Here is a 72089-nt window from a genome sequence, read left to right as displayed (position 1 = left end):
TATAGTCTCTGACAATTCTAACAGGAAGCAAAATAGTCCTTAACTTCCTCTGTTCAGAAACGACACTGTTCTCTCTCAATTTCCATCATATATCGCATAACTCTAAACAGTCTAACAATGTAACTTCAAGCTACACAATGCACACTCTACAACTTCAATATTCATAAGAAAAAAAAAATCCTCAACTTGTTCTCAACCAATTCATACTCAGGAAACTAATAACTATATCTTTCAAGTACTTGTCGTCTTCGATGGATCCCATGAATCTAGACAGCAAATCTGATTTGTTAAGACCAGTCGTCGTCGTCGCCATCTCCCTCATCCTCTGTCCTATCATCTCCATGCCACATTGTCCACCACTCTGATTGCTTCCTTCAGATTCTTCTCCGAATCAATGTTCAGTAATCGCTTCAGTTTTCATATGAGCAGCAACGTCGACATTGTTCGTTGTACTGATAGCTTGGATGCGAAGTTGAAGCTGTCTGCCAACTTGGACTCCGAGAAAGAAGGAATGAAACATTCGGGGTCCATTTCAAATGAGAATTTGCATATAATGTTAAAGGACAATCTTCTCATGATGTCCTAATGTCCAATAATCTATATTGCTTGTCGGAGAGTGGAGAAAGGCGTGCCATTGGGGTAGTTGTGGAACTTGATCTTGAGGATGTAGTGGACGTTGTCGGTTGGAGGTGATACTGTTATCGAGGATGTGGAAGTGGATACTTCTGGTGGGTGAAGTGCGGAGGAGGTGGGTGTACCAATCATAGAGATTTAGGAAGCGTGTTCTCCATGACATGTTGAGGTAGGTGCGACACGTGTGGCAATTACACCATGGCTTGATGTTGGAGCTGAAGAGGAGGAAGGAAAAGATGGAAAAGAAGACTGTGAATGTGAAGAGGGAGAGTATAAATGTTAGAGTTATGCGAGATATGATGAAAAAATTGGAGAAGAATAATGTCGTTTTTGAACAAAGGGATCAAGGATCACTTTGTCCCCTGTTAGAGTTGTCAGGGATCATTTTGTGTTCCGTTAGAATTGACGGAGCTAAGGACCTAAGTGACTGACGAAATTAATTGTTAGGAACCAATCGAGTAATTAAATTTTGATAGGGACTAAAGTGTGTGGTGCAAAATTTTTTGAGGACTAAAATTGGTAAATACTCTATTTTTTTATAGCAAATTTTAAATTTTAAAAAATTATTTATTTTTATATATTTTAAATTAAATATTAATTTTATATTCTTTTAATAATTTAGACATGACTTTTTTAACCGACGCAGATCCTTGAAGAAAAGGAAGAAAGAGAAGAAGCTAGGTCAGAAATTAAGCTAACTCTATCAGCCATGTCTCTCTGCTGTAGTAGCTTTCCTGTTTTGCGTTTCTACTCTGATTTCGGAGAAAACAAGTTCAAAAGATGATCAACTGTTCATACCTGGAATCTTGATGAAACTCAAATTTTAGAAGTTTTACCCTCATATAATAGGGTAAATACCCAAAAATTGAAGTAAGGATGATAGAACGAAAATTCAGAGCATTATTTCATACATATGCTACAAAATTATTTTTCTTCATCTTTGAATTTCATTTAAGATTTTATTGTTATAGTTTTTCTGATGTCTATCTTTCTATAAATGGAAAAAAATCAAATCTATAGTGAGATGAAAAATAAAAAAGTCATAAGTGAAAAAAGATAAAAGAGATAGATTGAAAAAGCCAAATTGATTTTCTGTGTATTTGGTTTTATTGAACTAGAGAATTTGTTCCCCTTGCCAAGTTGAAATAGCACTCGGTGGTTGTTAAACCTATTGGGTTCCCTTTGCCAAATTGGAATATTGGTAGTTGTTGAACCTGTTAGTTTCTCTTTACCAAATTGGAGATAGCACTTGATGGTTACTAGGTTTGGATTTAAAGCTTATTGTTTGATGCTAAATGAATTAAATTGTAATTCATTGATATTAGTGCATGTAATCAGTTTGATTATAGTTAAAAGTCTATTATAATTGTGATGGAAACTGAATATAAACCACATTGCACAAAATAGTTAAATCAAAATATATGACTGTGTTTTTTATTTTTTTCTGCTCTATTTTTTATTCACTCGTTATGAGATAAAAATAAATTATTTCTTGTATAATTCATATTACAAACACAGCAGAAACATATTATCAGAATACTCAAGTTTAAAAATATAAAAACAATTCTAAATTTAACTCCTTCTCTAAAGTCTATTCACAACTATCAGTAGCATTACTCTTATGTTATGTCATCATATTATTAGTAATATCTAAAAGATATTTTATTATTTAATAGTAATTATTTCAAGTGATGCAAATATTATAGATATTCCTAATTTTTTAAAATATGAATACAATAAACTTTATTTTAGTTACTCTTTTAAATATTTAATGTGAGAATCTAGAAAAGTAGTTATATTGTTTACTCTACTTTCTTTTGGTTGGATAACATTGTATTGTATTGATACAATCTTTTAAATAATTCCAATTTAATATACTGATAGTTTGTGCTTGGCAAACTACATCTATGGAAAATACCAAAATGGTGGTGATAGAAACAAGAGACTGAGAGAATGATGTGAAAAGTGTATTATTGAGTTGTATTTCCGGTACAATATATAAGGGGTATTTATAGGTGCTAAATGAATCAAAGTAATAAAGACATAGAATCCTATAATTAATGTACATATATGCTATATAAATATAGACGATGCTAATTGATCTAAATTGATTCTAATGATTCTCTAACATCCCCCCTCAAACTCAAGTGGGAGCTAAGGATACCAACTTGAGTTTGGATAACAAAATCCGAAAGCGAGTCGGGTGATGAGCCTTCGTGAAGATATCAGCAGTCTGATCCAGTGTCCCAACAGCAATGAGACGAACAGCATCAATAAGGATTCGTTGCCGAACAAAATGACAATCAATCTCAATGTGTTTGGTGCGTTCATGAAACACATCATTATGGACAATCTGAACAGCACTGCGGTTATCACAAAAGACATCAGTAGGGGACGACTGAGGAGCACCCAAATCTTCGAGAAGCCAACGAACCGAGATAACCTCAGCAGTGGTGTCAGCAAGGGCACGGTACTCAGCTTCTGTGCTTGAGCGAGCAGTGAACGTTTGCTTCTTAGCACGCCAAGAGATGAGAGCGTCGCCAAGAAACAAACAATAACCAGTAGTAGAACGACGATCAGTGGGATCACCAGCCCAATCAGCATCAGAGTATGCCTGAAGGGTCAAAGAGGAATGGGCAGAAAAATAAAGGCCATGAAAAAGAGTGCCTTTGACATACCGAAGAATGCGAAGAACTGCCGCATAGTAAGTAGTACGGGGAGCAGACAAGAACTGGCTGAGGACATGAACTGGATAGGCAATGTCTGGTCGGGTGACAGTCAAGTAGACGAGACCGCCAACTAACTGGCGATAAAGTGTCGGATTATCCAAAACAGTACCATCCATAGGGGTAAATCGAACATTAGGCTCAAGAGGAGTAGACTCGGTGCGACTATCTGTAATCCCAGCGCGAGCAAGGAGATCTGAAGCATACTTAGCCTGAGAGAGATAAATGCCATCATCTGTGGAGATGACCTCGAGACCAAGAAAATAGCTGAGAGAACCAAGATCCTTCATCTCAAAGGTACGCTGAAGTGAGGTCTTGAGATCAGAGATACCATCAACATCATCTCCAGTAATAATCATGTCATCAACATACAAAAGTAGAAGAACAACTCCACGGTCGCTTTTACGAATGAAAAGCGCATTCTCATGAGGACTAGAAATAAAGCCAAGACTGCATATGGTAGTGCTGAACTTGTCAAACCATTCACGAGGAGCTTGCTTAAGTCCATAAAGTGCCTTGCGAAGGAGACAAACCTTACTGGAAGGACAAGGATATCCTGGAGGTGGTTTCATATAGACTCTCTGTTTCAAATCCCCATTAAGAAATGCATTCTTCACATCCATCTGACTGAGAGACCATCTTTTAACCGCAGCAATGGCAAGGAGAGCTCTAACAGACGTAAGGCGAGCAACAGGAGCAAAAGTCTCTTCATAATCAATACCATACTCTTGCGTACAACCTTGAGCAACCAATCGTGCCTTATAACGGTCAATAGAGCCATCAGAGCGAGTCTTGATCTTGTATACCCATCTACTGCCCACAACTTCCTGATCAGAAGGAGGATCAACCAAATTCCAAGTGTGTGTTTTTTCAAGTGCCTGTATTTCTTCCTGCATTGCTTGTTGCCAATTTAGATTTGTGGAGGCTTCTCTGAATGACTTAGGTTCATGTTGATGAAGAATAGTAGAAAAGCAATGATAATCAAGAAGATGAGGAGGGGGATTCCTTACTCTAGAAGAACGAGTGGGAGGAGGAGGCATGACGCTAGGAGTGGGATTGCCGTTCGGACTGGAATCATCGGGAGATGGAGAAGGTGGAGGATCAGGAGCCTCGAGTGGTGGACTTGGGGTAGACCCTGTAGTATCATCACTAGGAAAGAGATCAACATTTGGGTTAGTAAAAAATGGTAATGGAGTAGAAGGAATGGACTCAAAGGAGGAGAAACTAGAGAACATGTGATGTTCCCAGAAGACAACATGACGAGATATACGAATACGGCGAGAGATAGGATCCCAACAACGATAACTCTTATGTTCAGAAGCATACCCAATAAAACAACACATGCGAGCCCGAGGTTCAAGCTTATTATGTTCATGAGGCTGAAGAAGGACAAAACAGACACAACCAAAAACACGGAGAGAACTGTAATCGGGAGAAGTACGATAAAGACGCTCAAAGGGAGTAGTGTTACCAAGAACAGAAGAAGGGAGTCTATTGATAGCATGAACAGCAGTGAGGACAGCTTCACCCCAAGCACGCTCAGGACAGGAAGAGGAAATAAGCATCGCACGGACAGAGTCAAGAATATGACGGTGTTTACGCTCAGCTCTGCCATTTTGTTGAGAGGTACCAGGACAAGAAAACTCGGACAAAGTACCCTGTTCAGCGAGAAAATTTAAAAGTTTGGAGTCACGATATTCCATAGCATTATCACGTCTGAAAATTTTAATGACCTTTGAAAACTGAGTTCGAACCATAGTGGCAAAGTTAATATAAATCTGAGACAACTCACAACGATTAGTCATCAAATAGACCCAAGTAAAACGGGAATAATCATCAATAAAGAGGACAAAATATCGAGCCCCTCCCATAGAAGCGGTGGGAGCGGGTCCCCAAACATCAGAATGAATAAGATCAAAAGGAGAGCATGCAATAGAGGAATTATTATTAAAGGATAAGGCAGGTTGTTTTGCAGTGTGACAAGAAATGCAATCTAAAGACTCATTTTGAACTTGACCTAAAACACCCGTAGATATAAGAGGACGTAATTTGCCTAAGGAGCTATGGGCAAGACGTCGGTGCCACAAGTGAAGAGTAGATGGAGAGGAAGCAGCACAGAGATGGGTAGAGGGAACATGAAGGTTCTCGAGCTCAAATAAGCGTCCAACCTTACATCCAGTCCCGATGATCTTTCCCGTCCGACGATCCTGCACACGACATCCAGAATTTGAAAAAATGACATCAAAACCAAGTTCAACAAGCTGACCGACAGAAATAAGATTAAAATTCAATTTTGGAATAAAATAAGCATCAGAAAGATGAATATTGGACTGTGAAATAACCTCGTGATGTGTTGCATGCAAGAGGGAACCATTAGCAGTGTTAATAGAAGGTGCATTTGTAGTGGGAGACAACGACGAAAAAAGATGACGCAAAGGAGACATATGATTGAAACAACCAGAATCAAAATACCATTTAGAATTACCTTGAGGGGTGGAAAAAGTAGCGGGGTATTACCAGAAAAAGAGAGAAGTTGCCGAAGAAGGGTTTCAATATCTGATGGAGAGACAGAAGGTGTGTTGAGAGATGTGGAAGAGGTGGACTCAGGAGCAGCAGCAGCAGCAGAGGCAGGCACATGCGAAGAGTGGTTGAGACGAGGTTGATACTTGTTCTGATCTGAGCGTGGTGATCGAGTAGGACAGGTAGCAATCAAGTGACCCGAGAGCTTACAATAATGGCAGAACAGTTTCGGGCAGTTGGAGCCAATGTGGCCTTTTTGTTTGCACTTACGACATTCAATAGAAGGACAGTCGGAGAAGGAATGCCCAGGCCGATTACAATTGCGACAGATTTTTCCCTTTCTGTCGGTGGCAGCAAAGACAGTTTCACTTTTAGAACGAAGCAATCCCAAGCGCGTTTCTTCAGACTTAAGACGAGGAAGAGCATCTTCAAGACTAGGCAAGGGATTCTGATGAAGAAGAGAAGCCCTGACCGGCTCATAGTCATCAGTAAGTGCCATCAGAAATTGGATGAGACGTGTCCGGTTCCGATAATCCTGATATGCCTTAGCATCAGTGGGATCTTTAAGAACAGGCTCACAGGAGGTCAACTGATCCCAAATAATCTCCATCTGAGCAAGAAAATCAAAAACTGCTTGGCCACGTTCTTGCTTAAGGCTGTGAAGTTCCTTAAGCAGTTGGTACTGATGAGAGAGATCAGAGATAGTGTAACGTTTTGCCAAATGATCCCATACCTCTTTAGCAGTTTCAAAACGCCCAAACTGTAAGTGAATGCCAGGAGTAGAAGTGTTGTAGAACCAAGTGATAATTTGATGATTTTTACTATCCCAATCTTCCAATTTCTCTGCATAGTCCTTCTCCTTCTCAGCATCCTCCTTGGATTTGGAGGCACCATCTTTGGATACAGTTGGCTTAACAGGACAAGCAATATCACCAGTCACATATCGCCATAATTTTCTCCCTTTAAGAAATCCTCGCATGGCTTCAACCCAATGTGCATAGTTGGAGCCATTAAGAATAACAGGGATAGGCTAAAAGACATCCGGTTTTTCCATAGTAATAGAAGAAATAGCAAAGGAAGAAGAAAACTACAAATTCGGGGCAGAAAACGAGAAAACAGAACGCGGAATCGGAAAGAGCTCACCAAAAAACCTTAGGGAGGGTCCACTTGGCAGCCACGTCAGCGCCACGTCAGCAATGCGTCAGCCCCATGTCAGCAATGCGTCAGTGCCACGTCAGCGAGTGACGACACGTGGCAGCACAGGAGAGGCGGAAGGAGGCACGCTGGCGCACAGGTGGCACGCGGGTCGTAGGTCGGGTCGGGTCGTCGCGGGTCGGGTTGCCCAACCAGCTTACCTTGTGACACGTGGACGCTCCAGGGACGTCCGATCTGCACGAAGATCCAACGGCTGCTGAAGCCTCTGGATGAGAAAGAATGGTGGTGGACAGCAATGTTCTGACGGCGCGTGGAGGCGCGTGCGGTGGTCGTTGGCGGCGATCTTGGCGTCGTTGGAAAGCTGACGGAGAGAAGAACACGATGATGCCGGAGGTGACGAACCAAAGCGTCAGAAACAGCTCGAAAATCGCGAGCAAAGAGGCACGGGTGGAATCTGGAAGGAAGATCAACCTGGTCGTGACAGCGTCTTTCGGCGGCGCGTGGAGGCGCGTCCGGCGGCGGATGGCGACGGTTCTGGTTGCGTTTGAATCACGGCGACAAGACGAACAAGAGGGTTATGGGGGTGACGAACCAAAGCGTCAAAAAGAGAACGAAAAAGGAGGCCAAAGAACACTGCCGACAAGGAAAAACAAAGGGGCTATGAACTAATATTCATTGAAAAAAAAAGACCTAAGCTCTTGATACCATGATAGAAACAAGAGACTGAGAGAATGATGTGAAAAGTGTATTATTGAGTTGTATCTCCAGTACAATATACAAGGGGTATTTATAGGTGCTAAATGAATCAAAGTAATAAAGACATAGAATCCTACAATTAATGTACAGATATACTATATAAATATAGACGATGCTAATTGATTTAAATTGATTCTAATGATTCTCTAACAGGTGGAAAGCAAATTTTGGTTTATGCATGCCTAAGATCTGCTTTGACAAATTGAAAAATTGAAAAATAAATATGAAGAACAATCTTTTTCAACTTAAAGGCGAGGCATGAAAAGAAGGCCTTCTCAGTTTTTATTTTTTATATTGGGATGGTAATGATGGGTTAAATTAGTTAACGTATGGTGTCTTATTAAGTTGAAAAAGATAGATACCCGTAGAAATGAAAGGTAGATGATACAAAAATAAGGCTCAATTTTTTCGTTATGGAACCATACAGCTTGATGTGCTTCGATATAGAACTAGAACGTACTAGACCAAAGGGTGGAACAGTTTTATGTCACTGGCAAAAAAGTAGAAATCGCATGATCCAAGTTATTTGCTTGGAAAAAATATACCAAGAATTCGGAGAGTCCGATTTTATAATTGTTGGAATTTGATATATATATATACCAAATCGGACTATGGGTATATATATATATATATATAAAAGGAGTAAAATGAAGTCACATAGCCCGATTTCTTCCTTGCCTGGCACCACACACCAATAAAACTCCCCCTCCTCCATAACCGGTCCAACACAAATTTGCCATTAAAAAGCGCAAAAACAACTTCTAAATAAAAAAATTATAAAGTAAATAATAACAACTTTTCTTCTATGTGGCTGATAATAGTTCGTCAGTTTTGATATACAAATGTATAAAATAAAAAGAGTAAAGTATCAACTCGGTCTCTGTCCATTTTCCAAAATGATAAGACGATCCTTAACAAAAAACATGTTCCATTACGGTCTCTAACCCTGTACTTCGTTTGTCAATCCGGTCCTTCTATCAGTTTTTCGGTGAAAACTCGACGGAAATTACTGACATGTCAGGTTAAAAAATGGACAGGGACCTAGTTGTCTCTAAATTTAAATTGGTTAGGGGTTTATTTGTCTTTATTATTCTTTAAACAATATTTTTAATTATATTTTTATTCATTATTTTAATATTCTTTTTTTAATAAAAAAGTACAAACTAATTAATAAATTATTCAAATTTAAAAATATCATTTATTATAAAACCAAATAAATAATTTTTAAATATAATTTTTAAATATATAAATAATAAACATTAAAATTCAGTTAATACATTAATTATAATAACTAGTGACGGATCCAAAAAATTTTGATAGTGAGGGCGAAATATATATAACATGATAATAATTTTTATAATAAAAATATTACGTTTACATAAAAAATTAGCTATCAAATTATCACTATAAATTTGAGTATAAATACATATATTAACTTATTTTTAATGTGTATTTTGTATTTCAAAATTTGTATTTTAAGATTTATTCTGTACAAGTGATTATTTTATATTTACGTAGCATAATTGTTGTTATAATTATATTTTATTATTATAAAATATGATTAGGTTTCAAGATATCTAATTACAAATTAAAATACGAAAATAGTAATTTAAATAATAACACATAATTTAAAATTTAATTTTTTATATTTCATATTTTGAAACCTTGACAATATAATCAAAATGTCCCTTTTTTTAGTCACAAAAAAATGTCTTTTTTTTGTATATGTCGTTAAACAATCATTTAAAACTCAACTTTCATACAATTAGCTATTGATGATATTCATAGTTGAAAAAATTCATTCAATTAGTGTAGTTATTATGAAAAAAAAAAACTAAAGCTAATTTTAAAAGAAGAAACACAAATAGATAGATAATATTCTTTTGAACCGATTTCTAAAAAAGAACACCAATCTTATTTAAATTTAAAAATTAATTATTATAATAGAAATCTAATATGAAGTTCTCAAATTGATTATCAAGTGTCGAAAGTTGAATAAAAAATTATTGTGGGGTCAAATTTAATAATTTAATGGAGGCAAATAAATATTATTATTATATACTACTCAATAAAATTTCAAACTGTAGTGGGGGCGCTTGCCCCCACACCTATAGGAGTGGATCCATTGGTGATAATAACCCTATGATATATAATTAGTATTATAAATAATGAACACATTATTTGATATATAGTAAACTTTTTTTTACTAGTAACAAATTTAATTTTTTATCTCTTTAAACTAAATTAATAATTCTATTATGTTTTATTTCATTTAGTATTAGTAGCCTACTCATAGTGTATTTTAGTGTAAAGATATCAAATAGAATTATTAATTTAGTTTAAAGAGATAAAAAATTAAATTTGTTATTAGTCAAAAAAAGTTTACTATATATTAAATAATGTGTTTATTAGTTTTCACTTTATTGTAAAAATTAGCTAGATCATAATACTAATAGTATATCATAGGGTTATTATTATTAATATATTAACTGAATTTTAATGTTTATTATTTATATATTTAAAAATTATTTATTTGGTTTTATAATAAATGATATTTTTTAATTTGAATAATTTATTAATTAGTTTGTACTTTTTTATTAAAAAAAGAATATTAATATAATGAATAAAAAAATATTATTTAAAGAATAATACGGACAAATAAATCCCTAACCAATTTAAATTTAGAGACAACTAGGTCCCTATCCATTTTTTAACCTGACACGTCAGCAATTTCTGTCAAGTTTTCGCCGGAAAACTGACAAAAAGACCGGGTTGGCAAACGGAGTACAGGGTTAGGGACCGTAATGGAACGTGTTTTTGGTTAAGGATCGTCTTGTCATTTTGGGAAATGGACAGGGACCAGGTTGGTACTTTACTCAAATAAAAATGAGAAAGTATAGGGAGCCAATGGCTTAAGCGTACAATGTGTATAATGAAGGTTTAAAAAGTATTAAAGATATGACTATTAATGTTACATTATCCTATCAGGTTATGCTTTTAGGATGAGTGGTTTCATGACATGGTATTAGAGTTTCAGATTCGGAAGGTCTAAGAGTTCGAACCTTTGGTGAACCCAAAATCAGCTTTTTATAACATGAGATGTTTATTATCCCTGGTATCCGGATGGATATTCTGAATAGTATAGGTGATGTTCATTTTATTCATAAACCATTTAGCCAATTGTACGTTTAAGCCATTGGTTCCAGCACTACTCAATAAAGATTAGTTCCACGTGGAATGAAAAGCCTGCATCAGCCAAAGGCAAACAATGACCATTATAAATATCATGACGTCACTTTTCAAGTATACGACTGCATGTCGGCTGTGTCCTTCCAAGTACCAAAAGTTTATATAAGCACTTGAATTTCCCCTTTCTCTCTCGTACACTATTTTTATTTTCTTCTCTCTCTCTTTCCACCAAATCGAAACAAACACACACCACACAAAAGGTTCAATTTCATCTTCCACAAAGCTATACAAGGAACATCGGTCATGGCTGTCAGGTAAAGCGACTCCTTCGACTCCATGATCTCTATGTATCTTATCATTTCTCTCCAGTTATATACTTGTTGAAACTTGAAACTTAGGAACACCTAATAATCTGGAACATATCCAGCAAATTTAATTGATGATAAACAATACATAATATAAACAAATATAGATGCAGAGTCACAGTTTCTAGCAAGAAAAAGCCAAGAGTAGAACACTGTCCACAAGCGCCGCAGCAACAATGCCAGAGGAGTGGGAAAAGGAGAGCCTTTCTTTTTCTGTCTATTTATTTATTTATTATTTTAACTTTCAAGGATTTAGGGTTTTTAGGTTTAGATAAGTTTTATGTTTAAAAATATGGTGTTTATTACGGTGTGGAATTTATTTTTCACTTCAATATTTAATTTTTGTTTTTTTAAATATATATTATATCACCACTTTTATTAATATACCTCTTTAATTAAATAAAAATAAAAAATATTTTTTATTTAATTTTATAAAAAGTCTTGAACATTTTTTTTATTTGATTAGATAAAAATATCCTTTTAAATTAAGAAAATTTTAGAATTCAATTAATCTTAATTTTATAGTTTCAAATAATTTAAACAACAAAACAAAAATATATTAAAAAAATAAAAAATTAAAATTTCTTCATCTTCTCCGATTTCTCTAATCATTCGTGCCCCCTCTAAGCAAAATATATCAAAGAAACAAAAAATCAATCGTTCTTCATCTTCTCCAATTATCCCTTTGAAGTAAAGCAGTGAAAATCCCAAACCAAACCCTAGATTGTTCGCGCGGCCAAATATTGATAATTGATAATAAAAGAGACTGTTTCTATAAAGCTACAATTGTGTTCTAATCAAATAATTAACATTCCTATCAATCTGACATGAAATAGAAACTACCACTTAACAGTTTTTTTACACTTGACAGTGCCTCAACAGTATTATGAATTTATGATTTCCATTAGAGAGAATGATTTTCTCTTCTCACTAAACTTAGATAACTCATTATTAAAACATTTATCCATATGCTATCTTATTCTATTATCAGGTCAAATTCTCAAGAAAAAAAGAAAGGTAAGTGATCTGTGAACAACTGAACATATACTGATAGCATTGATGTTCTTGTGTATTATGGATACACTTGAAACAATGAAACTGTATGCCATCTTTTTTTCACAGTATAGTGATTCTCCCTGCTTCAGATTGATGCCATAACATTCTCTTCCTCTGCTCTTGTATCAGCCATGGAATTCACAATGCCATTATCACAATTACCACTAACTATTGTTCCATTACTCTCTGAAGATTCTGTGCTCTTTCTCTTCCTCTTTGAGTTGAGAAATCTGTACTCAAGAACTTTCAATGCTTTTGTGGTCAATGGTCGGTTTCTAGTACTTGTCCGACGGCTGACAATGCCAGATTGCTGCACCTTATCATGATGATCAGGAGATTTCTGTATGGCATTGAGCTGCGCTGTGTCGGATGGAGAGGACGGCGGCGGCAAAGAACTTAGGGTTTTGGTTTGGGACTTTCACTGCTTTGCTTTAGAGGGGTAATTGGAGAAGATGAAGAACGATCGATTTTTTGTTTTTTTGATATATTTTGCTTAGAGGGGGCACGAATGATTAGAGAAATTGGAAAAGATGAAGAAATTTTGATTTTTTGTTTTTTTAATATATTTTTAACTCCGCCTATGTTACACTTGCGGTACATAGCCGGTCCCAAGCCCGGATAAAGAAGGAGGGTTGTGTTAGGTCTTCGGCAACCAACATAAAAATATAGTCGAACCCCATGACATGAATCAAAGATATTATTGCGCTAAAGCTAGGTCGTTGCCCGGAAGCGGCGCGCCGTATGGCTCGAGTTATTTTAACTTTCAAGGTTTTAGGGTTTTTTAGGTTTAGATAAGTTTTATGTTTAAAAATATTGTCAATTTTAGTTCATGTTTTGATACGTTTTTTGGATTTCAAAATAGAAAATGATTGGTTGGTTTATCATGTGGCATGGTTTAATATGTTGCTTAACATGATATAGAAATAAAATAATAATAATATTTTTAAAGAATAAAACCATTTTTATGAATTAAACATTTAACATTTTAAAAATTAAAGTATACACAATTATATTTTCAAGAATGGAACTCAAATATTTTCTCCTGTGCTAGTAGTAACAAGTGATATAGTTTTATTTAGTAACTATAATATTAATATTCGAAGAGGTGTTTGATTTTTTATTTTTTTTTCTTCTAAAAAAACAGATGCTTAAAATGATTTTAATAAAATTGATTATTAAATTAATAAATTAATGAGTTAGATATTTAAATAATTAAATATAATAAAATAAATTTTTTAGTTTTATATCATTTTAAACTAATTCATTGCTAAAAAGCATCGAGTTTGCCGATTTTTTAACCCATTTTAGGTTTGCTCTCAACTTTTTCTTTTAATATATAAATAGTTTTGTTGGTTAAATAATGACTTTTGTGAATAATATGAATAATAAATTTTAGAATTAACCTAGTAAAGTAAAAAAAAATACTTCATCCCTAAATTACCTCTTAAATCCTAATATTAAGATAACTATTTACACACCTAGTGAATTAAACATCTAATTATTGTTAACTGTGCATAAGTAAATCAAATTAAAAAAAATAACTATCCAATTAAAAATTAACATAATCACTTGCATACCTATTAAATTTAACATCTAACATATTTATTATTCACATTATTTAGTATTCTCATTGTGTTTTTATATTTTTCCATATATAAAACAGACATTTCTAGTGACCAATTTTCTGATAATCTAATTAAATTGACCCGGTTAAGTTGAGATATTACTTACTCATCACCAATTCACCATGAAAATCAATTTTATTTAATATCCAAAGAAGCGTGTATAGGACCAGTCAATCATTTTGAAAGTCACAAAATATTTGATATAAGAAAAATAAAGATAAATAAAAAATATTTTATACTTATTAATATTTTATGCCCAAAGTTTGGATGGCCTTAAGTATAAAGTCGAAAATAAAATTTAATCAATCATAAATCAAGAAATAAAATTAACATATTATAAAAATTATACATTTAATCATAGCTAATCTATTTTTTTTATTTTACTAATTTTTTTACTTTATTTTTTTTTTAATAAATCTACCTTACGATGACTTGGCTTTTAAGTTTTAACTGCAAAAGTCAAGAAGTATTAACTATTAAACAACAACTTTAAGTAAGTCCTTCACAAAGCATATTCAAAGTGCAAAATACTATATATATACGAATTAAAGATTAGTTATGAAATTAATCGTTATATATGTATACAATATATATTATTTATTTTTTTATTTTAATATATATTTTATATTAATCACTGATTTAATCATTTATTTTTTTATATATACGTATCATAATTGCTGAAAGTGAATAGTAAATTGATAATAATTTGTTGGATGACTCATTAACGATGACAATGGACAATCCATCCCATGCTTTGTTGAGGAAAGGATTTCGATTTCTACTGTTAAAATATTGTTTTAAATAACTATTTTGTAAAACAGTAGTTTTGATATAATTCAATTGTTATTAACTTTTTTGTCTTGTCACCCATATTTATATTTGAGCGAAATTTATTTCGTGTTAATAGATAACTAAATGTTTGGTTGTTTCGTCGATTTTTAGTAAATCGATGGTGGTTCGATTCTAATGGTTTGGGAGCGAAACCTAATCCTCATTTGCAGGTATCAGTTTTCTATAAGTGCATCAAAGTGTCTTCGATTAGACAGGAATCGAAATAAAACATAAATCGAAATTTATAAAAGGATAAAAAAATGAGAAGTAAAGTTTTCGAAAAGAAAATTAACTGAAATTGAAAAAGTTGCGTTGAAATTTAAACAAAGCAATAAAAGTGTCTTCGACTGAATCAAAGAGCTTTGACTTGGAAAATAAATTCACTGAATTGTAAATTGGACATGAAAATTAAAGAGTGCTTAAAAGATAAATTGACTTGAAAGATAAAGTTTATAGGAATTTTAAATGAAAGATAAAGACAAATGGAAGGAACCCTATAGATAATTGACTTAAGGCAAACTCAGAAAGTCGCTGGGATGTGAGAGTGCGTGAGTAATTTCTAAAACGAAGTTCCAACCTTTATTCTCTAAAACTTTCTAGTATTTATAATCTACCTCCGTAACTGACAATTAATCACAAAATGCAATCTTGAATGCACACTCCTTGGTAACCGTTCCCGCCCTTTAGCTTATAAACGCTTACTCATAAATCCCTCACATGGTAAATGCCATTAACTTCTCCACTTTCGTAACCGCTCGATCTGCTTTTCGAAATATCCTATTCGATTACTTCTTTTGATTATTTGCGACCGACTATGCATGTTCGATTCAATAGAGTGCTTCAGAATCGAATCCGCGTCGAGTACCTCCAGCCAATGCTTGCACGTGCATCTTTTCGAGAACTGCTTATATCTTCGACCTCTTTACCACTTCGAACCAACTTACTTTAATCGAAAATATTTTTCGATCAACAAATTGCCCCCCTTGGATTAATGTATTTGCCATTTAACTTTCCCATTAATACTGATCCACTCGACGCGTTTTTCGAAACTTACGCTTTCTCTTTCCACCATTTTGCCTTCTTCGCAAAGTTACCTCTTTTTGCATTCATTCTGCAATAACGGCTACAGTAACACTTCCTTTAAATTCGACATTTTCGCCTTTGTTCAATTTTTCTCGAACCCTTGCTCTCTGAATTCCTCTTTGCACCAGACTTTCTTGCATAATCCTTAACCTTTCAAACTTCCCTTTTTCTCTGTTTTGCAATGGCCACTTCCTCTTCTCACGCTGCTGCCCAAGACAAGGGTACAGGCCTCATGGTAGCACCACCAGCTCCCCCAACACTTCATATACTGAATCAAGTCAACGATAAAGTTATTGGCGATCTCCAACTTCAAGTCGATGATAACAGAATTTTAATCCCTTTTACAATGGATGAAGACACTCATTGTTTCCTTGGACCTGTCGAATCCCTGGAAAGGGCGAATAAGAAATCACCTTTCTTCCCTAGTGCTCAGGGAGAAGATTTGTTAATTAACCAAGCCTTCGACATCTCTCTCTTCATTAATCAGAAACCTTTCAGGAATAATCCAAAGATTAATCCTCGAAATACTGATTTCACAACCTGACTTCAACGCCTTGCTCCTTCAGAAAGTACTGCTTGGGGGCTCTGAGTATTCAAGAACTTCTAAAGCTCTCTCATTTTTCACCCTCAACGCTCCCTTAGATGATAGGAGCTGTAACTTGTTTCTGGAATAGGACAACTAATAACTTACATGTCCCTTGTGGAATGATTGGTATGTCTCTCTTGGATGTGGCCGCTATCACCGGGCTTCCCATAAATCCTCCAGACTGCACTCCTAACATGAAACCAAGACGCCACTACAACATTGCCTCTACTAGTTCTTACAGTAATTTTATTTCTCATCATATGGGTGCAGAGGGCACTCCTGTTACAGATGACGAGCATGTAGCCTTTCTTTTCTATTGGCTAAATGCAACCGTTTTCTGTTCTCGAAGTGTCCAGATGACAAAGTTTTTCCTTCCTTTGGCTGCTCTACTACATGAAGGACATACCCTCAATTTGGCCAAGCTTCTTCTAGCGCATGTTTTCGAAGAGCTTGGTCAATTTGTGCATTATCTCCGAGACAATAATCTGACAAGTACTGGTGGCTCCCTCTGGCTTCTCCTACTATGGCTTAATGCCATTTTCGAAAAATATATGACAAAGCCTGGAGGTGGTGCTACTGACAAGCAACACCTCGAAGGCTTCAGATTGGCTGACTACAAGCCAAACTTCCCAGATACACAATCGGACGAATACCAATTTTGAGCTGTTTTTTCTCTCTTCCACTCCTGTAAAGATTTTTATAATGAAAACCTCAATTTCACCCCTTTTTTGCGTCGAAATTGTGGTCCTGCATGGCTCGATCACTTGCTCTTTCCACATGATACTGAGGAAAATGAATTGGTTAATCGAAATTGGACAAACTTGCTAGCTGTTCAAGTAATTCCTACAGGGTTGCCCCAGCACAAAAAAGAAAAGTTCAAGGTGACCCTGTACGCCCCTCACTTCACAGCTAGGCAACTGGGATTTTCACAGGCCATTCCAACCCCTTTTCATCGAAACAGCAAACCACGTTGCCACATCACTCTGACTTCTCAAAGTGACCTTGATTTCCTCCTTGCAACAAATCAACAACACAAGGAATATTTCAATTTCCTTGTTTATGATCGCAGCTCATACATCACCAAGTCTTGCCTCGAATGGTGGACTGCTTACTACTCTAGGTACAATCATACTTTAGAGGAAATCCAGCAATTTGCCATTCGAACAGCCCCTGCTGCTCAAGGTTCTCCCAAAAAATCTCAAAAAAGAAAAGCTGACACCGCAGCCTCCTCTCAACAACCTCAACATAAAAGGTGAAGGACTCCCACCAGGACTTCTAGAAGGGTAACTGTTTCCTTACACACCCATGCACTTCGAATTAGAACATTTCGAATATCATATTTGTTTGACAATTCTTAATTTTGATTTTTCCATCAGTTACAATTGCAACCATCAAGAGAAAGCTCTGATGGAATTGATCAAACCATCCGGAACATTCTTGCTGCTTCCTCTCAATAAGAGAATACAGCTGATTCAGACCCTGGTCCTCAACTAATTTCAAGGCCAAGACACATCCTGGTAATATTATCATATTTCCAGACATATTTTATTTAAATTAGAATAAATCCTAACTTATAATTGTGTACCTTTTATATTAGCTTACCACTGCTGCTCACTCAATTACATCTCTTGTGGCACCTGATCAACCACTTCTGCAACAACACCTTGATCTGGGTCATTCCACATCCATGATTCAATCCAAGCTACGGGGTCTGTTAAACCACTACAAGTTGCTTTTCCGCCTCCCATTGGAACACCGGTAATTGATTTAACAAAAGACCCTTCACAACATTCTCCAATACAAACACAAATCCTTGATCCAACCTCTCCAAACAACTAAGCTGCACTTTCTACTGAAAATCAAGTAGCCCCAAACTCTGATTCTGTCTCTCAACTCGCTGAAACTACCAATTCAGACTCGCCTCGATCTAGAGTCTTAGAAACTCCTCAAGGATTCTCCAGTCCCCCTCAACAGGCTGAGTTTCAAACTCCTCCTGGTCAAGAATCTGGACACTTGGGAACTTCTACCACACCTACAAATGCTACATTGGCTAACCTGATCTCTGTCTTAAATCGAGTTATCCAAGAGGACGAAGTACCTGCTCCCGTACCAACACTTTCTAGACCACCTTCATTCAGTCCTCTACTCGAGTTGGATGTTGACACTCGAGAACAGCTTCGATCACTTCTCAAACTCTTGGATCATCCACCTGTTGCATGGATCAAGGATACCCTTCTCAACCAGCTTTTATCTGATCTTTTGAATTCTACTTTTGAATTTCCAGCTTCTACTCCGTACTCTGCCATAATCCAAAAATTCAAACAGCTTGCCAATAACAGTGTAGCTTTTCAGAATAAACTCCAAGAGATCGAAAACGAAGAGACTAAGATCAAAACTGAAGTAGACAATTGTGCCTCTGCTCTTCAACCGAAAAAAGCTTCTCGTGAAGAATTCAATCTGAGAATCTCTCATGCTATTTCTATTCAAGCCTTTTATGACAAGGAAGAGGTGAGACTCAAAACAGAATTGGACCAAATCAATGAAAAGTTTACAAAAGTACGCGAGAGACGGGCTGAAATAGCCGCTCCTCTGACTACTGCCCAGTAAGAACAACAACAAATCATTCAAGAAATTGTTTCTATTGAGACCAAGAAAAAAGAATATGAAAAACAAATTGACAAGGTCTAATCTAAAAAGCTCATGCATGCTGAGGCACTTTCAACTTTGGATAACAACAGGGAAAAGCTACGCTCAGACTTGGCAAGACTCTTGGTGCCTGATTCCTTTTAGATTTCAATAGTGATTTCAGTATTTGTAATAGTTGTGCTTTCTTTCGGACTTATGCATCCTGACTTCAATTCAGCAAACAAAAATATTGCTTTAAATATTTCCCATTAATCGAATCAATTATATTTTCCGATTCGATATCTTTTATCCGATATGCATTTCCCGAATAGAATCCTATCACTTGGAAAGGACCCTTCCAAGTATGGGACCATTTGCCAAGAAATTTCTATTTCTTTTTCATTGGCAAAATGACTTTTAAAACTAATTCACCTATACTAAAATACTTTTCTCTTATTCGACGGTTATAACTTCGAGCAACACCTTCTTTCTGTCGAATCATATTCTCAAGTGCCAGGATTCGCTCTGAGTCTAATTCATTCAACTCATCAAATATTGCATTCCAGTAATCATCAACTGGTAAATCATTCTGTTTCGATACTCTTAAAATATTCAAATTAATCTCTATTGGTAGCACCGCATCATGGCCATAAACCAGTTTATAGGGCGAAGTACTTGTCGACTCCCTTGGCGAATTTTGATAAGCCCACAACACTTGGCTTAAAGTCTCATGCCACGTTTGAGGTTTGTTCCTGATATGTTTCTTGATCAAACTTGATGAGTTTGGAAAACTCTAATTTAAATTGATGATGATCAAACATTATTAACATAATTAATAGTAAAATTATTAATTTGATCTTTAATTCACATTTACTAATTAATAATTTTGTGTTATGCAGATTTTATTATTGGGCCAAAAAGAAAAGAAAATAATTGCAAGCCCAATGTGAATCCAAGTATTCGACCTTATTCAAAAATGTTTAAATGTTATGGCTGAAGCAATATCTTGTTATTGGGCCATATTGTTTAATCATTATTATTAGCCCAATTCAATTTTGGTTGGAACCTAACTAGCTTGGTCCGAAATGAAGAAAAGAGAGAAAACAAATGCTTCTTGCTTCTAGCGGATCTCTCTCTCTCATTTGATGGATTCCAAATTTAATTCAACTTACATTAATTGCATTAGAACCATGAGAGAGAAACAGTAATTGATTTGATTGCTATCATTAGTGCTCCACGCCACTCAATGCAAGAGGGAAGTAAAAATTAATTCATTTGTTCAAATCACATTCAAATTTCTCTCTCTTCTCTCTCATCTCTCTTCTTACTTTCGGTATCCTCACAGCAACTATGGAAGAAATTTTAAGCTACCATCTGAAAGAAGAAGAAGCTAGAAGCAAGCCAAAGACCATTGTAATGATGGCATCAAGAAAAAGAAAACAAAAATTATGTTGTGACTGAGATCTTCACCAAAAAAGGTAAGATATGGTGAAGTAACCTCAAGCTCTCCATACCCAAAAATGGAAGAAGATGATCTCGGTCAGAGGAAGAAGATCCTTGAGGGATGGCTTGTCTCAGCTTTTGATCAACTGCCACAGGAGGTAGCTACTGTAGCTACGTGGAGAAGATGCAGAAGTTAGAGCAGAAGAAGTTGTCATCATCAAGAACTCATCAAGGGCTAGGGATCCTTCTTGGAGTGCAATACAAGATGGATGGCTCGGATTGGTGAAGCTTGGTGTAAAGGGAAGACACAGAGGTAATTGCATGTTGGGTTTTACATTCAGTTTCCTCTCCTCTCTCTCTGGCCGAACCGGTTTGTATGAAGAAGAAGAAGTTGGCTCGGTTCAAGAACTTCAATCTTGGAGGCTTCCCCTTCTATAAATAAGGGAGAACATCCAGAACTTGAAGTAAGGAAAAAAGTGAGCACAGAGTTCCTATAGCTACCTAAGCTAACAGAAGTTCTTCTCCTTCAATGTTTTCTATTTTGTATTTTTTTGTTTAATTTTGTTTGTCTTGAGTCTCATGGAAAAAGGCAAACAGTGAGGTTTGTAAGAAAAAGCCATAGAGCGGAAAAAGGCAGAGAGTGCAAAATTAAAAGAAAAAGCCATAGATGTCCTTATAGGTCCTTTGTACATCTGTGTTGTGTTTCATGATTCTATGAGAATCCCCTTGCAAGTTGGGTTAGCACTTAGCAGTTGAAAGCTTGGCAGTGACCAAGTCAAGTTCAGGATTGGGAATTAGATTCTGAACTTGTCCCGGATAGGAAGGGTAGTTCCTAGGAAGAATTGGTGTATGTAATAATGATTATAGTGAAATTTCATCATTGTTGTGATGGAGACTGGATATAGGCTGCATTGCACTTAGCAGCTGAACCAGGATACATATTGGTGTGATTTTCTCTCTTTTCTACTCCATTTCTGTTTCTGCTGCATAGGAGACAAAACTAAAAAATTATCTCTTGGCTGGTTACGAGACAAAAAGAAAATGTCTCTTGACTAGGCACAAGACAAAAATAGATATATCTCCTCAAGTGTTCTGAAGAAACAGCAAGTGTTATTAAGCAAAAAAGGGGCTAAGATTCAACCCCCTTCTCTTAGCCACTGATAAACCATCAAAACTTATCAGTATCTTATTTGCTGCCTCCACCTGCCCATTAGCTTGTGCATAATAAGGAGTTGAGACAACCATATTGATATTCCTTGAGGCTACAAAATTTTTAATTCGCTGACCAGTAAACATAGTTCCTTGATCAGTGCTTAATGTTTGAGGAATTCCAAATCGATGGATAATATGTTCCTCAATGAAGTCTATAATTTCATTTTGACCAACTTCTATTAGGGGAACTGCTTCAACCCACTTTGTAAAATAATCGATAGCTACCAAAATAAATTTATGCTGTTTCGATGAAGGAGGGTGAGTTAACCCAATCAGATCCAAAGTCCAACCTCTGAATGGCCATGGTTTTATTATCGAATGCAACTCAGACGCTGGAATCTATTGTATCGAACCATGTTTCTGGCATTCCTGACATGCCTTTGCATAATCGATACAATCTTTTATCATAGATGGCCAATACACATGATTGTGATATAGCACCCACTTCATCTTTTTTCCAGCCTGATGGGCACCACATATCCCCCTATGGACTTCACCCAAAGCAATACCTTGATCATCAAGGCCTAAACATCTCGACAAACTTCCATCGATTCCCTTCTTATACAATTCATCGGCCATTAAGACAAAACTCATCGCCTGCAATTTTATCTTTCTTTCAACTGAGATATTGGGATTTTTCAAATACTCAGCAATGGGCTTCCTCCAATCATCATCTTCCTATTCATCTATGCGCAAAACTTCTCTCTCATTCGCGGGCACTAATATTTGATGGATACTAGCCAATTTTTTAAGAGTTTCTGGACCGATTCTATATCTCGAAGCAATTTGGGCTAATTCATTAGCAATTTCATTATGAATCTTTGGAATATGAATCAAGGAAACTTTTCGAAAGGAGGTTAACAACTCCCAAGCGTTACATATTTTTGCAACTTCTCATTATTTCATTTAAACTCCTTCGATAACTGCTTCAAAACCAACTGGAAATCCCCTAATATCTAGACTTCCAAAGCCCCTTTATCAATTAATATTTCGAGACCCAGAATCAAAGCTTCGTACTCTGTCATATTATTCGAGTAAGGATATTTTAATTCAAATAAAAATTCTAGTGTAATCCCTTCTGGTGAAATAATAAGAATTCCAACCCCTGCACCATCTTTGTGCTTCGATCCATCAAAATATAACTTCCAATAATCAACTTCAATGTCAATTACATTTGCCCCCTTGTCATTAAGATTATCCGAATTATCGACAAAAAAAATCTGCAATGACCTGTCCTTTTACAGCTTTAGCCAGGACATATTGCAAATCAAACTCTGCCAAGGCTAGCATCCATTTCCCTAAACGTCCTCGTAACATCGGAAAACTTAACATATATTTGATGAGATTAGTTTGTGCTATAACCTTCATCAATTTATGCACCATATAACATTTTAATTTCATACAAGCATAGTATAAAGACAGGCATAATTTCTCTATAGGGGAATACCTTGTCTCGATATCAGTTAAAACCCGACTGAGGTAATAAACAGCCCGTTCATGCCCATTCTCATTATCTTGGGCTAACATACATCCAATTGTGTTTATGGACGCCGCAATATATAATTTTAATAGCTCATGTGGGCGAATATTTGCCATAATCGGAGCTTTAGATAAATAAGCATTAATCAAATCGAATGTTAATTGGTGCTCATTCATCCATTCGAACTGTGAGTCATTCTTCAATTTCACTAAGGGTGCGAATACTCGAGTTCGATCAGAAAGATTCGAAATAAACCTTCTGAAGTAATTTACTTTCGCTAAGAAAGACTGCACCTCTTTTTTCGATTTGGGTGCAGATAAAGCCAATATTGCATCTTCCTTATTTTTATCAATTGCAATTCCTTTTTTATGAACAACAAAACCTAAAAAGTTTCCAGCCGACACCCCAAAAGCACATTTCAAAGGGTTCATTTTTAATCCCTTCTTTCTCATGGTGACAAATGATTTTCGTAGGTGATCAATATGTTGACTCACCAAAATCGATTTGACCATGACGTCATCGATATACACCTCCATAAACGTTCTAATAACTTCATGGAATATAGCATTCATTGATCGCTGATAAGTAGCACCAGCAATTTTTAAACCAAAGGGCATAACTACCCATTCATAAGTGCCTAACGCTCCAGGACAACGAAAGAAAATTTTGGACACATCATCTTCCCCAATGAAGATTTGGTTATACCCTGAATAATCGTCCATAAAACTCAAAATTTCATTTCCCGCTGCAGAATCGATCAACATATCTGCAATTGGTATAAAGTATTCATCCTTTGGAGTAGCATTATTCAAGTCTCGAAAATCAATGCATACTCTTAACTTCCTATTCTTCTTCATCACCGGAACAATATTCGAAACCCACTTCACATATCACGCGGTTCGAATAAATTTTGCTTTAATCAAGTGTTCTATTTCTTCTTTAATCTTTTGATTGATTTCTGGAGCAAAACGACGTGGAGTTTGCTTCACAGGTCGAGCATTTAGTTTCAATGCTAATCGATGTTCTACAAGAGAACGATCGAGACCAGGCATCTCATGATAATCCCAAGCAAAACAATCTTTAAGCTCATGTAAAAGATGGAAAAGTTCAGTTCGAAAAGGATCAACAAGATCTTTACAGATATATGTAATTTGAACATCATCAAGAGTCCCTAGATTAATTTCTTCTAAGAGATCTTGAGATTCAAGCCCTTTGAAATGGTCATCATCTTTTACCGAATATTTTTCAAAACCCAAAGGTTCGAGATCATAGATGCAATCAAAAGAAAAATCAACAGACTCATTGAGAATTGAATGAACTTGATCATTTATTAAATTAGAATTACTTTGGTTTTCAACACAATGCGCCTCTGCTACTAAATCAGCAGTTTGGCTTGTAACATTACTTTTATTATAAAGAGAAGAAACATATAAACCATGATTAAACTCGGCTGAAGATATCGAGTTAACACAATTACTATTAAAAGTACGCCTAACCCTACGTGATTCTACTTCATCAGAAGAACCATCTTTATTTTCTATAGAAAGAAAATTACTTAAATAATTTTGCAGAGTTACCAGGTAATCAAAAACTTCCTCAACCTGGTCCATAAGGCAACCGTTCAAGAGATCTTCAAGAGAGACAATCCCAACCAGTTGGAGTAAAGTCCAACTCTGGGTAGCTCAGCTTCACTGACAATCCTTCTGAGGACAAGTAACAACCTTCACAATTATAAAAATTCAGTGTTCTGTCGACATTCAAAGGTTTCAACTTAGGATTATACATCCTGAAATCAATATGTAGCTGTTCGACATAAAGGTTTGAATCTGCCTTGATGACTTCAGGCTTGCCGTCCTTCGTCCAAAGAAGAACACTTTGATGCACCGTAGAAGGTACAGCCCCCAAACCATGGATCCAATCTCGCCCCAGAAAAGTGTTATAACTCGCTTTTGATGAAACCACCATGAACACAGTATTTCATTTGGATGATCCAACCTTGACACTCAGAGCGATCAGACCTTTTGCTGGAGTCGAAGTCCCACTGAAGTCTGTTACAGCAATGTTTGTGGGGACCAAATCATCTAGGTTCTTCTCCACCTTCATTAACATCCTTTCAGGCAAGAGACTGATCGCCGCCCCACCATCAATTAAGACTTTATTTACTTTGATCCCACTCAAAGTAGTGGTTATATGAAGCGGGCGGAGATGGGACATCTGCTTTTCCGTAGGCTGAAGAAAATATCCCGACTCATCTTCGATTCGGATGAAGGAAAAAGCTTCCTCATCCTCCATATCATAATCATCCTCTGGGTCACCTTCATACTCTCCCAGATATTCAGTTCGAATAATCGAAATCGTCCCAATTATATCATCATCCCCTTCTTCAAAATATTCTTCTTCAACATCAACTTCCTTGTCTTTGTCGACTCCCGAAGACTGGGCCACTGCTTTGCCTTTTTCCATCTTTGCAGGAGATGGAATTCCCTTTGGACACGTCTCTCCATCAGAAGGAAAGACGATTCGGGAATGTACAGAAGGCATTGCCCCCTTGCTTACTTTCGCCTGAGGCTTCTTATTTTGATTGAAGTTTCTACTACCCCTTCTACCTCTTGGATACCCTCTGGTACAGCCACGAAAGTAGGAATATTGGTTTCTGGGAGGTCACCGATGCCCCCACTGTGGGTTTCGGTGATAAAGAGCATCCCATTTCTGAAACTCTTGGCAATTCCAAATCCATTAAACACCTATAGCCTGGGACCGGCTCAAAGGTGAAATCACATTTTGTTGAGGGGTTTTAGAACTCTGACCCTCCATACGCCTAACTGACTGCCTTTGTCAAGCCTGCTCTTCTCTATGAGCCAGCTCTTTCTTCATTCTTTCTTTTTCGAAGATTGCTGCAGCTTCAGCATCGAAAACAACATTACACCATGGACACAGAGATACGTCCCGATCTTTAATCTTCTTTTGTATCAAGAAGTCGAGCAAGCCATCTCCTGCTAGAGGGTACTCAAAATCATCAAGAGCCACGTCAAAGTCGTAAGACATGCCAACCATGTTCACTCTGAAACACGGTTCAAGAAAACTGGCATCAGCATCGAAGGGATCCGTATCGACCTTCATCTCTTTTTTACCATCGTCAAATTTCAACCGACCCTCCATTATAGCTTCCTAAATTAAGTCCCTGAAACGAACACAGCTGTTAGTCGAATGACTGGTTACTTGGTGAAATTTACAATAAGGTTTTCCTTTCAAATCTTTCACCGAAAGTAAAGTTCTACCCTCAGGCAGAGTTAACTGTTTATCTTTAAGCAACACATAAAAAATCTGATCAGATTTTGAAATATCAAAACTATACTTTTTACCACTTTTCAGTTTTGATTCATTCGACCTTTCATTACTAGAAAGCTTTTTAAGTAAAGAGCAAACATATGGAGGGCCCTTCTTAAGTTTAGCCAAATCGACTTCTGCCTCGAAATCGAGTTCCTCCTCTGAGGACTCTATAGTTACATAAGCAACTTTTTCTTTTCGAGTAAAAGGTTTGCTCTTTGATCTTTGCTCACTCCTATATTTCTCCTTCTCCTTTTTCATGAGTTCGGTCTGCCGGACTTTTTCAGCCAAATAGGCCAAATCGGGGATATGCACATTAAACAACTTTTGGCGCATATAAAACTCCAGCCCCATAATTGCTATCTTCACAACTTTACTCTCGGGCATAGCATCTACTTTTAGCATTTTTGAAACGTATTATATAATCATCAATAGTTTTACTATCTTCATGTTTCAAAGCAACCAGATCAGTAACTGCCACATTCATTTCCCCTCGATAAAATTGAGCGTGAAAAGCAGTTTCTAACTGATTCCATGTCGTTATCAAATTTGGCGTGAGATTTGAAAACCAAGTAAACACATTCTTCATTAACGAAGAAGGAAAAAACTTCATTTTCAAATTCTCATCATTAGCTAAATTTCCAATCTCAACAAAATATCGAGCGACATGTTCAGTAGTCGACTCTCCAACTTCTCCTGCAAACTTTGTGATTATTTTTGGATTTTTCACGCCCCTTGACACTTCAGTCATTTGGACTACTTGCGGGAAGGCAGACACAAAGTGAGGTCGATTCATGAAACCAACATTCAAACCAACTCGATTAAGTACTTCCTCCACAATTCTTGTGACTTGATAACGTTCACCACCATGATTAACACGTAATCTGGCTAGAACTTCATAAGCATTTTGACCACGAGGAATTATATGAGGATTTTCTCTATTCAAAACCTTCATTATTTCCTCTGGAATCATGCCTTTCACCTTCCTCATAATCTACGATTCGAGCAATTCTTTCGACTTGTTTAGCAAGGCGTTCGAATTTCGATTTGTGATCAGCCATCATTGAATTCAGAATTGTGGTCATCTGTTGAGTCAGCAAATTAACCAAGTCATGATGTCTTTCCTCTACTTGCTGTCGATATACTGCCATCGAATTAGCAGCATTCGAAGTAGAACCCACATTATAATCACGAGAATACTCAGAATGCTGTTGTGGATTTTGGGAATTATTCCTTCCATTTACACTCCCAAATTAAACGGGAGGAACAAAATTACCCACTGGTGGAACATAACCAGGAGGAAGACCATAAGGAGGCCAACCAGTGGTTAATGGAGGTTGGGTCGGTGGTATAGTACCACGTGGACGAATATTGCATCCAATATTCCCAGTATGCGCGGTAGTAACCGTTATACTTTCACTTCCAATTGCACCTTCTGAACGTGAAGTCACGTCCGCTTGTTGCACAGTTACTAGTATGCTATCATTGGTGGAGGAACCACCATTCACATTTGACACTTCCTCAGCCATGTGAATGATTTTCCCACTTCTCAATCGCATACACGGAATGATATAAAACTTTTTTTGACACACTTCAAGTTTAAAACTGTCCCACCGGAAGTGCCAATTTATTTTGTCAATTTTTAGTAAATTGATGGTGGTTTGATTCTAATGGTCTGGGAGCGAAACCTACTCCTCTTTTGCGGGTACCAGTTTTATATGCATCAAAATCTATGCCTTTGACAATGACGAAGAAGAAAGAACCAAGTTTTGTAGAAATTCGAAATGAACAATAAAACTTAAATAGCTTGAATAAAAGGGAAATCAAATTATAGAAAGGAAAAGTGTTTGAAAAAATAAATAGCAAATTAAAAGGTAAAGACTGAAAAGGGTAAAAGTTGTTGAATTTAAAGGAAAGGAAAGGACATTGCAAGAAAGATAAATTGCATGAAAAGAAAGTTGCAGGGAATTTAAATAAAAAGTAAAGACATGGAAGGAATCTTTCAAAGAAAAAGACTCTTGACTGACTCAGAAAGTCGCTGGGGATGTGAGTGAGTGTGAGTGTTTTCTCTGAAAAGATTCCAACTTTTGTTCCTTAGATCTTTCACGTATTTATGGAAGTCTTCGACCAATCAAATTCAGATATAACTTCCACGTGCGTTAATCCTTGAATAACCGTTCCCGCTCTCTTTGACTGCCATCTGTAACTGCCACTAACCATCTTCACTTATTAACTTTTTCACTTCTTCGATTGCTTCACTCTTTCTTGATGAGTCCTAGTCAATCAACATTCTCTCCTTCATCGATTGACCATCCTCGATGACTCCATCTCGAAGTTCACAACTTGTTATTTTTTCGACTAACAAATTGCATTGCTGACTTCTTCTTCGACACAGTTGACCACAATCGAGTCTGCCACTTTGACTTCTGAATTTGTATCAATCGATTAATAGAGAGTACATTTTATGTAATTAACTTCAATCCAAAATTAATTGTAATATGTATTTGGAGGTTGATTGAAATATTATTTTGACACTTGTCAATGATCGAAGTCTAAACTTATCGAATATTGACTTGTCAAAAAATTCAATAACATTTTTATCGAAAATATTATTTTTCAATATGACACTGGTAAACTTTTTTTATTTTTATAAAAGTATAAAAAAATAATTAAAATATTCATATATTAATATATTATTATCAAAAAAATGATTTGTTTTTATCTTCTTAAAATTCAAACCGGAGGCTATAGGTAAGTTAAATTTTTTAGATTACTTCATTGTGTTTGGTGATTGTTTTAGGTTTAATTATTCTTTTGGTCATTATAGTTTTACCAAAATTTTAATTAGATTCTTATATTTTTTTTTCAATTGAGTCTCTACACTGTTTTTAATTTTGTAATTACGTCTTTTTTATGTTAAAAATATTAAAATTAACATAATATTTTTACCAAAATACATGCGGTCAAAGATTTAATTAAATTTTTAATTATAAATACCTTCAATTTGCGAAAAAATATTTTGTTAACTCTAATATTTATTCGCAAATTGAAGGTATTTATAATTAAAAATTTAATTAAATCTTTGACCGCATGTATTTTGGTAAAAATATTATGTTAATTTTAATATTTTTAACATAAAAAAGACGTAATTACAAAATTAAAAACAGTGTAGAGACTCAATTTAGTTTAATTTTACGAAAAATAAGTTATACATGCCTATAACTTTTACTTTTTAAAAATAAATCATATTAAAAAATAAAAACTTTATCAAACTAAGCTTTGAATTCATCCAAAATCACAACTCACAGTCACAGACACGGTTACCAGTTGCTAATCATAGTAATGTGCGCTAATCTTTCAGTGGAATTTCAAGCACGGTAGGTGGCAGCTCACACAATCTTGTCAATTTGATTGAAGATGCAACTGCAATTCTGCGTGAAGCTTTACCTGTTAATCCCTACGAAGAGCACCTGTTAGCAATGTTGGTTTACCACATGCTAAATTCTGCTCTATCTTTGCTGCAAGAACACCCAATCCCAGCTGGGCGACTGCTACTCTCCTGATCTGTTCCACTGTGATTGCTTTCAAAGCCATCTTGTGGGTCGTGGCTGATCACTTCTTGTGCTTTGTCACAGCCAATGCGACTCTCTTATTCATAGCAATGATATGCTACCATAAGGACATTCACAGCCAATGGACTCCCCAAAGTTGATGCTGTTGGACATTTTTTCACGAAGTCGGTGACATCTTTCTGTAAGATCGGTCAGTAGAATCCGGTTCGGATAACTTTCTTGACTAGTGACCTTGCTTCGAGATGGTTTCCACAGATACCATTGTGCACCTCTTCCAGTACTTCTGCTGTCTTTGAGGTCGGGACGCACTTCAACGATGGTGTGGACATTCCTCTTCTATAAAGGATATTTTTTACCAAGGTGTAATTTTGTGCCTCCCTTCGTATCTTCTTGGTTTCCTTTTCCTCCTTGGGTAGGATGTCGAATTTTATGTATTCGATTAAAGGGGTTATCCACCCGATGTCTAAGCCGGATACCTCTAGGACATCTTGTTTAACCTCTGTTTTCGTGATAGAGGGTTCTTGAAGAGTTTCTTGAATCAGACTTCTATTATTTCCTCCCGGCTTGGTACTTGCTAACTTAGAGAGGGCGTCCGCTCTGCTGTTAAGGTCCTGAGTTATGTGTTTGACCTCGGTTTCTGAGAATCGCCTTAGATAATCTAGAGTTTTGTTTAAGTACCTTTTCATATTTGGGTCTTTGCCTTTGTATTCTCCACTGATTTGAGAAGTCACCACTTGAGAGTCGATGAAGACCACTACTTTAGTTGCACCGACTTCTTCTGCTAATTTTAACCCAGCAATCAAGGCTTCATATTCTGCCTGATTGTTGGAGACCGGGAATTCAAATTTCAGGGAGACTTCTATTTGAGTTCCCTCTTGGTTGACAAGTATTATGCCTACTCCGCTTCCGATTTTATTGGAAGAGCCATCCACGTGCAACTCCCAAGTCGTGGAGGCTTCTTCTTGATCTCCTGCGTATTCTGCCATGAACTCGGTCAGGCACTAGGCTTTAATTGCTGTCCCACTTTCGTACTTTATATTGAACTCGGATAGTTCTATAGCTCATTGAACCATTCTGTCCGCATTGTATGTTTTTAAAAGAATTTGCTTCATAGGTTGGTTCGTTCGAACTTTTATTGTATGAGTTTAAAAATAAGGTCGTAGCCTTCGAGAGGCCACTATTAAAGCGTACGCAAACTTCTCGAGTTTTTGGTACTTTAATTCAGGGCCTTGTAGAACTTTGCTGGTGAAGTATACATGATGCTTCCCAACCTCATCCTCCCGAATTAGTGCTGATGCCACAGCGTTTTTGACTACAGATAAATACAAGACGAGTTCTTCCCCGATTTTAAGTCGGGTCAGAATGGGAGGTTGGCTTAAAAACCTTTTGAACTCCTGAAAAGCTTCTTCGCATTCAGGAGTCCATTCGAACTGGCATCCTTTTCTTAGTAGAGAGAAAAGTGGTAAGGATCTCAATGCTGATCCTTCTAAAAACCTAGAAAGAGCTGCAAGTCGGCCATTCAGCTGCTGGACTTCCCTTAGACAGGTTGGGCTCTTCATTTCCAGGACTGCTCTACTCTTATCGGGGTTAGCTTCTATCCCCCTTTGTGTTAGCATAAATCCTAGAAATTTTCCAGCCTCTACTGCAAAGGTGCACTTTGCGGGATTCAATCTCATCCCGTGCATCCTTATGGTGTTGAAGACTTGTGAGAGGTCGGTCAGAAGATTGGTCTCATCCTTGATTTTTATTAATATGTCGTCGACGTAGACCTCCATTAGGTTCCCAAGGTGAGGTGCAAACACTTTGTTCATCAGCCTTTGGTATGTGGCTCCTGCATTTTTTAACCCAAAGGGCATGACCACATAGCAATAATTTGCTCTAGGCGTGATGAAGGATGTCTTCTCCTCATCCGGCTTATACATCGGGATTTGATTATATCCCGAGTATGCATCCATGAATGACAAGTATTGATTTCCCGAGCTGGAATCTACTAAGGTATCAATATTTGGGAAAGGATATGGGTCTTTTGGACACGCCTTGTTCAGGTCGGTGTAGTCAACGCACATCCTCCACTTGCCATTCTACTTCTTGACTAGCACCACATTTGCTACCAAGGCCGGGTATTTGACCTCTTTGATAAAACCGGATTCTAGGAGGCCTTGTATCTGCTCTTCGACCACTTGAGCCCGTTCAGGACTGAGCTTCTGCCTTCTCTGTTGGACTGGTCAGGAGCCGGGATATACTGATAATTTGTGCACCATGAGCTCGGGATCTATTCCAGGCATGTCGAAGGCTTTCCAAGCGAAGAGTGAGGTCGGAATTTTTTTGTAGGATCCTTATCAGCTTCTACTTTAAATCTTCTTTTAAATTGGCTCCTATGTTTGTATTTTTTCCGTCCTCTTGCCTGATCTGCACTTCTTCAGTCATTCCTCCGGACTGTGGTCGCAATTCTTCTTTAGCTCGGGAGATGTTAACCTCCTTGCCTTTACCTCTCAGGTTTAGGCTTTCGTTGTACCACTTTCTCGCCAGCTTCTGATCTCCCCTGATGGTTGCAATTCCCTATGGTGTTGGGAACTTCATGCAAAGATGGAGGGTAGATACTACTGCTCCAAGCCGATTTAGGATCGTTCTACCTATTAAGGCATTATAGGTTGAGCCCACATTGACGACAATAAAGTCGATGCATAGAGTTTTGGATTTCATCCCCTTTCCAAAAGTTGTATGTAGGGGTATGAATCCTAGAGGTTTTATAGGTGTATCCCCCAATCCGTATAGGGTATCAAGGCATGCCCTTAACTCCTTTTCGTCCAATCCCAGCTTGTCAAACGCTGGTTTGAACAGGATGTCGGCCGAGCTCCCCTGATCCACCAGGGTTCTGTGTAGATGGGCATTGGCGAGAATCATGGTAATTACCACCGGATTGTCATGTCTGGGGACAATACCTTGCCCATCTTCTTTAGTGAAAGAGATGGTTGGGAGGTCGGGAAAATCGCTCCTGACCTAGTAAACCTCCTTCATATATCTTTTACGAGATGACTTGGTGAATCCTCCCCCAACGAACCCTCCCGAGATCGTATTATATGTCGTTCCAGGGTCTGTGGTGGCAGATCTCTCCGATCTTCCTCATCTCGTTTCCTCTTTCCATGATGGTCCGACCTTTCTATGAGATATCTATCAAGTCGACCTTCTCTGACCAGCTTTTCTATCACATTATTCAAGTCGTAACAATCATTTGTTGAGTGCCCATATAATTTGTGGTATTTACAGTATTCGCTACGACTTCCCCCTTCTTATTCTTTATGGGCCGAAGGGGAATTAGCTTTTCAGTATGGCAAATTTTTCTATAGATGTCGACTAAGAAAACTCATAGAGGAGTATAAGAGTGATATCTCCTGAGCCTTTTAGACCCAACTTCTTCCTGCTTCTTGGGCTCCCTCTCCTTTTCCTTTGAGGAGTTAGGGTGCCCGAATCGCCAGCTTGGTTCCCGCAGTCTGGCATTTTCTTCCATATTGATGTACTTTTCTGCTCTTTCTTGTACATAACTTAGAGAAGTCGGATGCCTTTTCGAGATGGACTGGGAGAAGGGGCCTTCTTGAAGTCCATTTACTATGCCCATGATCACTACTTTTGTAGACAGGTCTTGAATTTCTAGGCATGCCTTGTTGAACCTTTCTATGTAGTCTCTCAGAGGTTCTCCGATCTCCTGTTTTACTCCTAGGAGACTAAGCGCATGCTTGACTTTGTCCTTCTAGATTGAAAACCACATAAGAAATTTTCGCGAGAGGTCGTCGAAACTTGTGACCGACCTTGGAGGGAGGCTATCAATCAACTTCATTGTCGCTTTTGTCAAAGTCGTTGGAAAGGCTTTGCAGCGGGTAGCATCAGAGGCGTCGGCTAGGTACATCTGACTTTTGAAGTTGCTCAGGTGATGCTTTGGGTCGGTAGTCCCATCGTACAGATCCATGTCAGGACTTTTGAAGTTCCTTGAAACTTTTCCCTCATGATATCTTCAGTAAACGGATCTTCACCCCCCTAATGGGGTATCTTCTCGGTCAGCGCGAGAGCCTCTTCTTCGGAGATTGGATTCCAATCTCAAGAGCTTTTCTTCAAGCTCTTTTCGCCGCTCAACCTCTCTCCTTAGGTTTCTCTCTGCTTCTCACTGTCGCTCTAGTTCTTGTTCCAACTGCTCCAACCGTCCTTGGTAGCCGTGGAGCAATCCCATGAGATCGGCAACATGAGGTTGTCCCTCTTTTCCTGGTTCGTGTACCCCAGAGGAGGTTCCCCTTGGGTCTTTCACACCTGAGGGACCTTCTCGGTGCTGGCCGTCTGCTCCTTGTAGAGATATTATGGCTCTGTCATTGTTGACTGCATCTTGCTGTTCTTGCTCAGATTCTGATGCAGTATGTCCGTCCTCGTTCTGGTCATCCACAATTATGCACTAATCTCCCAGGTCCCCAACAATGGCGCCAATGTTACGTGGGTAACCTGAACTAGGTGGATTGGACTTGAAGAATTGGCCCAAACGTTAATGGAAGGTGATCTCTAATTTGTTCACGTTCGGGAGCTGCCGTCCGAGTTGTGTGATTGAAGGAATGGGGGTGGTACCTGCAAAGACACTCCGATGCCTAAGTTAGCAAGAGGGTAAGCAGGTTTAGAGAGTATTGGAACTTACTTTTACCTGAGTATGTCAGTGTATTTATAGTGGTGATCCAATAACCACCGCTGGAGTTGTTCCACTTCTGAAGGTGGATAACTGTCCCTTTATCTTATGGTTGTTGAGATATTACTTCTAGAAGTGGATGAGAGATTTTAAGGGGGTAGTTACTTATTTGAATAAGTGTTACCTGCCAGCTCATGTCGAACCCGACCTCTTTGAGGAGGAGCTTATGTCGAGCCCGACCTCTTTCGATGAAGTCGGGTAAGTGGTGGGGCCAGCCTTTGGGCTGGACCTTTTGGTTTACTTGGGTCTGGACTATAATATTGGGTTAGGGTATGAACAATAAATTTTTTAAAATTATGTCGATTTTGTCCTGATATTATATATTATGCCACAAAAAATTTATAACATCAAATTACTTTTACAAAAAAACGGTAAAAAACAAAAATTTCCATTGACTAAAAAGACCAGAGTTTTCATAGATAAAAAAATCAAATAATAAACTTTTTAGCTATTATTTTTATATTAAAAACTTTAATTAATTTTAAAATTCATTATCTAAAACTTAAAAAAATTTAATATGTATACTTTCACATTTGATTAGATGTTAAGTTTGTTGCACAAATAAAATAATTAATTTTCATATACTTGTTGTTTGAAAATAATATTTTCTCCCTCTATATATATAAAAATATAATTAGATATGAGTATAAAAAATTTATATTATAGTTATAAAATTACCTCAAAAAAATTTTTTTTAAAGAATTGAATCTTGATTCTAATTATTAACCAACATTAGTATTCTCTCCAAATTATATGTAATAAATATTTGAAAAAAAGAGAAGTAAAAATATAGATTAAAAAGATAAGCGGTGAAAATTTTAAATTAAATAAAAAAACTAAAATAATAATAATATTATTAATATTTTTACGTAAATATTATTACAGAATTATTTTTTAATTATATTTAATTATTTTAATGTATTCTTTTTAATTTTATGAATGTATTTAAATTATATTATTTTATTAATATTTATTTTTTGTATAACAGAAAGGTAGAGTGTAATAGAGATTGAGAGAGGAAAAAAAGAGAAAGACAAAAAAGAAGAGAGAAAGTTTGTTAATTTTGGATAAAATTTTTTTATTTTAATTGTAATGAAAGAATATCTTGTGACGCATTTTGATTTGTCAAATTAGAAATATAAAATATAAATTTTAAGTTATTTATAGATTGAAAAAGGTAGAGAGAAATAGAAAACGGGAGAGAAGTAGATAAGAGGATGGAGGAAGGGAATTCGTTAATTTTAAAGAAAAATATTTTAGCATAATTTTAATGAGAGACTGTAATATGACATATTTTAATTGTTAAATTAGTAATATAATATAACTATATTTCAATTTTAATTTCAATTCAATTTTAATTGTAATTTGAGAATATTTTATTGTATATTTTGATTGTCAAATTTATAATTAATTATTGATAATAGTATATAAGAGAGATAAAATAGATAAAAAAAGAGATGTAATTTCATACTTCTTAAAACTTTGAAGTATTAAAACTCCTTTTAAAGAGTTAAAAGAAAAAAAAGTTAGCATTTATATTTATTTTTTATTTTTATTTAAAATTTATTTGAAGTAAGATTAATATTTTACTTTGGACCTGTTTGAACTTATTAGTTATTATACTTTTTTTATTAATATTACTCATATTAGACTATTATAATATTAAAAAAAAACTAATATAATATTGTAATTGAAACAAAAATAAAAAATTAAAAAACTAAAAAATCAAAAATATATTTTTAATACTAATTTTAAGATTAAAGTTATTTAATTTTAATTAAAAATTAATTTAACTTTAAAAGGAGTAAAACTCATTTTAGTGTAATTATAAAAAGATAACATGTTCAAAATATTGACACCTAACTAATAAATATGCACGACATAGAAATTTTAGTACACAGCTCATAAAATTTAGTACATAATATAAAAAATTTGATGTACAGTACAAAAATTTTTTAAAAACTGTCCAAAATATTGACACCTAACCAACAATATACATATAGTATAAAAATTTTGGTGCACAACGTAAAAAATTTTTGATGCGCAGCATAGAAATTTTTTGTGCACAACACAAATATTTTTAAAGAATCATGTGTCCATAATATTAACTTATCCAACTAACAAATCACATTCGTAATAAACTACGTTGCTGTTGCTATTGCTATTGCTTTTTATATATGACCCAAATGAGATGAAAAATATCATTTTTCAGTATTTAAAGTCACAACTTGTATTAGTACGTAATCGACTAAATAAAATGTATTTAAAATGGAAAACATATAAGACGAGAGGTATTTATACCTCAACTCTATGAGAGACCTATTTGATTATAAGAAGTAAAGTTTTATTTACAAATTTTTCAGATATATGAAGTTAGAATCTGTAAAAAAAAATAAGTTTATTAGTCATTAAAATAAATAATTCACATGATTTGAATTTAGTTTAATACATATGATTTAATTTGATTTAATTATTAGTTAAAAATATTTCAATAATCTATTTTATTCATAAATTTAGTATTTTAATGACTAATAAATTAATTAAATTAATGCACATAATTACTAATTAATTTGGTTTAGTAAATTAAAAGAAATAAATTAAAAATTACTATGAGAATATTAAAAGAAATAAATTAAAAAAATATTACTAAAATAAATTGATATAAATTATAATAAATTATGTGATACTTAAATATCTAATTAAATTAATTACTTGATATAATTAATTTATCATAATAAATTATATTTAATAAATAAATAAATACTCTCAGCCAAAGCAACTCCATAAGTAGTTTTATATGATTTCTCAAAACTCCACTATTTTCTTTAAGAAAGTGAAATAAATAGTTCTGTATGACCTCTAAAAAAATATTTGTGCAATTATACAGTATTATTCTTACTACTTTATTTTGATTTCTAGACATGGTAATAAATATGCACACCCTTCTTAAATAAAATAGACAATTGGCGTTATCAAATCATTGCAAAAATCAAAGGCCTTTGAAAATAAACAAATTTCATTATTAAATTCAATGAAATAATGTGAAGCAAAATAAAAAATACAAGAGTATATTTGCATTGTGATGTATTGTCAAAAGTAGAGAAAGAAAAAAAAAGAATGGAATGAGCCAATGACCGAAAAAACAAAAACATCGTAAAAGGACTAAAAATCAATCGGTCTGTTGAATCAATCTAAAATAATAATAATGTTGCATTCTTTTAATTTTCATTTTTGTTATATTATTTCTGATAATATAAATACATTACTCCTCATTTTTGCAGATAATAATAGAGTACACGGGATAGAGAAATTCAAATACAAAAATTAAAGAAAAAAATTTTGCTAAAGAGAAAATTGAAAGAACAAAAGGCATTCGCCAACACATACATACATATATATATTATTGGTCATCAAATACAATAGGATGATGACTTGACAGGGTTGATGTAGATCACAATATTAATTTGTAAATAAACATCGTTGTGTTATGTAAGTCACTATTTTAGAGAAGATTAAAACTTCACCCCAACCATCACCTGTGTTTGTCAAACATTGAGAATTACAAAAAAAGAACTTATTCTCTATTAGAGTGCTGGAGAAACAACCATGTTAATAATAAGCCTAAAATTAAAGAAAAAAAAAGATAGTGATGACTGATGAGAATCGAAAGGTAAAATAAACAACTTCGTATGCAGTTATTATTATAGTTTGTAAAATTATTTAGGACAAAAGAATAAGAAAAAAAGTAAAATAGAAAACCACTTTTAAAATAAACAAACTACCGTTTGAAGACTTTAGGTATTTATATGTTCGGGCATAAAGAGACACGCTTAACTGCCTATTAAGGTAGTTTAATATACAAATAATTAATTTAATAATCAATTTCTTATGTCTATATAATATTATTAATATTTTGTCTTTGTTTTTTTTATTAATAACATCATAATATCTTTTTTTTGCTACTAAATGTCATGGTTATTAATTATGTATATGCAGTAAGATAATCGAACTCTCACATATAGTTGATAATTTAATAATATTTAATAATTTTTAACTATTAATTTTATATAAAAATATCTATAATAAATTATACATGAGATAGTAATTTTTTTAACTAAATTAATATGTATTTATTATTTTATTGAATTCAATTAATATAAATAATAAATCATCTATTTTATTATGTATTTTATAAATTAATGAATTAAAATAACTGATAATAATTAATTGATATAAATTATAATAAATTGTATAATATTTAAATATCTAATCAAATTAATTAGATGATATAATTAATTCATCGTAATGAATTATATTTAATCTATTAAAAAATAAATTAAAAAATACTATCAAAAACATACCACGCCAATTTCATTGTTAAATACAAAAATTTGATTTTTATATAATGGAATAGATGAAACACACATTAACTTTCGAAGTTACAAATAATTCATAGAATTTAATTAACATGTGTTTTAAAGTTATTAATAAAAAAATTATTATAAAAAATTATATAAAATTTAATTTTTAATATAATTATGGTACAATTATTAAAATAAAAATATTTAAATTTTTTATTAATAATAATTTTAACTTATATTTTAATAACACATATTAATTGAATCGTAATAAATATTATCGGGGAGTAACCTGTTAGAATTATATTGTTTTTTAGACGACGTCGGTTTGCAAAGGAGGGTGCTTAGAATTATAGTCTTCAACTCTTCATATGTAATGATATATGTGCCGGATGTGAAATTGTGGATTTTCCTCTCTTTTTCTTCCTTCTTTCCTCCCATTTTTACCTCAAAAAAATACAAGTGGAAGAAATGATGTGCCAAATGTGAAATGGTGTATTTTTTTTGTTTCTTCATCTTATTTTTACCTCAAACAAACACACCCTAAAAAAAGTAATAGGAGAGAAATGTGCCAGATGTGGAATATTGTATATTCCATCCTTTCCCCTTTCTCCATCCTCCCATTTGGTTTGTTTTAATTCTTGAGTCTCTTAGTTTGTTTCCATTAAAAAACAAAATGTAAGGAGGAAAGGGGAGTGTGGCGTACACATTATTATATTTTAAATTTATTTTCTGATGATTTTTTTTGTTATTTTTTTTTCTTAATTTTTACAGTTAGTATCATATAAAGAATGCTTTAATTTTTATAATAATATCTAACTAAATGTAATAAAAAATATATAAAATTAGATTATATTAAATTTATTTATTTTCTTATGATATTAAAATTAAAATATATTAAATAAATTATTTATTAATATAAATATATTTTATGTATTATATTTACTAATTTATTTTAAATACATATATCAAAAGTATTAGAGAAACTGATTTATATTATTTATACTATATTTTTATAATAAAGGATAAAACTTAAAGTTTTATAAAAAGAACTTTGATATAAATAAATTTTAAAAATTATTTTTAATTATAAATGATATTAAACATAAAATTATTATTTTTTAGTTAAACTTTTAATTTTAATATAACACCTGGACTTTTTTTTTAATGATAAAAAATTAAGGTTACCAAATATATAATACATTATTTAATTATACAAACTAGGTTTTAAAATTTGGAACACAACACGTGTATGAGTTTTCACTCTCACCAGTTGAAGTTGCTAACGCTCTACCGCTCTAAGTTGAAGTGGTATTAGATTGCAGTACTTGATGAATATACAAATTTGATAGTGATTGTAATTACTTTTAAATAAATTATAAAATTTAAAATTCTTTCAAAAGATATTTACAACAAAGTTTTATTAATAGAAATAAATACAATAAACTGATATTATTATAAGATAAATATTAAAAGATAAAAATTAATTTGTTTTTTTTTTTTTTTGAAATACAAAATTCAACACAATAAAGTCGAACAAAAAAACAAGAATAAAAAACTATTCATAATCTCTATTCTTTTGTCATCTCCGACATTGTTATCAATAACGGAAGGAATTAGCACAACTCTATCCTCTGTAGCTTTTGAACGAATGTTGAACAACATCAGCATCTTCGGACGCTTTATTCTGAAAGGTCTTTTGATTTCTTTTCCACCAGATATTTCAAACAATAGCAAAGAAACCTATCAACAACCACTTCTTCCTATTATTCTTTCTCATTGTTATCCCTATCCAACTTTCGAAATGTTCCTTTATCGTACCTGGGATAGTCCATGAACGGCCACCATCAGAAGCCCAAGCACACCATATCTGCCATGAAAACTCACAAGCAACAAACAAATGGTATACACTCTCTATGTCCTTACCACATAGCACACACAAATTGTCACTAGATTCAATTACACCAAACCTACTCAGCCTATCTTTAGTATTCACTCTACCAATTAATACAAACCAAGTAAAAACCTCAACTCGGGTGGAACCAGCCCCTTCCAAATAGCTTTAGTGAAACTATAGCTTGATATATCCTCCGATAACTTTTCTTCCTGCAATACCTGCACAAATGAGTTAATAGTAAACAGTCCATTTTTATCAAATTTCCATACAACTGTATCTTTTCTTCCTCTTGTCAATTTGGCCTCTTGTAAAACACCATGTAGTTGGTTTAGTAACTTTAATTCCCACTGATACAGATTTCTTCTCCATTGAAAGTTCCACACCCACTCTAATCCATTCCAAAAACCACAGTCCCGTATAGTGAATCCTTTTTGGTTTGAAATTGAGAAGAGTCTTGGAAAAGAAGACTTTAGAACACCACAATGTAACCAATTATCTTCCCAAAATCTAATCATCCTCCCATCTCCTAATTCCATATACAGACCATTAATCATCTTTTCTTTAATATGTTGCTCCTTTATCTGCATTTGACAAATATCCTTCTAAGGATCACCTCTAGTAGGGAGCATTTGAGTGCATAGCATCTGATTCAGATCCAGGTTATTACACGAGCACACCAATTTTTTCCAAAGCAGACAATCTTTCTTAGAAAACCTCTATTACCATTTAAACAGAAGTGCCATATTTTGAACCACTGCATCACCCACCCCCAAACCTCCTAACTTCTTAGGTGCCTGTATTACTTTCCATTTAACTTGAGCAATCCTAGGTTTACCATTCTCCTTTTCCCAAAAAAATCTTCTCGGTAAAGTAATTAACTTTTCTGCAACCGCCTTTGACATCTTATACAAGCTAAGATAATAAACTGGCAAGCTATTAAAAACAGATTTTATAAGAATCAATTTACCAGTTTTATTTAACACCTTCGCTTTTCATAGGCTAAGCTTCTCTTCAACCTTATCAATCACTGGTTTTCATGTTTTCACAAGCCGTGGATTTGCCCTTAGATTGATACCAAGGTACTTCTCAAGTAGTACTGCCACCTTGCATCCCAAAACACCGCACATCCATTGTATCCAGTCTGGCTCACAATTAACCGGAATCAAAATAGAATTCTCAAAGTTGATACTTAACCCAGACACCAATTCAAAGCATCGGAGGAGTCTCCTATAGTTTCGCACAGTTTTCTCTTCAAGAGGGCAGAATAATATAGTGTCATCTGTGAATTGGAGATGAGACAACTCTATATTATCCCTCCCTACCAGTAATGGGAAAATGCGCCCATTCCGAATTGCCTCTCCTATCATCCTGTGCAAAACATCAACAACAAGAATAAAGAGAAATAGAGACAAAGGATCTCCTTGGCTCAAACTTCTTTCCATCCTAAATGACTTGGTTGGTGACCCATTAATCAGTAGGGACATTGATGCAGTAACTACACATTCACTAATCCACTCCCTTCATCTCTGTCCAAACCCCATCTTAGCTAAAACAATATCTACAAAGCTCCACTTAACTTTGTCATAATTTTTTTGGAAATCCAGTTTAATGGTGGCAGAAGCTTTCTTTCTCAATTTTAGCCACTGAACAGTCTCACAGGCTATCAAAGCCCCATGATGTATTTTCCTACCTTTCACAAAAGCATTCTGCGTCTCCCCGACTAATCCTAGCATTACCATTCTCAACCTCCTAGACAACACTTTAGATATCACCTTATATACACATTCAACCATACTAATTGGCTACAAGTCTTTAATCTCCTTTGCTCCAACAAATTTCGGTGCCAAAGCCACCCAGGTAACATTTGAATCCTTTGGTAGCTTAGCTGTCTCAAAGAAACTCATCACAGCTGCAGTGAACTCACCCCCAATTTCTTCCCAACACTTGTTGATGAAATTCATATTGTAATCATCAATGTCCGGTGCCTTAGTTGACTCGCAATTCCATACTGCCTCTTTCACTTTTTCAACTGATGACAATACCTCCAGAGATATAGACTCTTCCTCACCGATCCGACTGACCAGTCCATCACGAAAACCAATTCTAGGAGAAAACTTCCTGATGGTATAAGCTCTTATAAAAATTTCTAATTGCAATCTTGATCCTTGCCTGATTTCTTACCATCCTACCATTTATTACCAATGCATCAATTCTGTTATTTTTGCGTCTAGCTGAAGCAATGCTATAGAAATATCTAGTGTTTTTGTCCATCTCTTTTGCATGTCGAGATCGCGACATTTGTTTCCAATGTATCTCCTTCCTTATATACCATCTTTCGCAACATCTTACTAACGTCTTTCTTCTTACTTCCATAGTCCCATCATATACTCCATCACTAACTTTGTCATCGACTTTTTTATTTCATCCTCAAACTGCTTTATCTTTTTATCAATATTACCAAATTTCTCCTTATGCCACCTACTAAGCGGACCTGTCAAGGCCTTCAACTTATCAGTAAATTGAGCATCCTCTAAATCCCTCCATTCTTCTTTCACCATTTGCAAGAACCCACCATGAGTAAACCATGAATCAAGGCTTCTAAACGGTCTTAGACCTCCACACATCTTTGTATGTTCCACTATCATAGGACAATGATCAGCCAAGCCCTAGGTCCTCCTTTCAATCGAGTCTCCGGGAACACTTTCAGCCACTCTGTGATAACCATAACTTTGTTAGTACAGCTACAAGATTGACCTCTAAACCATGTAAACTTGCAATCATTGAGTGGTAAGTCCACTAACTCCATATCTTGTACCCAACTCCAAAACTCTATAGCAGATGCCAACAAACTAGTAGCTCCTTTTCTTTTCTTCACTTGTAAAATCTCATTAAAATCTCCCATGTAACAAAATGGCACTTGGCCTAGTCTAGCAATATAGCTTAATTCTTCTCATACAGCAAGCTTATCTTCTCTTACATGAGCTCCATATACCAGACAAAACGTGCATTTAAAATTATTCTGTAACAACGTCCCCTCAATTCATAACCACCTATCACCTTTATAGCAATTATCTCTCGTAAAAATATTTTCGTCCCACATCAATAACAAACCTCCAGATGCTCCATCAGAATCAACGAATTTTCAACCTGCTTCATCATTCTCCCAAATTCTTATCACGTCAAACTTCATCACCATTTCTTTTTTTAGTCTCAATTAAACCCATCAAATTCAATCTATATTTAATTTTAGAGTAAGGATCAATCTGATCCTTATCCATTTTCACGAAGGACAAAGCAATTCCTGTCCAGAAAAAAGGGACACTTCAACCCTCAACCTTTTTATTTTGAAACAATACAATCCCTCTGTTAAAAAATTCATTAAATAATAATAAAAATTAATTTTGTAGAGGATTTTATTTGTATTTTGTGGGGGTTTTAAAGCCCCACAAAAATCTTTTCAACAATTATTATCATACTTTATCATCATCATTATCATATTATTATTTATTATTATTTAATAAAATTTTTATTATTATTTAATAAATTTTTTAATGAAAGAATTATATTATCCCAAAATAAAAAAGTTGAGGATCAAAATGTCCTTTTTTTTTTTTTTTGACAGAAATTACTTTATCCTTCATAAAAATAGACAAAAATTAAATTGGTGTTCACTCTTAATTTTAAAATCTTTTACTATAGGCAACTTTTCTATACTCTAACCAACCCATAACATTCCAAAAACTAAAAACGACAACTCCAAGAACGACCAATACATTCTAAAAAGAACGACTTGGCTCCCTGCCACGGGCCCCTTGGAAGCCAACAAAGTCAAGCTCAATTACGCAAAAAATAGTATATTATTTTTTAATTTCACTTTTTATAATTTTTTAGGGATATGCTAATGAGAAGTACTCCAACCGGCTGTCCAAGTGAGTAAAGAGTGTTTCAATCACATGGGCAGTCTTCAAATTTCAACTCCTCCAGAGTCCAGACTCGATGGGTCTTGGGTCCCAATTTCACCTATAAATTTCTCACACCTCATGGGTCCCTATATCACCCTATAAATTTCTCACACCTCATTTCATTTCTTGGGACTCTTACTTGAACCCTCATCAACCCCCTCTCTCCCTGGCACCCTTCCTCTTTTTCCCCCTCTCCCCCAACCAAATCGAAACAAAAATACACACAAAAAAGGGTTCAATTTCGTCTTCGACAGAGTTATAGAAGCAATACAAGTCATGGATGTCAGGTAAAGCGACTCCTTCGACTCCGTGATCTCTATGTATATTATCATTTCTTTAGTGTTTATGTTTCCTACTTTGCTCTGCTTCGTTATTTAACTTTGGTGAAACTTAGGAACAGAACCGACTGCACTGGCCAGTTCGGTTTGGTAACAGAGCATCTATAAAGTTTATAGAAGTCTCTTTACAAAATGAGTTTAATTCTGAGTCATTGTGTTGCATCTAAAGAATGTAAACAAAAATGTGTTGTCTTTGAATTCAAATTTTATATATACTATGCACCATTCATTATTCATGATTCATGAATATATTCTTTAATTATTCTAAATGGGACTCAAACCACAATTATCTGAAGTTGTAAACAGCTAATAATCTGGTAGAGCTCAGGTTGAATGGCATAAACAACACATAAAATAAACAAACATAGCTGAGCCAAATCGGTAGATTTAGAGATGCAGAGTCACAGTTTCTACTCTAGCAAGAAAAAGCGAAACGTTTGAAGAAGAGTAGAGCTCTGTCCACAAGCGCCGGAGCAACAATGCAAATTTCAACGTAGAGGGGGAAAAGCAGAGGCCTTTCTTTTTCTTTTTATTTATTTATTTATTTTTTATTTTAACTTTCAAGGGTTTAGAGTTTTTTGGGTTTGGATAAGTGTTATCTTTAAAAATATTAATTTTAGTTCATGTCTTGATACATTTTTGGGATTTGAAAATAGAAAATGGATATTGTGACTTCCAAATGACTAATATCACACTCCCTTACTAATTTATTGCTTGATTTATATTTAGGGTTTAGCTAACATGAATCTTTATTTAAAAGATACATGATAAGTATATTATTAGTGAAAAATTTTAAATTTTTTATTTAATAAAGACAAAATAAATATATTAAAAATTTTAATTTTTATATATTTTTATTAATAATAAATTTATCACATATTAGCTAAATATTTATATTTATAATGTGGCACTCAACCTCGTAGGTTAATCATTCATGTGTCGCTTAATTTGTATAGAAATAAAATAATAATCATTCTTTGACTATTAAAATTGTAATGCTAAATGAGTTGGCAGTAATATAATCTGTAAAATATAATTTTATGAATTAATTAGAACATTTAACATTTTAGAAATTAAAATATACACAATTATATTTTCAAGAATCAAACTCAAATCTTTTCTCTCGTAGTAGTACTAGTAACTGGTAATATAGTTCTATTTAGTAACAATAATCTTCGAAGAGGTGACCAATGAGTAATAACTCAAATGGCATAGTCTTCTCATACTCAATTAAGAAGTTGCGGGTTCGAATCTCCTATCTTTGTTAAAAAAAAAAAAAAAAAATCTTCAAAGAGGTGACCTTGATCCTTTTTTTCAAAAGAAAAAGTCTTCTAAAGTAAACAAATGCTTAAAATGATTAGTATATTATTCAGGTTTTGTAAATCAAATCGGCTATTAAATTGATAAAGTTAGATATTTAAATAATTAGATAAAATAAAATAATATATTTTTATATAAAATATATCTTTTAAGAATATTTTTTAATTTTATATTATTTGAAATTGGTTCATTGGTAAAAAAAAAACAAATTGGGTTTAACGACTCTTTAACCTATTTTAGGTTTGCTTTCAACCGGTTTTTTATGTTAAAAATTAGATATGTCTAATGACAAATTTTCTGTTAATCTAATTAAATTGACCCGTTTAATATCTAAAGAAATTATGAAATTATTTAATAGAAGCTATTTAAATGAAGATGTCAAAAATATCTTTTTTATAAAAATATTTTATATAAAAGTGTAATTTATTTATTTGACTACACTTTAAATAAAAATAATACTTTTATAATATTCAAAATCTAACCCTATAATTCATTATCCAAAAAAATAAAAAATTTCACATAAAAATAAGAGAAAATTTCACTCTTTTTTTCTTGAGAGATGTTAAAATAATACTTTCCTCTCCTCTATTTGTAAAATATACATTCCCCTCCTATATAGATTTTAAAAAACCTTCTCTTTAATACATTTTAAATTGTTTATGTTAACTAATGTTAACTTTATTCATTTTTCAAGTAAAAATAAATTATTTTTTACAAAAATACCCTTTAGCAAAATTTTTTATTTTTTTGTCATTAAATTTTACTTACCAAAATACCTTTTAATAAATTATTTTTTTATTAATTAAATTATATTTTACCAAAATATTTTTAAAAAATTTAATATTAAATTATATTTTTCTAAGATACTCTTCAGTAATTTTTAATTATTAAATTATGATTTTACCAAAATTTTTGTTAATAATTATTTTTATATTTTACTATAAATTTTTCGATATCAATATATATTATTTTAATATAAATAAAAAAATCTTACCACTATTAACATGTATAACAATTAATATATATTGATATCGAAAAATAATCATACCAAGATTTTTTTATTTAATGTTAAAATAATATATATTGATATCAAAAAATTAATAGTAAAATATAAAAATAATTGTTAACAAAAATTTTGATAAAATCACAATTTAATAATTAAAATATTATTGAAGGATATTTTTGAAAAAATAACTCAATTATTAAATTTTTTAAAAAATATTTTAGTAAGCAAAATTTAATGATAAAAAATAAAATTTTTGTTAAAGGGTATTTTGCAAAAAATAATTTTTTTTAAAAAAATAGATAAAGTTAACATTAGTTAACACAAAAATTTAAAATAAATTAAAGAGAAAATTTTTTTAAAAGTTATAAGGAAAGAAATGCATATTTTACAAATAGAAGAGAGAAGAATGTCATTTGAAATTTTCTCTAAAAATAATTATAAAATTTTTATTTTGGATTACCCACCTTATTTAATATCCAAAGAAGCGTGTATAATATAATCTGATATGCTGCTAATAGACCAGTCAATCAAATATTTTACATAATGAAAATAAAGATAAATAAATAAATAGTTTACACTTAATATTGTATGTCCAATATATTTATATGTAACTTAAGTAGGTTGATAAAATAAAAAGTAAAAATCTAATCACTCATAGATCAAGAAAATAGAATAGATATATTATAAAAATTATAATTTTAATAATAATTAATTTATCATTTTATTTTAATAATTTCCTCACTCTAAATATTTTTTAACAACTCTACCTTGCATGTCACAAAAAAAAAAAAAAAAAAAAAAAAAACTCTACCTTGCATGACTTGGCTTTTAACTGCAAAAGTCAACTAGTATTAAACAACCTTAAGCAAGTCCTTCACAAAAGACATGGTGAAAGTGCAAAAGTACTATATATATAAGATTTAAAAATAAGCCATCAAATCTAAAGCTGGCAATGAATATAGTAAAATAAGATTTAAATTTCACTCTAATTTTATCTGTGGCTTTAATTTTTTTAAATTCAATTTTATCCTATTTATAGATTGAGAATTTATCAATCCTAACTTTATTTGTACTATAAAACTTTTTACTCTATCCTAACTACAAGAAAATTATTTTTATTTTCAATCAAACACAATATTTAATCATTTCATATTTTATAAATATACCTAAAAACAAAATACAAAATTAAGTCCATATTAAAATTAAAAACAACAAAATCACAATAAAATTCGTGTAAAATTATAAATAGCGTAATCACCAATCCATCAATTTCACTATATATGTACAAAATTATAAATTGGAGCGAATGGATTCAATCTCTTTTAACTTTATTGTATATAAATTTTTAGCTACATACTATAATATATCAGGATATGGATAAGTCGGATAGAATTTGACATAAATCTGAACCTGACACTATCTGCAGACTGCAGCTTAACTCACTTTGTTTTTAATCTGACTCGCTACGAATCGAGTTGCTAATCTTATCTGAACGGGTTGGGTCATATTGGATTTTCGCGAATAGCATTAGTATTGATAACTTATTCAAATTAATTGTATATGACTAATTTAATGATTATTTTATTTTTAATGTATAATATTTATTTTATTTTGATAATATTTATTTTGAAAATATATAAATCCATTACAATTTTTTAAAAGATTTATCTGTTTTATTATAAAAAAAAATAATAATTAAATAAATTCACTTTATACTTGATTTCATCCAAAATCAAAACTCAGACACGGTTATCACTCGCTAATCATAGTAGTGTATCCTGATCTTGCAGCTTGCAAAATCTAGTCAATTTGGTTGAAGATGCAACTGCAATTTTGCGTGAAGTTTTACCTGTTAATCCCTACAAAGAGCACCTGTTAGCAATGTTGGTTTACCACATTGCTAAGTTCTGCTCTCTCATTGCTTCAAGAACACCCAATCCCAGCTGGGTGACTGCTACTCTCCTGATCTGTTCCACTGTGATTGCTTTCGAAGCCATCTTGTGGGTCGTGGCTGATCACTTCTCGTGGTTCGTCACAGCCAATGCAACTCTGTTATTCATAGCAGTGGCATGCTACTATAGGGACATTCACAGCCAAAGGACTCGCCAAAGTTGATGCTGCTGGTCATAAGGTTGGTTGGTTCAGACGACATAAAATTATTGAATATCACACATCATGCAATGCTAGTCTATTCATTTAAATTTGATGGATTCCTTCTTTCTCCTTACATTTTCAATTACTATGTTGTGTTGTGACAAAAAGAAGTAAAGAAATTGGATGTTTATTATTGTTCTGTTTTTGGTGAGTTTTCTTTTTCTTTAGGGTGTACTGTTTGCCGTTTACACATTGTTGAATGAGAATACTGGTTTCCCCAGCATGGCTTATTTTTACCATCTTTGTCTGATTGTCTGATTACTTGATGCTTTGATCTTCGTTCTATGCTAGACATGGGTATCATATTTGATGTACCTTGGGACTTCCAGGTATTACATTTCAGTCTATTTTCATCCAAAAGCTCACTAAAATGTGGCCTTTTTTGGTTATGATATGTTCTAGGAAGATTCTAACTTGAGCTTTATGGTCAACTTTAAGTTCTCACATTCTAGCCGAGGATGCATGATATCTTGTAAAAGAAGCTGAATTTTGTTAAATAACAATGTTCTTCAGATGCATAGTTATGAGTTAGTCTGCTGGTTGAGTATATACAAATGAGGTACAACAGGGTGGTGGTTGAGTATATAGACATGAGGTACAACAGGGTGGTGGAATGACGTTATTTGATCCATATAACTGACCCACCTAGTAGAATAAGGCTTTGCTGCTGTGGTGGTTGTGTTATTCTACCGGAACAAGAGATAGATCACTTATCATGATATACATATATATAGAAGGTGGATGGCTTGCTATACAAGTCTTTTGACCCTTAGGCAGTTACCATGTCTGTTAGCAACAGTTAGTGCCTACTGCCAACTGTCATCAGCAAAGATTCTGACACTAATCATACTCTTCACTTAGGTCTAGTCTTATTGTACTCTTATGTCTAGTTTTGTTGGGAAAAAACCCAATTTGAAAAGAATATATAGTAAGAAAGATGATATGAATCTAAAACACAACATATATAAAGTGAACAACCAACATATGTAAAGTTTTATCTGATTTCTCCATGGTTGGAGTGGTCATTGGTTCAATGCCTGCATCATACAAAATGGAAACAAAGATGGTGATAAGTGAAAAAATAATTGGTTAAATTTGATGCTTAACTTAAACATGTTTGATGCTGGTAAACTAGATATCAAGCATGTGCTTTTTGGTGCATTCATAAGCAGTCATTCCAACAAGCTAAAATCCGTTTCTGAGAATTTGGTACTTCATGTTTCAGGCTCATAGAATTAGAAACTATCAAGTAAAGAAACTACTCACATCAAATACTCAAATTTATCCATCAATACATCATATTCTTAGAAGTATTATACAACAGAGTTCGTAATTAGAGAGAGATATACCTTTAATGGCTTATGAAGCATGGAAAACTATGAGGTACTTTGAAAGAGAGTGAACCTGTGATAAAAACAGTGACTCATGTTATTGAGGATCAACTGAAAAGCATGCATTTCAAAATAATAAGCATTTTAGGATTTTCTGGTTTAGGCAAACAAACCATTATTCTTGAATATTATTAGTTCATACAAATATAAGCACAAAGAAATGAAAATAAATATATTGAAAATTATCACACATACACTCAGTCTCTTCAAAATCATTTTCATCAAATCAACAAGATGCATCCTTTAGGACAGATATTAGACAGCAAATGATATGGTGACCCAGAACTTTTTAGGCTGGACTTCATCCAACCACTGAAAGTCATTTCTGTTTTCTCTTTTCTGCAACATAAGCTCTACTCGGCAAAGGTAATTGCAGTGTAGTGCCAGAGCAAAATTGATTTTGCTGCAACTTTTTATGCTACACTTTCACAGTCCTATTAGCAGAAAGGGAGCATAAGTTGGACCGTAAAGTTAAAGCAGGAATCTCCCTCAAGTTTAGCAGCAACACAGAAGATTATCATGTTTATAACCTGAAATCAGACAAGAGCATGGTCACAAGGGATGAGACAGAGCAGTGCAATGTTGGCATATTTGTCTAACAAATAAAATAAGCTTTGCTTCAGAGGTTTTATAGAATTTTCATATGGCAGTCGAAAATCTGATCTCCATGCTGTTATTTGTTAATAAGAGATTTTAACAAGGATTATGAAGGAAAGGAGTTCATAATTAAGAGTTAATTGAAGAGTATATGTGCTTTTCCTCAAATCAGTTTCCAAGATTCATGCACTCACACAATCCACAGACTATAGTTTCTTGTAGTATTTGTAGTTAAAACGAGATAGTGGCAAGCTTCAAAGATATTAAGACATGACAGAAATTCCAACACACATAGAAAATGGAGGCTCAATCCTTTGTATAAGACAAATATATGGCAATAGCAAACAACAGGAAATTTAAGCAACTTTCTTAAAGATATTCCTAACTAACAATGGGCAAATTCAAAATGAAACTCCTTTTGTACTCTATGCCTTCTTTCTTCTTATTTTTTTTTAATAATTACTACAAGTAGCTGATTAAGATAAATTGACAGAATTACAAAGTGTAATTAGGACGAAAAGTAATAATTCTCCAAATTAAAGTGTTGATGCCTTGCCTGATTTCCTTTAATTTCCATCTTCAAATTGCTGTACCATGAAGCCAAACATCTCTCCATAACACACGGTGACAAGTGCATAGATGGAGTGATAGTAGCAGAGCAATGTAAGCAATGATATAGGCACATTGATGATGAAGAACCCTAGAAATTGACCAGCGACGATGAGCCACAAGAGTGCTTCAAATGCAATCACACCTGAACCGTGGAACAGAATAGTAGTTAGGGTGTTGGGTCTGGGTGTCTTCTTTGCAATCTCGTGGCAAATTTGAGCCACCAAATAAATAAAGAAGGCTGGCTTGTGTTCTTGAAAGAGATTATTAGCAGCGGTTAAGTCTTCATGCATCATGGCAATTGCTGATAACACCAAGTTTATGAGACAATCGTAGACGCTGTTATCGGTCTCGCTCTCACTCGCAAAGCCGCTGCAGTGTCATGAAGCACACGCACTAGGGTTAGCTATGGTCTATGTGAATTGTGAAGGGACCAATGAATAAAAGAATCCGAATTTTGATGCAAGCTTCAGAGTTTAATTTTTATCAAACGAAAGTCTAATCCTTATGTAATGACAGAGGTTAAATGAATAGTTTTGTCTTCGTAATACTTATAAAATAAATAATATTATATATCTAAATTTTTGTATTAATAAAATTTAATTAAATTAATCTAACATAATAAAATTTAATCATAACTAATATTATTTTAAATTTTATTTTTTAACTTGATTAAATTTAATTCATAAAAAAATTTAAATATATAGCATTGCTTCTTAACAAGTAATTGAACAATTTACTTTTGAGAATATAATGACAGATAACATGTCCTACCAAAAATATTTAAGAAAAAGATAATAAAAATATAATAAAGAGTATAAGAAAAGGTAAAAAAAAATAACTATCAAATTAATTACTTATATAAAAATAAAATACATACAAAACATAACTAAATAATAATAAATCAGTTATTATTTGTACATAAATATATATCTTATTTGATATATGTAAGAATATATTTTCTTGTGAGGATAGGATATTTTTAATTGATTATTATGCAAAATTTAATTGTGCATAACTCAGTTTCTTTGTATCTTCTAGATTTAGAACTGCACAATTTTATTATTATTATTATTTAATGTAATTTATTTTTTTAAAAAAATACACTAATATCAAATCCAAAAAATTTAAGGAAAAAAAACACACAAGATACAAAAATTACACAGAATAAAACCAAAAACAAAAAACAAAAAAACAAAAAATTGCAACTTTACCTCTGCGTGAGCGTGACTGGCGTTGACCTAGTGCTGGTTCCCTCTTCCATTGTGTTAATGGTTGCTTAAGTGCCAAGGTCAGACTCCTGATTCTATTTATACGTTCTTATTTTTTAACAAGGACAGATTCTATCCAAAATTTACTTAAATGCCACTCTAAAGTTTATATGATAGATTATAATATTTCTAAAAGTAAAAAAAAAAAGTTATAAACGAAAAATAAATCTCTAAAATATTTATAAATATGAGAAATGAAAAATATATTATTTTATATGTAGTTCATAAATTTTATATTTGTCAAATAATTGATGCAAACTTTATAAAAATATTTAGATAAATATTTAAAAAGTGCATAAAAAAAATATTTTGCATAAAACTATCAAATTTTAAAAATAAAAAGTCTAATTTTCTATTTATATTTATAAAATATTACATCAAAACTAGGGGTGTTTGCGGTACGGTTTTAAGGAAAAAAGTCATCCGATCTGAACGCTTAATTTATGTGCGATGCGATTTGGATTGGATGAAATTTTTTGGAAATCCGATCCGATTATAAGCGGTTTGGATCGGTTTGGATTTGCGGTTTTTTTAAATAAAAAAAATTAAATACATATAACAAGTCTCAACATCAAATTTTAAATAATCAACAATGACATAACAAGTTTTAACAATATCTTAAAAAGTTAACGATAACATAACAATAGAAATAAAATTATAGGTTAGTTAAAATAAATAAATAAATAGTATTTTGAACATAAAATATTTATTAAATAATAATAATACATGAATAGTAGAAAAATGTATAACAAATTGAACACGTTATAAGTATAATTGTAAATATAATAATAAAATAATAATATTATAGCACATTGTGCGATTTGGATTGGATTGGATCGGTTATGAAAAGTATATCCAAAATCCGATCCAATCTAGCGGTTTACAAAAAATAGAATCCAATCAAATCCGAATTAGTGCGGTTTTAATCGGTTTTCGATTTGGATCGGATTGGATGAGCGGTTTAATTTGAATCGATTTGGATTTGAACACCCTAATCAAAACTCACTATTAAAATACTTTTCTAAAAATATATTTAATATATTTCTATTTTTATAATATTTTTTATTGTTTTAAAAATTATTTTATCGTTGGTATAATTTAGATCTCTGTCATGTGTCAGTATTAAGTCGTTTAATGTAATGCTGTAGGTGAGGGACCCTTGCACCGCTAGATTTTGGGATAAAGTGGGATCCGGAGCGACACTTGTCGTTCAAATTTAGGTTTAAAAAAATCCTAAATGAACTTTTAATCAAATAATTTAATATTTAATAAATTTTTATTATTAAATTAATCTTTAAATTTTAATTTTATTAAACGTATTAATTTTTATATTAAGTTTTGGTGGAAAAAATAAATAAATCAATCCTTGTTATTGTTTAAAAAAATAACAATCTATAGGAATTTAAAATTTGTAAATTAATTTTTTATATAAAAAAGCAATCTATAGTGAAGACAAGTTTGTGTGGCCAAAAAACTTGTTGCACCAATTTAGTGACTAAAATTTGTAGTTCAATATCTATTTTCAGCCTTTATTTTTACCAAAATTAGAATATTTTAATTGTATCACATTAGAAATCAGATTCATTAGCAAGTTAGTTACACACTTTGCATTTTTGAAAAAGTTTGTTATACAGTTGTTAATAGTGGTGAACGGTTAGTTAGCAGATTTAGTTAAGAAAGTATATATAGTAGATAGAATAATTAGAGTTTTGAGTTTTTACTCTTGTAAGTCTCATTTTTCTTGCCTCAGTCAGAAGTAACTTGCTTTTGACCTAGGGTTTTCCTCTGTAAACTTTTCTCTGTTCTTGAATCTTCCCTCTCTCTGAACTAACATTTCCACATGGTACGGTGAGCGTGAAAGAGAGAAAGAAGGAATCAACAGCGAAAATTGGAAGGAGCATTGAGCAGAACCAGAATCCTTGAAGATTCAAACCATGGATGGCGACTCAACATCCTCAGGCAACTCAGTATCGTCATTTTCGCCAATTGACGTTCAAACGCTCGCGAATCTGGTGAATCATATCAATATATTGCAAAGTCATAACAGAACAGCGATGAATCCATCTCTGGATCCTACAAGTCCGTATTTCCTTCATCCTGGAGAAAGTCCAGGTACACCATTAATCTCTATAATTCTTGGAACGAACAACTATCATCTTTGGGAAAGAGCGATGTGGCGTGCGTTGAGATCGAAGAACAAAGTAAAATTCATAGATGGCTCAATTGAGAAACCAGAAAGTAGTGATTCTTTGTTTGAAGCATAGGAAAGGTGCAATACCTATGTGATTTCGTGGATAAGCCTATCTTTGAGTTCAGAAATTGCTCAAAGTGTGCTATGGATCGATTCAGCCATGGAACTTTGGAAGGAGCTACAACACAGGTATCAACGAGGTGATATCTTTAGAATTGCTGAGCTAGAAGAAGAGTTATTCACTGTGAAGCAAGGTGATCTCTCGATCACGGGATACTACACGAAATTGAAAAGAATTTGGGAAGAATTGGATAACTATCGCCCAATCCCTCAGTGCTCTCACTGTAGAGGAAGATGCAATTGTGAATACAGCGTGGTTAAAGGATACAAAGAGGATTCTTGTGTCGTGAGGCTCCTAAGGGGGCTGAATGAACAATTCTCCACTGCGAGATCGCAGCTCATGATGACAAAGCCACTGCCAGGTATAGATGAAGCGTTTTCTTTGTTGCTGCAACAAGAAAGGCAACTGAACGCGGTGAGATGGTAGAAGACAGAATTTTAATGGCAAATTCTGGAGGTTTTAGAGGAAGAGGCAGAGGCAGATCAGGAATTGGAAGAGGAAATCCTGGAAGAGGTGGAAGAAACTCAAGGTACTGCACATTCTGTGGCAAGAATGGTCATTTGGTGGATGTTTGTTATAGGAAACATGGATTTCCCCCACACTTGAAAAATGGAGGCAGTGGGAATGCAATTAATAATGTGATAGCTGATGAGAACAGTGATGAAATCAGCAATGAAATCCAAAAGGATAGTGAAGCAAATTCAAAGTTTGATTTTAATTCAGAATAGAGAGAAGCACCAAGTGTCTGTTTGAACCAACAGGATGCACAACCAAGGCATAGCATTAACAAGATCTATACCACAACTCTTCCCTCCAATGAAGGTATTTCATACATCATGTCTCTTTCAGTATTTTCTCCAGGTTCCTGGGTAATTGACTCAGGAGCTACTAATCATGTTGCTTTTTCAACTAAGTCCTTTCAAACTCTTAAAGAAATTAAACCTGTTTTGATAAATATGCCAGATGATTCACACACCAGAGCCAAATTAGCAGGAAAGGTGATGTTTTCAGACCAGTTTTTCTTGAACCATGTGTTTTTCATACCAAACTTCAAGTTTAATCTGATTGCTGTGTCAAAGTTGACTAAAGATTTAAAATGCAAATTGGTTTTTGATGAGGATAATTGTGAAATTCAGGACAAAGCTACCACGAAGATTATTGGTGTAGCTGAACAAAGAATGGGACTCTATGCATTTGAAAGTCTAATTCCTGTTCCAGCTACACATAACAACATTGCGCATGCATCTGCACTCACAACACACATCTCACAACCCTCACAAACTGCTGAAAGCACTCTGTGGCATCTCAGACTTGGGCACCTGCCAAATGAAAGAATAAATGTAATGAAAAGGGACTATGAGTTCCTGAAAAAACACAAATTGTAATAAACCTTGTGATTCATGTCACTATGCCAAACAAAAAAGATTACCATTTTCAATAAGACTTAAAAAATAAAAAAAAAATTGTTTGACATAGTGCACATGGATATATGGGGACCTATAGGTACATCAACTTTGTCAGGTCATAGATATTTTTTGACAGTAGTTGAAGATAAAAGTAGGTTCAGTTGGTTGTTCTTCATGAAAACCAAGAGTGAAACTGGAATTTTAATTCAGAATTTTGTAAACATGATTGAGACACAATTTGATACAAGAATAAAATGCATTAGGTCAGATAATGGACCTGAATTTAAACTTTTAAAATTTTTTGCTTCAAAAGAAATTTTGCATCAAACTTCTTGTGTTGAGACTCCTCAACAAAATGGCATTGTGGAGAGGAAACATCAACATATCTTGACTGTCACAAAAGCTTTGTTGTTTCAGTCTAACTTGCCAAAACGTTTTTGGAATTTTGCAGCAGCACATGCGATTCATTTGATTAATAGGATTCCAAGTGCATTGCTGAAAAACACTTCACCTTATCAAATTTTAAAAGGAAAGTTATCAGACTTGGGTTATTTGAAGGTCTTTGGGTGCTTGGTTTATGCCTCAACGCTGAACGCTCGCAGATCCAAATTGGATGGAAGAGCAAAGAAGTGTGTGTTTCTAGGATATCAAAGTGGAGTTAAGGGTTACATCTTGTATGATTTAAATGAAAGGAAGATATTCTTATCTAGAGACACATACTTCTATGAGCATGAATTTCCCTTTCTATCATATTTCAACAATGGCAATAACCAAGTATCTGACACTATGACACTAACTCCAAAACCAAGTATCATGGTAAATTTTGAGGATCCATTCATTGAGCCCTCACATACACCACAAGCCCCTTTAAACCACTCAAATGGAACATACCTGCATTCATCTAATTCATTCAATGATTCATCACATACATCACATGGCTCTTTAGTTCATTCAACTAGACAAGACCTGCATCTATCAAGTTCTGTGGTACGACCAAAACACAATTATCCATCAGTATCTCATGAAACTATTGGAAATGACAGCTCGATCATATACAATGCACCAGCACAAACACATTAACACCTAGACATTAGACAATCAAATAGGACAAGGAGAAAACCATCATATTTAGCAGACTATCATTGTATGACCACTGCATCGGATACAAATCATAACTACATCAATAATCTTCAATTCAATCCTGGAATTTTACAAGAATTTTATCCTAAAGTTTTTGAAAATTTTTTTGAAGAGTCAACTATTCTCTTTTGTGAGTCACTGTCTCAATTTCATAATATACAAATTCAGCACTCTACAAACCCTCTATTGCCAAATCCCATTAAAGAACCACAATGCTATGCTGAGGCCATCAGTGATCCATGTTGGCAAGCGGCAATTGAGGCTGAACTCTCTGCATTGAAAGAAAATAAGACTTGGACTTTGACTTCTCTACCTAATGGAAAAAAGGCGGTAGGCTGCAAATGGGTGTTCAAGCTCAAAATGAATTCTGATGGCAGCATTGACAGGTATAAAGCCAGATTGGTGGCACATGGCTTTACACAAACTGCTGGTGTTGATTATTTCGAAACCTATAGTCCAGTAGTGAAGATGAGTACATTGCGGATTGTGCTATCCATTGCAGCTGTGCAGAACTGGCACTTACATCAACTAGATGTAAATACGGCCTTCTTACATGGTGATCTTTTGGAGGAAGTTTACATGAAACCTCCACCCGGGTTGAATGTTTCTTCACAAAACATGGTGTGTAGGTTGGACAGATCTCTTTATGGCCTAAAACAGGCAAGCAGGCAGTGGAATTCAAAGTTGTGTGATGCTCTAAGAGCAGTTAGCTTCCAACAATCCAGAAATAATTACAGCCTGTTCACTAAAGATTCAAAAGGAGGATTCACTGTTATTTTAGTTTATGTTAACGATTTGATTGTAACAGGGACAGATTTAAGGGAGATTGAATTCATCAAGCATCACTTGCATGAGCTATTCAGAATCAAGGACCTGTGAGAGCTTAAATTTTTCTTGGGGTTGGAGGTGGCTCGATGCAGGAGGGGCATCACTGTATGTCAGAGAAAATATTGCATCGACCTTCTCAAAGAGTATGGGTTACTCGAAGCCAAAATAGTTTCGACACCTATGGACTACACAGTGCCATTGTCAAAAAATTCTGGAACTCCATTAAGCTCAACTTCGGAATACAGGAAGTTAGTTGGAAAATTGTTGTACTTGACCAACACCAGACCGGAGATTGGATATGCAGTTGGAAAACTCAGTCAATTCTTGGATTGTCCCACAGATAAACACTTTGAAGCTGCCATTAGAGTATTAAGGTATCTCAAGGGAGCACCAGCACTTGGGTTGATGTTTTCAGCTCATTCAGACTTAGAGCCAGCGGGATACTCAGACAGTGATTGGGGGACATGTTCGGATAGTAAAAGATCAATATCTGGGTATTGTTTTTTTTTGGGAACTTCAATTGTATCTTGGAAGAGTAAGAAACAAAATACAGTTGCAAGTTCATCATGCGAAGCAAAGTACAGGATATTAGCAATGGCAACTAGGGAAGCTCAGTGGCTGACCTACATCTTGCAAGACTTGAAAGTGAAGTTGGAGAAGCCAATAGCCATATATTAGCAATCAGCATTACACATTGCAGCAAACCCAGTCTTCCATGAGAGAACAAAGCACATTGAGATGGATTGTCATATAGTGAGAGATAAATGGCAAGAAAAGGTTATCAAATTACTTCCAATCTCCACTGCAAACCAAACTGCAAACATATTTACAAAGACTCTAGCTCCAAGCATTTTTGAGAGATGTCATAGCAAGCTTGGAATGGTTGATTTTGCCAATTCCAGCTTGAGAGGGGCTATCACATGAGAAGTCAGATTAATTAGCAAGTTAGTTACACACTTTGCAGCTTTGAAAAAGTTTGTTCTACAGCTGTTAATAGTGGTGAACGGTTAGTTAGCAGATTTAGTTAAGAAAGTATATATAGTAGATAGAGTAATTAGAGTTTTGAGTTTTTGCTCTTGTAAGTCTCATTTTTCTTGCCTCAATCAGAAGTAACTTACTTTTGACTTAGGACTTTCCTCTATAAACTTTTCTCTGTTCTTGAACCTTCCCTCTCTCTGAACTAACATTTCCACAAATTGCAACAAAGATATACATCGATTTGATATTATGTACATTCTCTTTTTAACATTTCCAATACTCGAATAAAAATTATAACTTAATAAGATTAAAAAAAATAAACGCTAAAGTTTTAAACTGTAAATTGTCTTAAACTCTAAATACACAAATTTTATAAACTTTAAAACTTAAATACTGAAACTTTAACTCCTAAAATTATATAAACCTTAAATCCATAAAGTTTTAAACCTTAAATTAAATTTAAAATCTCTAAAATTTTAAAAATTGAATATAAAATTCTAAATTTTAAATCATAAAATTTTAACTCCTAAATTCTAAATCAATAAACTTTTAAACTTTTAAATCTTAAAATTATAATCCCTATATCTTAAATTATAAATCTAAAATCCTAAATCTATCTCTACCACCCTAAACTCTAAATTCAAAAGATATAAAGACATTACAGACATTTTAATATACATATAAGGTGGAGACTCAATCCTTTTTTGTATGAGACAAATATATGGTAGAGAAATGTTATTTACGCACTAAAATTAATTATTAATATATTTGTGTATAAATATATGTGTGGTTTAATTTAATTTCAATATGTATTTATATTTTAACATATATTTTATATTAGTGGCTGATTTTGGTAACTAATTTTAATATACACGTAATATAATTCTATATGGTAATAGCAAACAACAGAAAATGTAAGTAACTTTCTTAAAGATAATCCTAACTAACAAGGGCAAATTCAAAATGAAACTACTTTTGTACTCTATGCCTTCTTTTTTCTTTTTTTTTTTAATACTATAAGTAATTGATTAAGATAATTTAAACTGTCCAATGATGATATTACAGCTGCTTATAGCACCCAAATCTTCTATATTTACGTTTTACACTATTCTAACTTATATATCAAAATTAAAAAGTGTCTCTCTTCTTTTTTTTCTTATTAATATTACAAGTAATTGATTAAGATAAATTGACAGAACTACAAAGTGTAATTAATTAGGAGGAAAAAGGAATGATCCTCCAAATTAAAGGGTTGATGCCTTGCCTGATTTCCTTTAATTTTCATCTATAATTGGCTGTTCCATGAAGCCAAACATCTCTCCATAAAACATGGTGACAAGTTCATAGATGGAGTCATAGTAGCAGAGCAATGTAACCAGTGATATAGGCACATTGATGATGAAGAACCCTAGAAATTGACCAGCGACGATGAGCCACAAGAGTGCTTCAAATGCAATCACACCTAAACCGTGGAACAGAATAGTAGTTAGGATGTTGGGTCTGGGTGCCTTTTTTGCAATCTCGTTACAAATTTTAGCCGCCACGTAAATCAAGATAGCTGCCTTGTGTTCTTGAAAAAGATTGTTAGCAGTGGATAAGTCTCCATGCATCATCACAATTGTTGTTAACACCAAATTTACGAGATCATCGTAGACGCTGTTATCGGTCTCGCTCTCCCTCACAACACCGCTGCAGTTATCAATCTCATGCACTATGGTTAGCTATGTTAAAGGAGGAATTTTTCTTAAATAAATTAAAACATCATTAACCTTTTTTTTTTTTTGGAGGAGGAAAAATCAGGTGAACCTCATCCCATTATTTCTTTATATTTTTTATGTTAGTTTTTAGTATGTATTTATATTAGTTTCGAAGCTAAAACTTGTATGATTAGCGTAAATTATAATTATATTTAACAAATTAGTTTAAACTGATTTGATTAATTATAAAGTTTGTAAATTGTATTGATAATTAATTATTTAATATTATATAAAATTTATATTTTAAAATATTATTTAGAATCAAACATTATTTAATCTAAACTTAATATAATATTAAAACTAAATGCAGAATCAAAATATTAATTAAAATACAAATTTTATTTTTTAAATTTGCCAATTTATTTTGTTTTGTAAAATAATAAAAATAATTAAAATTTAAGAAATGAATAACCAAAAAAATTATTTAAAAAAATTAAAAGTCTACTTTTACATTAAGAAACTATGTTTTAACTAAATACAACTATAAGATTCTAACTTTAAAAAAATTTCAATTAAATAGATCTAATTCAAAGCATAAACTTTGAAATTTTAATATTTATATTTAAAATTGCATTTATGAGTTAAATTTGAATAGTGTTTAATTATAAATTACAATTTAATATATCATAAATAATATAAAATAATTAATTATTAATATAATTTCTTAATTTAAAAATTAATTAAATTAACCTAAATTAATTTTATTAAAATTATTTCTAATAAGTATAAAAATTTTACAACTAAAATTAATATAGTATATATATGTGTGTGTCACAAATGTGAAAAAAGAAAAAATATAATTAAATAGAGTCCACTTGATTTTAATGAAGTCCATCCAATTTTTTCTCCTTAAAAAATCTATTTTAGTATTTAACTATCTATTAATTTACTTCTTGAAATATTAGTTTTTTTTTTTTAATTTATTTAAGAAAATTTTTCTGTGAAGGGACTAATGAAGGAAGAATCAAAATTTTGTTGCGTGTGGCTAATAATTGGGTTACCAAAGAAAACGAGTTTGCAGCTTGTTCGTTTAATTGGTAAAAGTTATTTTTTTATTTTATTTTTAATTCTATTATCCTTATCTATTGGGCTCCACATGTTCTATGTGACCTTTATGACTTTATCCCTTTTTATTTCAAGTGGATACTATTTGCCATCGTACTTTGACCGTATAATTTCATAAACTTTGACACATTACATTTTATCCACCCTTTCAGTCCAAGTAAATCACCATGCCATATATATCCCATAATTGACAATTACATGTTTATTTCCACTATAATCTATCCAATACTACCATTTTAGCCCTTCAATTCACACAACCTATTTAATTTAGTATTTAATAAATTGGAAAAAGAAATTGGAGCGTGTATTAGTTAATTCAACGTTCAATTTTGATCTCAACATTTTACAACCAATCTTGTACATCAACAAAGTTTAGTGATTGAAATTAATTCTCTATCACAAAAGAAAGGAAAAATTTACACTTTAATTATTCTCTTTCCTTTTCTCATTTAATTTATTTTTTCAGAGTTAAAAACATATTTACGTAATACAAATATATAATGGGTAACGTTAGATAGACAAAAAAAAAAAAAAACAGCCAGAACTTGTCTTATTTAACATTAATTAATTGTCGCAATAATTAATGAATGTTAAATAAGATAAGTTATGGCTGTTTTTGTCTGATTTTCTTTAGTTACCAAACATTTCTGATATATAATAACTAATTTGATGATTGATTTTTTCAAGTGTATATATATAGTATTTTTATATTGATGTAATATTAAGATAAAAATGTTTTAGACATGGAAGCTAAGGAACATATGAAGTAAAAGTAGGTGCAGTGTTACCTCACCGAGACTGGTGTTGAGTTTGTGTTGCTTCCCTCTTCCATTGTGTTTTGTTAGGAGCGGAGCCCGCAAAGCTCCAATATCTGTATTTATAACCATGTCATGTGTATATATTTGCCAGCATCGTCGCCATGTGACGCCTATGTATTAATCTGTCTCTATCATGCATTCATGAAACCGGTGTGCGTGTCGTGTATTATGGTTATCCCATGTGGGACGACAATAAACGAATGGAGTCAATAGACTACTACAGGCACGAATATGAATATGAATATTAGTGTGTAGTTTGTATGAATATGCATATATGATGTGGCATGGGATAGGTGAACCTGTAACTCTCACCAGTTTGAATAGGTAGCTCTAACAACTAATCTAATTACTTCCATCGCTCTTGTAAGCCACTCTATTTTCCACCACCATTCACTTATGTTAACATCATCTTCATGCCCATTCTCCAATTCAAACTTTTAATTAACACCCTACCAAATGCATGTAAATAATAATAATGATAACACCACCAACAACTAACAACAACAACTTAATTAAATTTTAGTGTTGCTAAAATGCCAGTGCCATATATAGTTAAAGATAGAAGTATAAGCTTTTGTTCTAACAAATAACTAAACCTTGAGCATCAAGCATCATATATATAGCTCGTAATTAACTAATTATTGACATTTATTTTCCAATGCCTGCTTAATACAAGATGGTGGTGTTATAAGCAGAAAATTAAAATAATTGGTCAAACTTGATGCTAAAACATGTTTGGTTATGTTATTGGATTGTCTTCGGCGGTAATTCAAATATGCAACCTAGAAAAAAAAATATTTTAAGTAAAATCAAAGGCAACAAAATATTTCACTGGCAAATTTATGCTTGAGCCCCAATAATAACATAACTATACAAAGAAACCATAAAACAACTTTATTCTATTCTGACTAGTTTTACATTTTGTTCCGATCCATCTCTAACTATTAGAAAGCCAATAAAAAATAAAAAACAAGAAACAAGAAACAAGAAATTACTAGACCAAGCTATTTAATTATAAGAATTTAAATATGAAATGATGAAGAGATGTCACCTTGTTTTTTGTCAATATATTATATGTAACCATATATTATTATTATATAAACTGATAAGAAGTTAAATTATCTATACTTTAATAATCTCCTCATCACACACTTGCTACCTACTTATGTATATATTAGTCGGCATTAGTCTACATCATCCCATATCAATACTTTAATCATATCTTCATCACACACCAATTCCCCTTTAAGTAAAATTGAGCCAAGCCCTTTTAATAAGATAAATTCAATTATGTTCAATACCAATGCTACTGTCCAAAAGTAATTTTAAATTAATGTTCTTTGTACACTTTATTATCTAACATGTTTTGACTCTGTAACTTATAAAAATTGACGAACTTTGTTAATATTTAACCCTAAATTTTTACTAAACGAATTGATTGCATAAAAGTTAATTATATGGTTTAGCGAAAATTGTATACAAATTTTAAATGATGATATCTTAATATAAGTATAACTGTATAAATCATTATGCTAGTTGTGTTTTAGTCCATTATGCATTTCATCGAAATATCCAAAACTTTCTTTAGCACTCTTAACTCCTACTCTTGTGAAAAGTTCTCTGAATATTCTAATTCTATTCAACAAGAGTTTCTCTAAATTATTCAAGCATGCAAATTCTAACCTAGCTAGCTACCGTCCACCCATCCCAATATTATCCCTTTCTTGCTTACAACAATGGACTATATGAATCACATATATATGCTGCGACAAAATAAAATAATATAAAAATGAAAAGGTCAAAGGTTTTCCGATCCATATTATTTCAACATTTGTATTTATTTTTCTTTTTTATATATGAGCCATTTTTTACTGTGTAGATGTGCCATTTTTTTATCACCTTTAAACCTATCTCCAATAATATTTCTTGCTAATGAGTTTGAAATTTTTTACCATTTATCAAGTTTTAATGGATGCTTGATAAACATTTATAAAAACGAACAATTTTACATTTTAGAATTCTCACCATTTGTGTTATAGATGGAAGGTTTTTGAAAATTGAATTCGTCGTCGAATCGATAAAACTAGATATTAAATAGTTTAAAAATTCAATTGAAGTTAAATCGAATATAATAAAATAATATATTTTTATATAAAATATATATTTAAATATATCTTTTGAGTTTTATTACTTTAAACAAATTAATCGTTAAAAGATTAGGTTAACTAATTCGATTTATCAAATTTTTATCGATTTCTTTTTTATTTTTGATTGATTTATTAACAACTATTTTTTACTATTAGCCAAACTAGTCTGGTTAGTTTCTGATCAAACCCAATTATTATATTGATCCAGTTAATTCAATCCAATTCTTAAAACCACAAATAAATTTCACAAACTCTAAATTCTAAACTCTAGTAATTTCCTCTCTCTCTCCCCCCCTATATGCTCTAATAATTCCCACATGCTCTCTCTCCCTCTCCCTCTCCCTCCCTCCCTCCCTTGATATCTATGTAACTATGTTTATGCTCTCTATAATGTCTAAGGTCATAAGTTTTTATCATTTTAAGAATACGACAACACTTATTAATATAATCACACTTTTTTTCTGTTTTTTTTTTCTTTCAAAATTCATTATTTGGCTATGCCAAAATATTGGAACAACATTTTTAAAATAATTGTTCAATTTAATTTATAAATATTTTTTTTCAAGATTGAAGTTTTCTGCAAATAAACTACTATTATGATAACGGTTTTTTAAAATTCCAAGGTAAATTATCGATTTGTTTTAGGATTTTGAGTTTATTGAGTAAAATTTATTGTAAAATTACAATGTTGTATTGGTTTTAAAAATTTTATGTTATAAGGACAAACATTAATTAAAATTATCATCTTCGATTAATTATTTGAGATAATTTAATAATTTATTCTTTTAACTCTTCAAGCTAAGTCTAGCTATTAAATAATTTCATAATATTATTTTTGATGTTCTTAATTAATAATTACACTTTAAAGTGCTGTAGAAATTTTATAGTTACCCAAAACATCTTAAAAGCCACAACAACATATATATCCCTTTCACACATGCATAATGAACTGACTTGTGGGTAAGGGTATTCATGTATCAGATCCGATATGCATATCCGCAGTGTTTATCCGAATTCGATCTGAAAATTGCGGATATGGATCCGATCCGCACACTAATCAAATCGGATTACGGATTTTTTGTTGATATTTGCATATCCGATCCGAATATCCGCGTATCCGCAAAAATAAAGAAATAAATAAGTAAATATTCTTTTTATATTTTATTTCAAATAATAATTATTATATATGTTGTATTATTTTAATTTATTATTTAAAAAAAGTATGTTTAATATTAATTTAAGAGTAAACATATTTAAAAAAATAGAAACAATGAATTTTATTGATATTTTTTAACAAAAATAAACTTTTAAAAATATTTTTATGTTTTGCGGATATATCCGATATCCGATCCTATTGGCAAATGTGCGAATCGAATCAGATCGGATCCATTATTAAAAACTGCAGATTCATTTCAAGAATTACAACCTACCATTATGCTTTTCCTCACAACAATTAATATTTTTCCATGCTTACACTAATGACATCAAAACTTGGCTGCCAAACTCCAATTATCTTCAATGTTTCTGGGGTACTTGGCTGCGAGACACTCCTTTGGATCTTTGTTGCTCAATTTGGTGGTGGTATGCTATCATCAATGTGGTTCCATTATTAGTAGTCTTATTGTGTCTTTACCACAAGAGAATTTGCGAGTTCCTCTGGAATCTTCCAAGTGCATGTGTTCAATGGATATTGTTGCTGCTTGAGGCTTTTAATATGGTTGATGATGGCATAAAAGATTGAGTAATTACTTAAATCAATATCAAAAAATTAAAAAAATGGACATTTTAGTTTTCAAAAAACATAATACACAAAAACATTTTTAAAATTTTATTTTAACAGAGAAATAAGTCTTTAGTTTATTTTTTGGCAGAATAATTATTTAAATTTATCCTCAATTTTTAAAAATAGACATTTTAGTCTAAAAAAATTATTACACAAATCAATTCCTAATATTTTTTACATCAGACATAATAATTTTCTGTTTATTTTCCGACACAACTTAATAAATTTTTCAAATATTTATTAAAAAAAATATTAGTAGATATTATAATCAAATTAACTTTAAAAATTAAATTAAACCTATTTGAGAGATAATCACCATTTTTTCTTTTTTTTTTATAGTCATTATTTAGTATCTCAATATGCAAATTGAATCATAAGGGATTGAGATTGGATTTTTTGTACTCGTGATAATGTTAGGGTTTTGATTATTATGTTTGTTGTTGCGTTAATTAGTTAGAAGTTTATAAATTTGTGTGTGCTCTATTTTTTAGGTGAGAAACATTTGGGGTTATGACTCCCTAGAAATATATAGGAGGATTGCAAAGACAAAACAAATGTTGATAAGAGATGGGGACACAAAAGGAGAATCATAAGATGATGATTTTATGGAGTTTTTTATGTTTGATGAAGGTAAACTTGGATTCCGTAAAGTCTCTTCACCTTATTTGTTGCTGCTGCTTGAAATCTTGATAAATTCCTTGCTTTTTATTACACTTGAAAGTGGGATATTTGAATTAATTTCAGTTCTTCAAAGAGGAAAATTGTTTACTACAAGAAAAGAGTATGACGGTGCTATAATATTCATAGCTCTCCTCTTCTCTTTCTTCTTCATAAAAAATTAACAAGTACTAGTGTAGGAATAAATGTCTATGAATATTTTGGAGGTTAGGATTTATAAAAATAAATAAGGATAAGTACTAATTTGATTTATGATTATAATATGTCACTTTACGTTTTATACAGATAATTATCGATAGAAATTGTTAATCAATTGACAGAAAGATAAATGTGATTGATTTTAATTTTTTGAGAAACTAATTTGATTAAAAAAATTATTTATAGATAAAATTAACGATCAATTTATCTTTTAAAAACTAATTTGATTGTTAACTATAATATCTTTTTCAAGAAAATCAACTATAATGTTTTGTTGAAGATGATCAAATATATAGTTAACATTTGGGAAATTACTATTATGAAAAATCAATTAATCGATTGAACTGAAGTGATGTTATTTTTAGTTATTAATCGATTTAAATAATAAGTCATAAAAAATACTTTTTATAAAAATTATATATTTTATATATAAATATATTATTTTATTATATTTAATTTAATTTTAGCTAAAAATTATACCATTTGAGCTATAACTTATTGACAGCTAAACTTATAAATCTTTAAACTTTTATTTTTACGGATTCGTTTTTCATAAACTTTTGGTTTACACTATTACGCATACTTAGCTTTTTTATTATAGGGTAAATTGATCCATGCCTATCCTAAATTATTAATGAAAGAAGACTTTGTCACTGTAATTATGGGCTACGCATATTGATTAGTCATCAAACAGTAGTGTTATTACTATGGCAATATGTACTCTGAAAAAGAGTGACGAATGTACAATGGCAACGATTCAGAAAAAAATCCACATGACTGAGTAGAACTATTCACATTCGGTTCCGCCAGTCCGTTTATCTGTTTAAATGGGTGGATTTTACTTCTAAAATTAAGCCCATTTAAATTTCGGTCTAAATATGTTGAGCCCGATTAACCCGAAAAAAAATGACGGGTTAAATGGGTGGCTCGTTTAATTTTTTTATATTTTTTTTAAAAATTGCACTTTTAGCTAATATTTCTTCCAATCCGATCCGAAAATTCGACCGATCAACTAAAAAAAATTATTTTTTAATGATTTTTGACCTAAAAATGATATTTTTTGTCAAAATATTTTTTAAAAAATAAAATAAAATAATAAACAAGTTGGCCCATTTAATTCATCAGACTGACCATAAACGATCCGGACTAAAAAATTCTGGCACACAAATAAAGCGAGTTTAAACAGGCCAGCCCGTTTAATCCGCAAATTTAACGAACCCGGCCTAAATGGGCCGAGCTAACCTGTTTGACAACCCTAAATACCTTTCTCTCTCATTAAATAATTTATAAAAAATGGGTACCTTTCTCTCTCTTCAAATAATATATAAATAAAGCTAAGAGATTTGTGTCATGTCATCTCAGCATTCCCTTCTGCAGCGAAATTTCTATGAAACAATAATTAATAGGTGTCGCAACTTTCTCTCTCTTTAAATAATATATAAATAAAAAATAATATAAATAGTATAAAAGATCAATTTTTTGTATCTAGCTACTACTTTTGATATTAATTAAATAAGAATAAGAAAAAAATTATAAAGAGAGGCGTATATTCAAGAATAGAACTAGGTTAAATTTTAGATAGAGTTAAGGACCAGAAATTAATTTCACGAATTTTTATTGGGTCTTTTCTATATTCTTAGACTATATAATATGTACAAAAACAAATCCAACTCTATCTATACAAATATTTATTTTAAAATTATTTTACGAAAACTGTGAGAGATTGAGAGGGGCTAAATTAAATATAGAAAAATATTTAAAATTTAGTAAAATTGATTATTTTTAATTATTATAATTTTAATTATTAATTTAATTTTTTAATTTAGTATGATTCAATACCATATTTTTAAATTTTAATCTAAACTTTAAAACATTGATGATTAACTATTAGTTAAAAATAATCATTCTAGCAATTTTCCTAAATATAGAAATATAGGGTCGGCAAAAAAAAAGAAACGGTATGACTAATCTTTTTTTTTTTTTCTAATAATTCGGCGGTCATGTAGATCCTGTCTCTTTTCATTCTCACTATTGTTTCAATATATCTAATCTATTCCATTGTCACTACTGTTTCAATATCTAATGTAAGAGAGAGAGAGAGAATAATTTCTTATAAATACCTACTTCCTCAACATAGAACCCTCCCATAATTAGTGCTTGTAAGCAACATATATATTTCCATTTTATAGAAATACTCTTCATTTGTTCATCCGATCAGTAACACGCTAACATGACAGGAAGTAGCAATAGTACTAATATCATCACAACAAGCACCCATTCCCACAGGTAATCCAGCTTTCTTTGTAATCTCTCTTTATACTTTAACAACAATAATGATACTCACTTTTAACTCGGATGAATGCAATGTAAAAATAACATCTTAGATACCCAGAATGTGGTGTTGGACTATAAGCAAGGTTATAATTAATGTTCAAATTTTGAATCCAACACTTTTTGCCAACCGGATACGGGGATATGCATTGGGTGCGTTAACTTTCCAAGTACACACCTAACAAAAGAAATTTTTTGTTTTACATAAAAATACTTTTTGAATGGGCACGTTTTTTTTTTTAATTTAAAGAGTAAAGTATTATTTTAATTTTTAAGATTTGAATTAAATTTTAATATTTTTTAATATTTAAAGTATTTTATTTTTATTCTAAATATTTTATTTTGTTATATTTTAGTTCTTTGATTAAAATTAAAATTTTTATTTTAAAAATATTTTTTTAATTATAATTTCTTTTTAAATAATAGCAAAAATCATAATTATAGTAATCATAATGTCATTATCTTTTATTAAGAAAAAAGTAATTATAGTGATGGTTCTAGTAATTTGAGAGTAAAAATAATAAAAATAAATAAAATAATAATAATAATAAGAATAAATTTTAATTTAGAGACAAAATTAAATAAAATAAAATATTTTAAATATTAAAAATAAAATTAAAACTTAGATAAAACATTAAGAACTAAATTAAATTTTATCTTATTCAATATTATGTGTTTAAACTTTAGAATAACATTAATAAATCTATTTACGAAAAAATCAAATTAATTTTATATTTATAAAATATGAACTTCAGTTGACAAGCCTATTCAAAGTTTCAAACTCTAAACAATTATTTAAAATTAAATTCCTAAACTATTCTTCCTAGCCTAACCATCCCAC

The 72089-nt window shown here is 32.6% G+C and overlaps 3 protein-coding genes and 1 long non-coding RNA gene across 4 annotated transcripts; 2 read left to right on the top strand and 2 right to left on the bottom strand.

Annotated features, from left to right (window-relative positions):
- Positions 1–30375: 30375 nt before the first annotated feature.
- LOC140175999 (uncharacterized) lies at positions 30376–31170 on the bottom strand. The gene has a single exon (XM_072205840.1). It carries the CDS (start codon positions 31168–31170, stop codon positions 30376–30378), a length of 795 nt encoding a protein of 264 aa, XP_072061941.1.
- A 19473-nt stretch (positions 31171–50643) lies between these two features.
- LOC112720055 (uncharacterized) lies at positions 50644–53018 on the bottom strand. The gene is made up of 4 exons (XR_003162025.2): positions 52484–53018; positions 51526–51860; positions 51289–51343; positions 50644–50976 (listed from the first exon to the last, which is right to left on the bottom strand). It is a non-coding gene; the product is annotated as an uncharacterized lncRNA (long non-coding RNA).
- Positions 53019–55741: 2723 nt separating this feature from the next.
- LOC112720883 (uncharacterized) lies at positions 55742–56545 on the top strand. The gene is made up of 2 exons (XM_025771971.1): positions 55742–55919; positions 56124–56545. The coding sequence occupies exons 1-2, from the start codon at positions 55742–55744 to the stop codon at positions 56543–56545; spliced, it is 600 nt and encodes a 199-aa protein (XP_025627756.1).
- Positions 56546–59673: 3128 nt separating this feature from the next.
- LOC112720882 (secreted RxLR effector protein 161-like) lies at positions 59674–60171 on the top strand. Its single transcript, XM_025771970.1, has one exon. It carries the CDS (start codon positions 59674–59676, stop codon positions 60169–60171), a length of 498 nt encoding a protein of 165 aa, XP_025627755.1.
- The last annotated feature ends 11918 nt before the right edge of the window (positions 60172–72089 follow it).

The sequence above is a fragment of the Arachis hypogaea genome, chromosome 11 (genome assembly GCF_003086295.3).
Source record: "Arachis hypogaea cultivar Tifrunner chromosome 11, arahy.Tifrunner.gnm2.J5K5, whole genome shotgun sequence".
NCBI lineage: Eukaryota > Viridiplantae > Streptophyta > Magnoliopsida > Fabales > Fabaceae > Arachis > Arachis hypogaea.
Note: the sequence above shows the minus strand (reverse complement) of the source record. Positions and strands in the feature narration are given on the sequence as shown.

Bases quoted from the DNA above. Each gene is read 5' to 3' on its own strand.
- LOC140175999 (XM_072205840.1), bottom strand. From the start codon at position 31,170: ATGGCAGAATACGCAGGAGATCAAGAAGAAGCCTCCACGACTTGGGAG.
- LOC112720883 (XM_025771971.1), top strand. From the start codon at position 55,742: ATGGATGGCGACTCAACATCCTCAGGCAACTCAGTATCGTCATTTTCG. The intron at 55,920-56,123 runs GTACACCATTAA...CTTTGAGTTCAG, and splicing joins TCATCCTGGAGAAAGTCCAG to AAATTGCTCAAAGTGTGCTA.
- LOC112720882 (XM_025771970.1), top strand. From the start codon at position 59,674: ATGGACTACACAGTGCCATTGTCAAAAAATTCTGGAACTCCATTAAGC.